Source organism: Triturus cristatus, chromosome 5_2 (assembly GCF_964204655.1).
Source record: "Triturus cristatus chromosome 5_2, aTriCri1.1, whole genome shotgun sequence".
NCBI lineage: Eukaryota > Metazoa > Chordata > Amphibia > Caudata > Salamandridae > Triturus > Triturus cristatus.
The window spans coordinates 1,065,557,501-1,065,629,589 of record NC_140588.1 but is presented as its reverse complement, the minus strand read 5'-3'; the positions used below and the strand labels follow the sequence as shown (position 1 = coordinate 1,065,629,589).

Sequence of the window (72,089 nt, the reverse complement as noted above, 5' to 3'; positions counted from 1 at the left end):
ATGTTCCAGCCGTAATACCAGGTTGATAAGGCCCTCGCATGTCTTGGGTTGAGGGTCAATATGAGCCACGGCGTCCTTGAGCTCATCGCACAGCCCTTGATGGAAGAGCGCCGTCTGTTTAGCAACAGGCCACTTGGTTTCCGCAACCAGCCTTCGGAACGCGTTGAGATACTGCACCAGGTCGTTGGATCCCTGTCTCAACTCAAGCATTTCACGGTCCGCCGTGTACGAGTCAGCCCTTCTGTCAAATACCTTCAGGAATGCCTCGCGAAAAGCACCCCAATCACATAAGATGGGGTCGTCCCTGCTCACCAGAGGTACGGCCCATTGTGCCGCGTTTCCAGCCAAATAGGATATAAGGAAGGCCACACGAGCCTGACTCGTGGGGAACGCCTTTGGTTTGCACGTTAAATGTAGCGCCACTTGTGTGAGGAATACCTGCACTGTGTTAGGATCCCCACTGTACCTCTCTGGTGTCGCCAAGGGGATGGCTACCGGCATTTCCACTACTACCGCAGGGGTCTGGTTCGTGAGGGAGGTGCTGGGCGTGAGCGGGTCCACTTGGATAGCATCCAGTCTGGCTTTTACATCGGCTGTTTCTTGCCTAGAGGCAGCCACTTCAACTTGCATGGCCGCTAAAGCAGCCAGCACATCATCAAGTGTTGCCATGTCTGTTATCGACCGGGAGACAGTTAGTGTTATTACGGTCGGATATTTTGTAACGCCCTGAACGTCTCAGGATCGTTTAACAGACACGACAATGAGGACGCAACCACTTGTGAAGGGTTAGTTATTTTAATGAAGGCAAATATAATACAAGGAATAAACAAAAGTTATAGTCACTGGAATCCTCCAGGCTAAGTACGTTACCAGCCCACAGCACGGATGGTCCTAACCGTCCTCTGCATATACGCCGATCCCGGCGTATGCCAACAGAGGGCAGAAATGAAATGGCCGACAATGCCAATCGGTAGGCTGTGAGGGGCACGAAGAGTGTTGGGGAGAATCGAGGAGTCAGGGAAACACCCAGCCGGGGTCTCTACCTGAAGGGAGCAGCCGCTCAACCTCTTCCTCTGACTGCACCGGGACGCGGAGTCACCTCCTGGTGATGCGTCACCGATACCCCAATCAAAAGCAAGAAGACTGAACCGAGAGCAGCCGCTCGATCGATCCTTTGGACTTCCGAGTCTGTAACGCGGCAAACACCTCCTGGTGTGCGTTACAGCTGGCAGTCCCTGTGTCTCTGGTCGGGCTGGGAGTTACGACTCCAACCAGCAAAAGCGCCACTGCGCTTGGACTCAGCCGAGTCAAAAAGCGAAGCTCAATGGTTGACCGGTAGAGCTTCCGGGTCCTTCACAGGTGACGATGGGGCAAGACACGGCCCAGGGAGTAACGACTCGACCTACCTCCGTTCTTGCCTTACTGGAGCACCACTCCGGAACACTGCTCTTCACGAAGCAGGTACGTCGGTGTAAACACAATATCCGACAGCGTTGTGCCTCCCGGTTCCTCCCTTTATAGGGCGTGTTTTCCTTGAGTTATGTAACAGCTCTCCTGTTTACATAAGGGCGTGTTTTCCTTGAGTTATGTAACAGCTCTCCTGTTTACATAAGGGCGTGTTTCCCTTGAGTTATGTAACAGCTCTCCTGTTTACATAAGGGCGTGTTTCCCTTGAGTTATGTAACTGCTCTCTTGTTTACATAACCTCTCAACCGCTAAGCATCCTGGGAGATGTAGTCCGTTTTCGCTGGTTACCGTTTTCCTCCCCTCGTATGACAGGAATTCTTGACACTAACAAGGTGAGCAGCGTGAAGACCTCCAGATGTTTTTTTATTTAGAATTGATAATTACTGCGATAGGAGAAATGGGTGTATTAGTCATTTTTTAATTGTTACTATGTTATATAGCTAGAACTGGACATGCTTATATTGGTATGTATTTGCTATAATAGAATTGATATTTAGATAAGCAGGTGGGTGGGGTTTAGCAGTGCATTGACATTGATGAGATACTGTAGATATTTACAACAGTGATAGTGGCCATAGGTGATAATTTTTTAAAGAATGTTCATTATATATTAGGCATAGTCTTATGGTTTTTTTTGCACTTTGAATATCCACTTATTTGCAAATGTATTATCATTTGAACAGGGGATACTACGCCACCCAACGACTCATTATCTTGAGCTATTACTGGACTTGGTGCTTATTTGACTCTTTTGCATTCTTTGCAATATTAGAATTTTACTAATAACCCAAGTGAGTGCCTCTTCTCTTCTTTCTTCTTTTGTCCTTTTTGTGGCCTAATGTGAGCAATTAGGTCTTTTTAAACTATGGGGCATTTGAAAAACTGGGCCTACACTAAAGAAACTTGTCAGCCATTATATTTATTATATAGCATTTGAATAGTAATAACATATATATGAAACTGTTTTCCAGTGATTATTTTTAAATCAAGTAGTGCACATAGGTAGGGAGTCTTTTCTTGTATATTCATGAATAGTAAGAGGATACTATATTTGTGTTAGTTAATATAAGTAACAAGCTGTGTCTACAAATGTGGTATACATGCTGATAAATTTCACAGCCCTGATGAAGTCCACTAGGACAAAACGCGTTGGCTGGGCTGACGTGCTATTGTCACAATAAATAAACTTCAATAAAGAGGATTGAAACTCATACACAAGACTCCTGAGGAATTTGATTTGATGTTTAATTTTCAAAATTGGATGATAGGATATTGTTTGGAACTTGCTGTCCAGCTGATAATAGAGCAAAATTGATTATATAATTATATGCTCCTTTTCATTTTTGTTAATTTCCAATTTTCTGTGACCACAGAGCAGTGGGTCACGATAAGTTGAGCATTGGCAAGATAGAATTACAACACTACTTTACACTAGTGTGATATTCAATGACCCACACTGATAGTACTTCTCAACTGTTGAGTAAGTAATATATTCGAGAGAGGCTATCATGAGCTCCAGAGTGGAATGTATATTGTAGCGATTGGAGATTAAGGTTTAATTTTTTTTATCAATTTTGCGTTTTTAGTTCCGTAGCGGGTTGTGGGTTCATAGGGGAATAGGGTGGGAAGTAATTTAATTATATGAAATGTATCGATTAGTTTTTATTTATTAATATTTGTTTAATTGAGATGTTATAGCGTTAAATGTGCCAAGTAAATCATTATTAATTAATTAATTATTGGTTGTTAATCAATTTAAAATAATTAATTGGTAATTAATTATAATTGTATGATTACTTTTTGGTGTGTGTTGTGGTGTTTATATATGTTAAGGGAGGGAAGTAATTTATTTTTAATTGAGGAATTAATAATTGGCTGTTAATTAATTTTAATTAATTAATTGCTAATTAATTATGGTAATTGTGTAATTAATTTTAGGTGTGTGCTGTGGTGTTTATAGGTGTTAAGGGTGGGAAGTAATTTATTTTTAATTGATGAATTCATAATTGGATGTTAATCAATTTTAATTAATTGGTAATGTATTATGGTGATTGTGTAATTAATTTTAGGTGTGTGTTTTGGTGTTTATAGGAGTAAAGGGTGGGAAGTAATTTTTATTTAATTAATTAATATATAGTTGTTAATTAATGTTAATTATTTGATATGTATTTTGGGTAATTGTTTTTTTTGTCTGTTGTTTTTACTTTTAAAGGGGTAAATGGTGGGTATTAAATACATTTGAATTACTTTATTATTAGTTGTTAATAGTTGGAGTTTTTAATTTATAAATAAGTTTTAATTATGCTTTATTATTTTCGCGAAAGCAGCTGGCAACCGCGATGGCCGCGATATTTACCAAACCGGTCGCAAAAAAAGGCTCCCGGCAGGCATAAAAACAATGATGCCATTTTATTGGCTGTACGCACATATGTCACCACATGAACTGCGCTGTACAGTCGTATTAGTTGCCTGCTTCCTCCATTGCAATATTGATTAAAGAGGAGCGAGAAAAGGAAAGTATCGCTTCTCTGCTCTCCAGCTTGCAGGCTCGACTGCTGTTCATATAATTGCAGGAAAAAAATTCAAAAATTAGGATCCCAGCACAGGGACGGGCGGAGCGGGCAGAGAAGGGAAAGGACTCGTCTTTTTAGGTCTCGCCTGACCAAGCGCATGCGCTGGTCTGGCGAGACTTATTGAGAGGGCTCCAAAAAGTGCTACCAGGCCAGCCTGGAGCTACAGTGCATGTGCGCTTTGATGTTTGATCGCGATCACTTTCGCGGCCGCACGGCCAATAGGACTCGCTTTTGGGACCTTATAAGTATTTAGTTATGCAACTGTTGCATGGCTAAATACTTATAAGGTCCCAAAGGTGAGACCTATTGGCTATGCCAATGCTTGTTCTTCTTGGGCAGAGAATACAATGACAATGTCTGCCGCTTCAGCTGCCTCCCCCCTTTCTTTCTTCCTCCCTCTGTCTAGCAGCTTCTCCTCTCATACTAAAAACCTTGACTTCAGAAACGGTTCTTACCCTCCTCTCTTTCCTTCTTTCGTTGATGTGTTCCCCTGTGAAATGGATCCAAAAAAGAAAAACAGTGGAAATGTCTTTTTCTGACATTTTTCTATTCCAAAGCAGTGCTTGAAATGGAAAAATAGAAATGCGGGAACTCAGTACCAGAGTACCTGCTTGTTTCTGGGCAGTACCAATACTCTCCAATTAAAGGTATTGCATTTCTCTTGAGAAGTACCGGTACTCTCTCTCTCAAAATAAAAAAGTGACGGAACTCCGTACGGGACAGTACAGGCCCATTTAAAAGACTGTTCCAAAGTGCAGCTGCTGGAATAAAAGGTTCAAAATATGAAAAATAACAAAATAAAGCCAGTCAGAGCAAAGTGGCCAGATCGATTTTATTCACACCCAAACACATTTGCGCCACTCTATCGAGTTTGCAAGTGAAGCGCTACTTTTGTTTTCTTGTCTTTCTTTGAATAGTGTTGTTTCCCCCGGCAGGGAACTAGTGCACCAATCCTGGAGGTACTGCAACCCGTGGATTGGAAAACAAAATGTGTACTGTGGCTCTGCGTCCAGGGAAGTGGTCTCTTTACTATACTGCTTACGTTCTGCAAGGATATAAGCAATGGACATTGAAATGGGTCCATTCCGTGCCCTGTTGTCATGTCCTTAACTTTTCAGGGAAAAGCACTCACTGATTTCTGAATATCGAGTGTAAAAGCGTTAAAGTAGCCATGTTGTTCCTGCTTACATTTCACATGCTTTACTTAACTTTGCATTCCCTATGAGTGTTTGCTTTTTCCAGGATGTTGTTTCTGGTTTTTTTTGTAGGCCGCATATTGCTCTTGTCTAGTGTGTAATTTAAATTGAGCCGCATCCAGGTGTTTATAGCTATCAACAATTGGGTTGTAGTTTACAACAGTGCGAGTTTCTCTCAGTGGGGTGGTATGGTGTTTAGTGGGGGAGAGGATGTGACACCAGGGTCAGAGCTGCCAAATTTGGAACTGGGAACCTGATTCTGAAGGATGATTATTGCGAGATGTCTGTCCTGTCAGTACTACCCATAAAAGGGAGTCAGAGGACACCACACAAGAGGAGGCTGTGTGACTGCACCCAGGGAGCAAAGGGGGAGCTGTGTGAATGCACCCAGGGAGCAAAGGGGGGCTGTGTGACTGCACCAAGGGAGTGAAGGGGGGGCTGTGTGACTGCACCCAAGGAGCGAAGGGGGGCTGTGTGACTGCACCAAGGGAGCGAAGGGGGGCTGTGTGACTGTACCCAGGGAGCGAAGGGAGGGCTGTGTGACTGCAACCCAGGGAGACAAGGGGGGCTGTGTGACTGCACCCAGGGAGCGAAGGGGAGGCTGTGTGACTGCACCCAGGGAGCGAAGGGGGGCTGTGTGACTGCACCCAGGGAGCAAAGGGGGGGCTGTGTGACTGCACCCAGGGAGCCTGTGTGACTGCACCAAGGGAGCGAAGGGGGGGCTTTGTGACTGCACCCAGGGAGCGAAGGGGGGCTGTGTGACTGCACCCGGGGAGCGAAGGGGGGCTGTGTGAATGCACCAAGGGAGCGAAGGGGGGCTGTGTGACTGTACCCAGGGAGCGAAGGGGGGGCTGTGTGACTGCAACCCAGGGAGACAAGGGGGGCTGTGTGACTGCACCCAGGGAGCGAAGGGGGGGCTGTGTGACTGCACCAAGGGAGCAAAGGGGGGGCTGTGTGACTGTACCCAAGGAGCGAAAGGGGACTGCGTGACTGCACCAAGGGAGCGAAGGGGGGGCTGTCTGACTGCACCCAGGGAGCGAAGGGGGCTGTATGATTGCACAAGGGAGCGAAGGGGGGCTGTGTGACTGCACCCAGGGAGCGAAGGGAGGCTGTGTGACTGCACCCAGGGAGCGAAGGGGGGCTGTGTGACTGCACCAAGGGAGCAAAGGGGAGGCTGTGTGACTCCACCCAGGCTGACACTTGAACCTGTTGCTTGTTGTTAGCGGGAGGACGCTGTGGACGGGACTGCGAGGACCAGCAGCCCCGTAATTGTTACCAGCTGTGTCCTCTTCCCGCCTTTGCTGCCTGAGCCTTGTACTTAATCGATCTACTCACCCGCAGCGCGGTCGCGCGGGCACGCGCCGGGAGAAGCCCGGGACAAGGGCGGGACCGTTTGTGGCCGTTAGTGGCCGGGTGAGGCCGGGACGGGCCACCCCCATTGGTACTGTGAACTCGCTATCCTGTGGTTTCCATTGTTTTGTGTACCTGTAGATGGGAAAAATGGGCAGGATAACTCCCGCACTATCCCCACATGCTTCAAAGCAAAGAGAAGTTACAAACCAACCACTACCTAGCGTGACAGCAATTGACCGCATGCTGCAAAAAACTATCGGGGTGGTGGTCACCGCCATTGAAAATACAGAACGCCGCCTTTCCCTTCCTGTTGGCACCTTTCCCCCTCCATTTTTGGCCAACACTTCGTCCCTTACTATTAACTCTCAGGACTCGATCCTGGCTCCATCATTTGTCGCCCTACCAGGATCCCATCCTATTTCTACAATACAGGATGTTGTCCCCACTCCAGGTAATGCATCTCCTGAATTTTTGTCAGTTCCATCTAGGTTATCATTGACCCCCACTACCTTTCTTATCGTACCCGCCCCTGATTCCTTAGCTCAGATAGGGGACCTCTCTGCAAACTCTACCTGTGAGATACCTACAACCCCAATTTTGGTCTCTCCCTCGCCACTAAGTCCAGATACGCACACTCCGAGGGTAACAACTAGAGGGCAGAAGGCCAGGTGCAGTCTAAAACAAACCAACAGGGATGAGGAAAATGTAAAAAATGTAAAAAATGCTAAAAATCCTAAACGTACCTATGGTGGTAATAATCATAAGAAAGTTGCTCCTAAACCTATTGCTACTAAAGGGAGAAATGTTGATAACAATTTACTTAAGCCCGTTTCTACATTAATTCACGAAAACGGCTCACGTGTCTTATCAGTAGAACAACTAGCCATTCCTCCATCTTCTTTCCCACCTAGTGAGGGGCTTTTCGAAAAAATTGAGCATCTCATGAAGTCCCCACTGGCTCCACTCCAGGAAAGGGTAAAACATATAGGCGAAAAAATAGATAATATGGAAATAGTAATGAAAAATATTTCCATCAGTCCAGGGCACTTGGCGGATAGTGCACATTCGAAGACTATTCTTACACAACTAAATACTAGGCCCCAAATAACTGGTTTCGACAATAACAGACAATTACCATCTGCCCCCAGGCCTACAGCATCTCTTACACTGATGAATATTGAATCTACTGCTAAGCCTCTTCTGGAGGCCCCGGGGGCGATTGAACCTGCGGAAAAAGCGGTGGGCGATCTATGTAGGGATACTGATCTTGTAGGTCGGATGACCAATACTCCAGGTGCCCCCAGGGATCGTCCTATGTCAGCTATGTCGAAGAAGCCACTCCCACACATCGACCTACCCCCACAATCATTACCGTACACCATAGTTTTAGTTGGCGTTCCAGAGTTACCACTAGAAAAATCAGAAACTTTCCCTGAGTTAAGAAATAAAGCCGCCTATTGGCTAAATAAGAATAGGCCGCTCCCGCCCAATATTTCTGGGGAAATATTGTTTGCAAGAAGGTTAAGTTGGCTAGGCCGTAGAAGAAAGGATACGATAGGGGATTGTATCGTCATAAGTTTTAGGGACAGGCGAGTGATTCATCACATACGCAACTGTTCCCCTTATAGTGATAATACTGATATTCAAGTTAGGGATCTGACTTTTTTCTATCCCCAATTTCCCCTTTCTTTGCCATCCAATCAATTTAGGGATTTAACAAACGTAGACCGGATAGAAGGGATCAGACCACGATACAATATTCCGACCTTTAACTATTTCGATCAGCTTTCCGAACTGGAGAGAGTGGATTGACTCCAGCCGGAGGGCATGATGTCCAAGTCTGTGAGCATTCCATCTACCCCCGGTGTATTCTTAGATAATCTGTTTCAGGGTGGTGATGTGATTGAAGACATCCCTTCACCCATCACTCAGATCTCCAATCATGAGGATCTTCTGGGAATGGATTTAAAACCTGTGACCCAAAAGGATGACCCATCTCTCAAAATACTTTTCTGGAATGTTGCCGGTATTCGATCAAAGGTTGCGAATGACATCTGGCTTGCTTTTATATGCGGCTTTGGCATTTTGTGCTTCCAGGAAACATGGGCTCCTTCCGAAATACATCTCGAGGGTTTTAAAACCTATTTTTCTCCAGCATTACCTTCTCCCTCTAGTAGGGCAAAGGGCGGTTTGACCATTTTTATATCTAATACTCTTCGATTTACATCAATAGTCCCCATAAAATTGGACACACATTTTCAAATTCTTATTCTTCATTTGAATAACATCAAAGCCTTAGTAACTGTGAATTTTTATAATAATCTCTCTGTGGATGAATTAATGAAGGTAACCAAGAAAATACACCTTTGCCTCCAAGAACTATTTATAAAGACTCATAAGGAGTTAGTTTTAATATGGGGTGGAGATTTCAATCAAAATTTATGTATCCAGAGTGGAAATATTGTTTGTGGAATAGTGGACGAAAATGGCGACCCGATAACTCACTTTTCTCACACGCTACCTGGGCACTCTCTGAATGAAATTTTGTATGGACTGGACCTTGCACTTGTAAACGATATGGTGAATCCTCCCATACCCGTCGTTCCAACTTTTGTTGGAAGAGACAGGCCAACCACAATTTATTTTATCTTTCTTTCCACGGCAGCGGGTAAAGACCTATCCACTTGTAAAACCCACGACATCGCCATCAGCGACCACTATCCAATTAGTCTTACTTTAAAAATCCCCATGAAACATGAGAGGCTTAACATCAAGGCGACTTTAAGCCAAAACAATCTAACAATAGATAGACTAAACGGATACTCTCTAAGGTGGGAAAAAGTGGACCCGATGGGAATTACAGCATCCCTGGTTGCAAAAAGGAGCCCAGTGATTACCAATTGCCTCCACCTAGCTACTTCTAACGAGGGAATTATGGAAAACTTTGCTTTGTTGCTAGTAGCAATAAAGGAAACTTTACTTGTAAACCTCAAGAATGACAAAATCAAACCTAGGGGATTGTTTGATTCCTCCTGCACAAAAGCCTATCAGAACCTGAAAGCAGCCCTCCACAATAAGGTTAGAAATAGAAAGGAGATTGCAGTCTTTAGAAACAACTACAAACAGGCCCTAAAATGTAGGAAGAACAATTTGAAAAAAGACCTCTGGGATCAACTGCATAAAACATGTACTTTCAGGGACAGTGCCGCCTTCTGGAAGGTTGTGAAGTCCCCATTCTTAACTGAATCATCTCTAAAACCCAGTGTCGAGGTTGCGATTGACGAACAAACATGGCTTGACTATTTCGAGCGGATATTCAGCCTTCCTCCAACCGCTACACCTCTAACTTTATTTAGGTCAAACACAGCTGCCTTCCCCCTTGTCAATTGACATTTCTCATGAGGAGGTGGAGCATACCCTAATGGCTAGCAAAAACGGTAAAGCCCCGGGCCCCGATGGGGTTCCAATTGATTTTTTTAACTTTACTATGGACCTATGGTCCCCAATCCTAACCAGGGTCCTCCGAGCATCTTGTGCACTGAGGCCTATTGATTCTTGGTCCCAATCAATTCTTGTCCCTATCTTTAAAAAAGGGGACCGTCACTTGCCATCTTGCTATCGACCTATTTCCCTATTAGATTCGCTCGGGAAAGTCGCTGGTCGTGTTATTTTAGAGCGGCTTTATCATTGGGCATCTGATAACAAAGCTCTTTCTGATCTTCAATTTGGGTTTCGTGAGGGTCTGGGTACTACAGAACAAGCCCTTAATCTATCCCTAATAATAGGTAAATATGTTAACGCAAAAGGGGGGGCCCTCTACTTAGCATATGTGGACCTCTCCGCAGCATTTGACTGCGTTAACCACATCAAGCTGTGGAATATCATAGAGAATATGGGAATAGAGGTGCCCCTCATAATTTTTCTGCGTGAACTATATTCAGACGCTACAGCCCGTGTGAGATACGGCTTGGGGGGCGAGGTGACAAAGTCGTTTAGAGTGGAGCGCGGTGTAAGGCAGGGTTGTGTCCTGGCCCCGTTTTTATTTAATCTATATACCAATGGCTTGGAAAAAGCCATGCTAATAGGGGCACAGGACCTCCCCACTATAAATAATCGCCCTATACCAGCTCTACTTTATGAGGATGACGCCGTAATTCTAGCACGTACTCCAATTGAATTACAGCGTGCTCTCACGAAATATCACACCTTTATGGCCAACCTTGACCTGAAGATTAACATTAAAAAAACATTTGTAATGTCTGTCGGGTCAAGGAATAAGAACAAAAATACCTTTTTCATCGATAACCAAAAAGTAGAGAGTACCACTACCTATCCATACTTGGGCATTATATTTGATCATAAATGCTCATGGAAAAGTGCCATTGAGTCTAGAAAACTCACCTATGCAAGAACAACAGCTGCTCTGGTCAACTTCGCTAACAAGTTAGGCAGACGACCCACGGTTGAACTCTTGGAGATCTACAGGGCAAAATGCATAGGCAGTGTTATATACGGGGCTGGTGTTTGGGGTTATGCCAAGGTCGAGGAGGTCCAAAGGGTGGAAAACAGTTTTCTAAGACTTCTTCTGGCTGTCCCGCGGTCCACGTCGACCTATGTTTGCCATTTGGAAGTAGGTCTGCCTTATCTTACAGATCTGATTAGGATTCAACCCTTATTATTATGGCACCGCATTTGGTCATCTAATGCCACTACTTTCTCCCAAGGGTTCATTGAGGATTGTATTGCTTTAGACCGAGCACATAAGATCGGATGGGTCTCTTATATAAAGAGATTCCTCGGTGATTTGGGTATGTCACAGTTTTTTCATTCTCCTTCTCTAATAGCCGAAATACCGAGAAAGCAATTCAAAAAGCTATGTATGGCCCATTTAGAATCTTTGAGACTGACTAGTGAGCTCCACAAACCTACTGTGAAACACTCGCTGCTGGTTCAAACGACCCTGTCAATTCAGCCCTATTTAACTTTTAACTTCACGGATTTTGATTGACTTCTTTTAACAAAATTTAGACTAAATATTTTTCATCATTTGGTCACTTTTCCCAAATCCAATATCTGGGAAAAATCTCTCCAACTTTGCCCTTGTGATAAGAGCTCTCCTCAATCCACGATACATACAATACTGTTTTGTAAATTCTATCAGGACTTGAGGAAACAGTGGCTTATCCCGATTCTAAAAATCTGGGGCTTGCGCAGGTGCCGTCCCGCTTTACTGGCCCTTCAATATTTGTATGCCGAGTTATTTGCCAAACTGATAGTTACATTCTTGAAATTAGCTGTTAGGCACAGGCAGAATTTATAGTTATCTCCAATCCCGTTTACTCCTATAATGGCCGTACATTTTCTTTTTGGCACTGATTTCTTTTAATTTGTTTTTAATCAATTTAATTTGTTTGTTATGCAAATACGCTTGCACTAGCACTCTCATATTTCTTATGCTGAAATCTTGTTGATGAGTTATATATTTTAAAAAGGGGGAAAAAGACTGCTAGAAATGCATCGTACTATAACGAATTTGTTTGTAGTTCGTTACTTTTAACATGTGTTGGGTATTCCGTTTTCTCTCTCTTGTAAACTATAATACTTTGTGCTTTTATGGCTGTTCATTTACATCCGAATAAAGCTTGATTTGATTTGATTTGACTCCACCCAGGGAGCGAAGGGAGGCTGTGTGACAGCACCAAGGGAGCAAAGGGGGTGGTGTGTTACTGCACCCGGGGAGCAAAGGTGGGCTGTGTGACTGCACCAAGGGAGCGAAGGGGGGGCTGTGTGACTGCACCCAGGGGGCAAAGGGGGCTGTGTGACTGCACCCAGGGGGCGAAGGGGGGCTGTGTAACTGCACCCATGGAGCAAAGGGGGGCTGTGTGACTGCACCCAGGGAGCAAAGGGGGGCTGTGTGACTGCACCAAGGGAGCGAAGGGGTGGCTTTGTGACTGCACCCAGGGAGCGAAGGGGGGCTGTGTGACTGCACCCGGGGAGCGAAGGGGGGCTGTGTGACTGCACCAATGGAGCGAAGGGGGGGCTGTGTGACTGTACCCAGGGAGCGAAGGGGGGGCTGTGTGACTGCAACCCAGGGAGACAAGGGGGGCTGTGTGACTGCACCCAGGGAGCGAAGGGGGGGGGCTGTGTGACTGCACCAAGGGAGCGAAGGAGGGGCTGTGTGACTGTACCCAGGGAGCGAAGGGGGGCTGCGTGACTGCACCAAGGGAGCGAAGGGGGGGCTGTGTGACTGCACCCAGGGAGCGAAGGGGGCTGTGTGGGAGCGAAGGGGGCTGTGTGACTGCACCCAGGGAGCGAAGGGGGGCTGTGTGACTGCACCCAGGGAGCGAAGGGTGCTGGGTTACTGCACCAAGGGAGCGAAGGGAGCTGTGTGACTGAAACCTGGGAGTGGTGAAAGGGGTGCCCTGGCAGGGGTGCATACATGGGTGTTAGAACATCCCAGGGTGAAATACGGCCCGTCCCACGAGGTTAGGAGATTGGAGCTGTGCTTCCGTAGAGCTGAAGACAATTTAAACACGTCTATTTCAAAGTGGAATACTATGCTAAAACAGGTTGCATTGATTTAGGGCTGCAAAGGAATGATTACTAGTAAAATAAAGTGGAGCAATAATGCCGCAAAATTTTCATTTTTGTGCCGCAAAATTTGCAAACCTAGACCGCAATATCCTGGTGGGTCTGTAAAGTGTGTGTAGTCAATTAATGTTTATTAGTTTTGTTTTATTAATACTATTTTTTTATTGATTATTCAGACCCTACAGGATTTCGCGATTTTGCGATTTCGGGGGTGGGCGCAAAATCGGCACTTTTGTAAAAATGCCGCGATTTTTACAAAAGTGACCGCGAAATCAGCACTTTTGTAAAAATGCCGTGATTTTTACAAAAGTGCCAGTGAAATCGGCACTTTTGTAAAAATGCCGCAATTAATGTGCACATTTAGCAAAGTCACGTATTTAAAGTGAAAATGCATTAGATACTAAAAGTTACCTTCACCAGCAACACACATTTACCTTGTCCTGAAGAAGGTAATGTTGCTCAGATTTTAAGGCAAAGCGTTGAGTTCATTATCCGCATTTGGAAGCAGAGCTGTTCCTCACTCATCTGGTGATTCAGCAAAAATCTATATCCGTCCCTGCAACTGAGTTACTCATACAAGAGGGTGGATCAGGGAGACATGAACAATTGCCATTAATGTTTTTAACACAGAAGACTTTACCAAGATTACACTAAACTGAACCGAGAGGCTTCCAATGCCAACAAGTCCAACAAAATGATAATTCTAATACCTCTACGGCAATAAGGTGCACAGTAGTGGAATACAACTCATAACATATTTGCTGCCTGTGTAATAAGAGGGTTAAGAAAAGTTTTGCTTTGTGGTATATCACATTGTGTGTTGAACTTTGCCAAACATGGAACAAATTAATTCTGTATTATTGGTGTGGTTTATACAAGGAGCAGGATACTAACCAGTTGCTACCCCAAACATCTTTTGGGTTTCATGTGCTGCAGACACAGTCTGCAACTATACTTCCTAGGTAAGCGATAAAATACTAAACTGAGTTTGCTTCACTTTCGTCTAATGAAAGCTTTTATGCAAAACGTGTCAAGTAAATCTTGAGAAACACGTTTGTTTCATAGTTTTTACATACAGCACATAATATGAGGTAAATATTTGCCCCATCACATGCGCCAGTTCAAAACTTAGCTAAAAAACCTGCTGTAAAGTTGGCTAAAAATAAATATAAAAGGATAGTTAAAAATTGAAATGCTGGCTTTGCTTGTTTGATTACAATGTATTATGCATCCAAACCCCATAATTGTTCTGACTGGTTCTAGCTTTTACCAGTTTACAGAACTTTTTTTAATCTGCAAACAGATTTTATTTTAGAGTCAAAACTGTAATTGAGCCTTTTTCAACTTGTATGAAGAGTAAGAGCCTCAGTCACAAACGTGCATGGCAGGCACATCCAAAAAGCATTGGCAAAGGCAATAATTCTCACATTTGGCATCTATTGACTTTACTAATGGTTTTAGTTATTCGCCACAACATCCCCTGAACCTGTGACACGGGACTAAAGACTTGAAAATAAAATCTTTTGACATGGCTGTTCGTCATTTTGTAGCCTGAATACCAAATGACGCAGCAGAAAAGAGTTTACCTCTTTAAAGGCTCCTTAAACGCCTCATTAGGGGTAGTAAGCGCTATATAAATACAATTACAAAATATGTTATTTATAGTTTTTTTTAAAATTGTATTTTACATTTAAAAAGCACTCTTTAATATATATTTGAGTGTATGTCTGACATTGTCAGGAAAAGGCAACTAATATCATCTTCTTTCAAGTATATTTATTTCTTGCTAACAATATACGTAAAAGCTAAAATAAAAAGCCCTTTTTAATAAACCTTTCAAATTCAGAAGTTGCTTTAATATATGAAAGTATGGGTTGTCTCAACGTATCAAGATATACTTTAAATACAGGCACATTGGACATGGAAGGTGAGGGGGTAACATGGCCAACTAGGGCATGGGCGTCAATTCACTAAAATGCTAGGGGTAGTGACATCACAGGAAATTACATCACATCAGGGCCTATTTCAAAGTGGAATACTCTGTTAAAATAGTTTCCATTGTTTTAAAGCTGAAAATGAATGATTATGAGTAAAATAAAGTGCCGCAAAAATGCCGCAAAATTTTCATATTTGTGCCGCTAAATTTCCACATTTGTGCCGCTAAATTTGCTAATCCATGCCGCAATATCCTGGGGGGTCTGATTATTAAATATGTTAATTTTGGGGGGAAATGTAATTAAAAACGTTGAAGTGTTTTGTTATTGGTGTTGTGTTATAGGGAAGGAAATACAATAAATACATTAATGTATTAATTAATTTATTTGTAAATATTTTCTAGTTTAAAAGATTTTTTTTGTTAAATGTATTTATTATTTTATATTATTTATTATTTGTAAGTTTTCTTATATGAAATTAATATTAGAATTTTTTTATATATATTTAACATATTTGATTGTTCATTTAAAAATATTGTTTATTGATTTTTATGACTTATCATTTTCACTGTTTTTATTTTTGTTTTATCTGTTTGAGTGTGAATAGTAATTTTTCTCTCTTTACAATCCAACACTTTCTCTACTGTTGCACTCACTGGAGTGGAAATAGTAATTTTTACCCCTCCGCTATCCAACACTTTCCCTATTGTTGCACTCACTGGAGTTGCAATAGTAATTTTTATACCTCCGCTATCCAACACTTTCTCTACTGTTGCACTCACTGGAGTGGGAATAGTAATTTTTACCTCTTTGCTTTCCAACACTTTCCCTACTGTTGCTCTCACTGGAGTGGGAATAGTAATTTTTACCCCTCCGCTATCCAACACTTTCCCTACTGTTGCACTCTTTGGAGTGGAAATAGTAATTTTTACCCCTCCGCTATCCAACACTTTCCCTATTGTTGCACTCACTGGAGTTGCAATAGTAATTTTTATACCTCCGCTATCCAACACTTTCTCTACTGTTGCACTCACTGGAGTGGGAATAGTAATTTGTTCCCCTCCGCTATCCAAAACTTTCCCTACTGTTGCTCTCACTGGAGTGGGAATAGTATTTTCTATACCTCCGCTATCCAACACTTTCTCTACTGTTGCACTCACTGGAGTGGAAATAGTAATTTTTATACATCCGCTATCCAACACTTTCTCTACTGTTGCACTCACTGGAGTGGGAATAGTAATTTTTACCCCTCTGCTATCCAACACATTCTCTACAGTTGCACTCACTGGAGTGGGAATAGTAATTTTTACCTCTCCGCTATCCAACACTTTTCCTACTGTTGCATTCACTGGAGTGGGGATAAAACTTTTTGCCCCTCCGCTATCCAATATTCTACTGTTGCATTCAGTGGAGTGGGAATAGTAATTTTTACCCCTCTGCTATCCAATACTTTCCCTACTGTTGCACTCTTTGGAGTAGGAATAGTAATTTTTTCCCCTCCGCTATCCAACCCTTTCCCTACTGTTGCACTCTTTTGAATGGGAACAGTAATTTTTACTCCTCCACTATCCAACACTTTCTCTACTGATGCATTCTTTGGAGTGGGAATAGTAATTTTTTCCCCTCTGCTATCCAACACTTTCCCTACTGTTGCTCTCACTGGAGTGGGAGTAGTATTTTTTCCCCTCTGCTATCCAGCACTTTCCCTACTGTTGCTCTCCAGGTGTGGGAATAGTAATTTTTACCCCTACGCTATCCAACACTTTCCCTACAGTTGCACTCTTTGGAGTGGGAATAGTAATTTTTACCCCTCCGCTATCCAACACTTTCCCTACTGTTGCATTCACTGGAGTGGGGATAAAACCTTTTACCCCTCCGCTATCCAATGTTCTACTGTTGCAGTCAGTGGAGTGGGAATAGTAATTTTTACTCTTCTGCTATCCAACACTTTCCCTACTGTTGCGTTCTTTGGAGTGGGAATAGTAAATGTTTCCCCTCCACTATCCAACAATTTCCCTACTGTTGTTCTCACTGGAGTGGGAATAGTAATTTTTATCCCTCCGCTATCCAACACTTACCCTACAGTTGCACTCACTGGAGTTGGAATAGTAAATTTAAATATTTTCTATACAACACTTTCCCTACTGTTGCACTGATTGTATTGGGAAATGTAAGTTTAAATATTGTTTTATAGTTTAATGTTTTAATTTATTATAAAATGTTTTTTATAATTTAATTTATTGATATGTATATATTTTATTTTTATATTTTTATATAATTTTAAAGTTTTAAAATAAATTAAAGATAACAGTTGAATAATTATTTTAAAGTAAACATTTATATATATATATATGTATAAATTATGTTTGTGTGTTTATCTTTTTTCAATTAAGTTTGTTATATTTTGTTAAAATGTATATTAAATGTAATTTATTTTGTTAAAATGAATATTAATATTTAATACATATTTCATATATATATTTAAATCGATACTTTTTACATCTATATTTTTTACATGGATATTTTTGATTCAACATTTTTCTACTTACCTGTGTAGGTATGGGAGTCGATATTTTTGTAGTCTATATATTTTTTGCGATATTTTGAACATCGATATTTTTGTCATCGATATTCTCTCTGTGAACGGAGAAAATGGTGAACGTAGCGCAGCAAACCTTTTGCTTTTACAAAAATAAACATGCTTTGTTGTAGGACACTTATTTCCCATTTTGTAAAAAAAAAAAAATTGCTACATTTTGGATATTTGCTTGGTTTCCTCCAGGGGAATCTACAAACCCTGGGTACCTACAGAATCCCCCGGCTTTGGGGGAAAGGACGCAAATTTAACACGGATACCTTTTGTGGAACAAAAAAGTTATGACGGTTTAAGTGTGACGCTGAAGGTTTCGCATACTCCAAACATCAAAAAACACGGCCAGGTACCAGGGGGAACACACTATCAGTCAAGTGGTTAATTATATTTTCCTTATCATTTTACTAATGTCACCTGCGGTGATATCATCAAAGATGCTAATTAGTTCTCCTAAGAATCTACAAAACTTTAGAGCTGGGACAAAGGCTCATTTTGAGTTTAGGTTCTAGATCTTCCTCTCAGGTGTCACCTCGCACTGTTTTCCAAGAAGAGGGTTTTATTGTCCCCGAGGTCTTCTCAGTATTAATACCCACCCGAAAAGTTGGCCCTGCATTACTGCAAAATGTCAGTGGTGAGAAACTCCATCAAGCTCACAGGAGGAAAGTGTTCCAGTAGGATTCAGATTTGAAGACTTGTGCTGTGTATTTATTGAGGTATTTTGCTAAATGTAGTACTTGATAGCTCTACTCATGTAGTCAAATAGGAATTAAAAATGTCCTCGCTTTCACGTCTGAATGTTTTCAATTTATCAGTGACACTGAGGCAGGGATTATGCTCTTTCTTTGTCATTCAAAATGGCGGCTGCCAGTCTCAAAGTTGATGAAAACTACAATATCCATCAACATATCTCAGAAGTGCTGCAAATCATGTGATGTCAAACAACCAAGCAGCAGCATTCAAGTCCATAACATTCCTGAGCATGGCCATCTAGTCCTCTCTCCTTTCTCAAGCTCTTCCAAACGTTATTCCTAATACAACACGACTGGTCCTTTTCCACGATATTCCATGAGAACAATAGAGCGCAAATTGTTTTACCTTGGACACGGTCAAATGAATCTAACTCCATTAGTGGGACATCATCAAAGTCAGGTGACAAAACATCAGATTATGGCACTGGCAAAAGAAGTCATTAATAACACGTTACTACAACCTGAGAATATTCCATGTGAATAAACAGCAAAGATTTTGCTTCCATGTTCTTCATAGAGGTAAAAATTTAAGACATGAAAGCTAAGAAATTTTGCATGCAATGGCAGGAGCAGAAGCCGGGACTATACTAGTTCAAAGCTTAGATGCCACGTGAACAGCCAAAGACAAGAACTGGTTTGAAGCAGAGCGTCTTGAAAGTAGAATCTCAGGACTTGAGCTGATCTGTATTCCTCACTCTAAGGACTGACAAAGGAGGTTTGGTAGCTATTGAAACTCTTACTTAAAGGGCACCAAACCTCTCCACATCAGTATCTGCTTGAGTAATAATACTAGGGCACCAAACCTCTCCACATCAGTATCTGCTTTAGTAATAATATTAGGGCACCAAACCTCTCCACATCAGTATCTGCTTGAGTAATACCAGGGCACCAAACCTCTCCACATCAGTATCTGCTTGAGTAATAATACTAGGGCACCAAACCTCTCCACATCAGTATCTGCTTGAGTAATAATTCTAGGGCACAAACCTCCCACATCAGTATCTGCTTGAGTAATAATACGAGGGCACCAAACCTCTCCTCATCAGTATCTGCTTGAGTAATAATTCTAGGGCACCAAACCTCTCCACATCAGTATCTGCTTGAGTAATAATACTAGGGCACCAAACCTCTCCACATCAGTATCTGCTTGAGTAATAATACTAGGGCACCAAACCTCTCCACATCAGTATCTGCTTGAGTAATAATACTAGGGCACCAAACCTCTCCACATCAGTATCTGCTTGAGTAATAATACTAGGGCACCAAACCTCTCTACATCAGTATCTGCTTGAGTAATAATACTAGGGCACCAAACCTCTCCACATCAGTATCTGCTTGAGTAATAATACTATTTACCCAAATAAGTTACTGTGGATACCGACGCAAAAAGGTCCTAAAAAAATCAGTTGTCTCACCATCGTTCTAAACTCCATCATCCAAGACTTGTACTCCTTTAAGCAATGTAGTACGCAAAGCGTAGGGTTATCTGAAAAGGATAGGCAAGTGTTCTTCCAGTGACCACAAAAGTGACCCCTGCACGGAGTAAATATTCTTCGATCAAGTGTTCTCACGTCTGAGACCCTTCAATACAACAAAAGGCAAAACAACACAGTTAATTACACCAAATACAATGTCCCTGACAGAGGTGCATTTAAAGGCCACAACTGGAGGATCTGAGCACCCCATTAATGTCCCAGAGGGGATAGATAATACAGTGTTTCCCCTAGAGGGAGGAATCTTCAAATAACCTTTTAGCCCTACTGCCTTGGGCTATAATGGTTGTTGATAGGCCAGCACCTGCATTAAATAGCCCTTGTCTACAGCTCAACCCTATAACTCAGGTTCGGGGCATTTAACAAGTGTTATTGCTCTCAAGTGCCAGCAATAACACTCAAATGTCTTTGGCCAAGCCAAACTCATTCATCTATTGTCTCTCGGAATTGATGGAATCTTTGGTAGGGCTGAAAAACAGGAATCACGAGGCATACACGCTTAAGATCCAAAAGGACCATCCAATACCCAGAGCGCAAGAGCTGGAGTCTAGGAAGTACTGAGCCATCTGGATGACTTGGAGCCAATTGATTGCCCAAGGAGTCGTCTCCTCACCCACGGGCAGGTGACAGGACAACATGATGAGATCACTTGAAGGGAGATAATGATAGAAAGGGTGGATAAAACCAGGCTGCAGCACACAAATACAGAATCCAATTCAACACCCCCACCACCTCCTCAGCAGCAGATGATGAGGGGCTTTTAGATGGAAATGGAAGCGAGCAAGTTGAAGCAAATGCCACACAAGGATATCTGTAACAAAAGCGTTCCTCATGGAAATAGCTACATCATGCTCAGAAGTGCAAGCTTCCCTCCTTCATGGAACAGGTACATCAGGGAAACAGCACTAGAAGCATTCCATCCTGACACTGCATGAGCAGTACAAGCTTCCTACTGTCACAAAACAGGTACAACCCCTGGAAGTATCAGTGAAGGCTTCTCTCTACAATAACAGGTAAAGAAAACTATCTGATGCATATGTTTCAGGATGGTTGTGTGGATTGGTTAGTGCATGGCTAGTTGAGCAATAACCATCTGGTATTGCAGCGCCAAGATGCCCATGGAGTGAATGTGGGATCTGTTATGGTTTTCTGAACCTTGATGCTGATGCTGTGTTGGAGCTGCTCCCCTTTTGCACGCGCTGAGCTGTAAACAGGAGGTGACTTTGAAGAGCATGTTCATCTACCTGCTAGGCCCGAAGCATGAGAAATATCTTTGCAGGGGAAGCAGTGTTACCGAATCTCATCAAGATTCCTGATACTGCCAAGTGACCAGGGGTTGTCTTGTGTGCCCTTATGTGTCGTACCTCAGTAACATAATGACAAACATGATGTCTTCCACATAACACTGTGATGTGGTCACTGCTGGCTGTAAGAGAAGCTCATAACAAAAAGTGTAGCATTGAGCCAGCTCACAATGACGTATAACAAGTTGACATGTACGTTCCAGTTTTAAGGTCACACATGCAACTGCATGCAATCTGATTTATTAGAACATTAATCGTTTACAGAGCTTCAGAATAACACAACATCAGTAAAGTCTACCTGTTTGCACTGCTATTCTCAGAGTAGATATGGAACCACCACAAATACTGGCTCCATGACCCACTGTCACACTGCAGAGACAGATGAGTGACCAAGGGAGAAGCTGAAACATAAAATACTCCCCACTTTAACCCATGTGCAAGTGAGTGATCTCAACCTTTCCTATGAAGTGCCATGGGAATTGAACCCCTGTGGTAAATTTACCGACTATGGTGGAAAATTATGAATATTATAGCATGACTTTAAATGAATTGAGCCAAAAACCACACATTTACCAGTAATGACATTTTTCCCATTGATCCTTTCAATCTTCCTTCTTTCCTTTAAGGCTTCTTTCCATCATCTTTCTTTTATTTTTATCTGTATTTCATTCCTTCTTTCCATTTTTCTTTCCTTTTGTCTATTCTTCTCTCATTTTCTGCCCTTTTATCTAGATTTCTATCCTTCTTCATATTCCTTTATTCTTATCATGTTCCTGTCATTCCTTTGCACCTTCTTTGCATCTTTTCTATTTATATTCCTTGCATTTGTTAATTCATGTTCTCTTCTTTCCTTCAGTTGCCCATCCTCTTATTTCATTTTTCTTCTTTGTTATTTCATCATATTTTTCAGCTTTCTTTCTTTATCTCCTTCTATTTTCTCTTTTTCATTTGTTTGTTTGTTCCTTTTCTTCTTTCCACCCTTCATTCTTTCTTTTCTTCCTTCCTTTTTCTTCTTTTACATATTTTTCCTTATGTTCTATGTTCTTTTGTACCCTCCTTTATTTGTTCTTTTTCCTTCCTTCTTTCATTACTTGTATTTCACTTTCTTTCCTTAGTGCTGTCTCCCTCCATTTGCCTCTAACTTATTTTTCTTTGCCATTGAATGTTTTTCTTTCTCTCTGTCACCATTTTAGGCTGCTTTTAGGTTTTCCTTTGTCATACGGTTTCTACGAATTAAGTAGGACTGTGTACCCAGACAACATACATATCAGAATATGGGGACTAGGTCCACACATATCATCAGAGTATGATGGCCATATTCCTAGATAGCTCACAGTGCACCATCTGGGCCCCTAACCTCACTGGGTACCAGATGGTATCTGCAACCCCAGAACATGACCACTCTAATTCCCCAGGGAAATTGTGGAAACAGATCTACCCTTTTGTTGTTACTCAGGCAAGCCCAAAGGGAGACACAAGAAATGTACTAATTATTAATGTTATTATGAATGGGTTTTTGTTTGGCTAGGGGCCCAGGCGGGAGGATGCGACCACTCCTTCTCAACCTGCCACTCCCCCTTCAGCGTAGCAGAGCGCCCTGCGTACCACGAACCTAAGTGTGGGCGTCGCGTAGGCGCTTTGAACTCTCAGCCAGCCCTGGGGCCCCTCCAGGCCCCCCCCATCCTTCCAGCCGCTATCTCCCGCACACGACGCACGGACCCGCCGCGCCCCGCTGGGCGGCTGCTGAACTCTCCGCACTGGCGCGAAATGATCTCCCCCCCTAGATCCTGTTTGAGTTAATGACCCTCATCCCTATTACCTCTATTGCCGTATAAGCGTCGGGATCGGCTTGCTTACAGGCTGTGTTTCCCGACTGGATTCCTGATTTATCACAGATAGCAAACGGTGGCTGCGCTGTCTGGCATCCCCGGAGCGCCGCCCTACTTTGCTTGCCCTGCTCTCTGACGGTGGAGCGGCGATGACCCACCTGTCCTGCCAGGGATGGGTGCGTCCGAAGCTCGCGGTAGCCTCTTGCCGCGGACGTGCAGGGTTAAGAGCTGGACATGCTCCGATGACCAGCGGATTGAGAGATACAGCGCTCGGGGACTGGGCGTGCACCACACTACGTACACATGGACCCGAATACGGCATTGCAGGCTCGAATTGCCTGATTTAAGTGCACGGCTCTTCCTTTATGTCACAGTGAGCTAGGCTGAAGTGCCAGCGCCACGCCCGGCCCGTGTGGAGGATATGACGCTGGTACCGTACCGACTAGGGGCCCCTAAGTCTGAGATTCCTAATGCTGCTCTACATGACTTTAGATGGGGCCTGGGCGGTGGCTGCGGCGCGGGCTGAGACACAACGCCATCCTTGCTGCCACCACTGCGACTCAGGAACACCAAGCACACACAAACAACAAAATAGACCTACCACTTGCTTAGGTGCGCGTCCAAGGACTACAACAATGCCACCATGTACAACGCCGCCGGACCCCAGGGTTGTCGGCTGAATGGCTGTGTCATATTGTTTGAAAAGTACCTCCTATTACATAACTGATTTGACACCATGGATGGTGCATGTACACTATGTGATGATGCAACTGTGAATAATAAAGGTTTCCCAAAAAAAAAAGTAAAAAAAAAAAAAAAATGAATGGGTTTTTGTAGAGCGCACAGCTTCTCAGATGAGTGTCCCGATACTAAGATTCGTTAACCACTAGTTAGGAGAAAATATTTAGAAAGCGAGATTGACCAGCCAAGATTTAAGGCTCTGATTGAAGGAACCTTCATCTTTGGTGGCCCTCAGGTCAAGGGGAAGAGCATTCCAGCTACAAGCTGCAAGAGCTGAGAGAGAGGAGCTGCCCTATTTCTTCCTTTTGGTTTTTGGCCCAACAGCCAACAGAGCATCGGAGGAATGCAGAGTTCTCTTTGGGAGGTAGTGTGCAAGTCTGTTAGACAGGTAGCGGGGACCTCACTTATAAAAGGCCCAATGAGACAGCACAAACCCCTTGAATTGAACTCTCTCATGGATTGGCATCCAATGCAATTCCTTAAGGTTCAGACGAATGTGATTGTTTTTTCAGAGCCCTAAAAGAAGTTGAGCTGCAGCGTTCTGCACCAACTGGAGTCTTTTAAGTTTGAACGCTGGGTGCCCCGGTAAAGAGCATTGGTGTAATTAAACCGTGAGGTTATGAGAGAATTACTGTCTTCTGGCAGTGTGAAGGGAGCAGAATTATATACTTTTTTAAAGGATCTAAGATGGTCAATTCCCACTCCTACCACACTGTCCACCTGGGAGCTGAAGGTTAGCTTCTTGTCGAACTTTACCCCCTGGTTAGATACAACTGTGGTAGGGGTAGGAGGAGAAGGAGCTGAACTGGTCCAAAATACACCTCCCCAAGAAGAATGGTTGGTGGCAAAAACTAATATTTTAGTTTTGCTGGAGTTGCATTGAAGACTGCTCTTGCACATCCACTGAAATACCGCTGACAGACACGCTACAAATCTGTTCTGGGCATTGGGAATATTACTGTCCCAGGTAAGAAGAATCTGTGTGTCGTCAGCATACGACACCACTTGCCCACCTAAAGATTCCACCAGGATTGCCAGAGGAGTCATGTGGACATTAAATAGCGTTGGGATCAGGGCAGAGCCCCGAGGAACGCCGAATCTTAAAGGTTTGGGGTCAGATGCAAAAGGTGGCATCCATACTGACTGACTTCTGTCACACAGAAAGGACCCAAACCAGGCCAAGGCGGCCCCACCTATCCCAGTATTACTTAGTAATTGAAGGAAAATAGTGTGGGAAACTATATTGAACGCCGCCAATAGATCTAAAAGCGGAAGAGCCACTTGCTTCCCATGGCCCACTGCAGGCTTAATGGTGTCGGAAACTTCTACCAGCGTAGATTCAGTGCTATTTCCAGGGGGAAAGCCTGATTGAAATAGATGCAGCAAGTGATAAGAGTCCAAAAGCATGGACAGTTGGGCATTGATCAATTTCTCTAAACTTTTAGAGAATTCCAGCAGTGATGGGTTGGGCCTATAATTGCCCAAGATGGACTTGTCAGCCGAAGGTTTTTTCAAAATAGGAATAAGCTGAACAGCTAGGACAGTGGATTGGCGTGGGGAGTGATTTAAGAGAGTGTTAAGTGTAGGATTAATAGCCACATGATTGGCCACCATGACATGAGGGGGGCAAGGATCACCAGGAGAACCAGATTTACAGGATTTTAGGGCTTTCTCAGAGTTCTCCAGGGAAATGGTGGCGAAATAGGTAAAGGAGCAGGATCGAGTAGACGAGACTATCAAAGGCTGGTTCCCCAGTCTGTTGATATCTGAGGTATTGCCAGACCCGTAGGTATTTACAACATCCACAATGCCCTTGATCTTGTTATTAAAAAAATCAGAGTTGCGTACATAATTTAAGAGAGGCCTCAATGGGCTGTACTAAGGCGCTAGGGTTTGAAAATATCGTAGCTATCTTGGAAACCTCTCTGGGTTTGTTGCTAAACATAGCAATTTCACTGACGAAAAATGAGTCTAGCCCTCTTAATTTCTTCATGATAGACATTTAGCTTTTCAAACATTTATTGAAGCAATTGTTTTTTTGTATAAAACAACATGAGCTGCAATTATTAGCAGAAGGAAACAATACATTGTAACCAGCATTACAAGAATGGTGCAAAATATAAATGGTTCAACCATTATTACGTTACAGTGATTATATGAATATATGATGATATATCATACTTATAATCCTATCTACTACTACCTACACTATTGAGAGCATAGTGGGAGTACCCAACCCTCCATACCCGTGTGTGATGTATCAGGAAGCTGATCTGGTGTCTTTTGCAGGATAGAGATTAGAGTCAGCAGGGCTGCATCACAGTCACAGGCAAGCCTTCTGGGAAAATCCGTAGAAGTGCTCCTCTGTCGAATGTGTCCCAGAGGTGGTTTATGTAATAAAAACACTCTTCCAATCGCACTGTGTCAGAGGTGCAGCGCTGATGAGATTGTCGTTTTGACTCAGAGCTGTCTCCAACCGGACAACCAAATGCAAGGGCATTGCTTACAGTGTTCCTTAGCCTTGGACAGAGTGTATGAACTACATGGTACATGCTTACTAAGAAATATGCTGCTAGCAGAATACTTTCTAAGTATGTTATCGTTTAAGTGCAAGGCATGTAAAAAGTCATTGTCAAAAATATGTCAAGTTTAAACGTGTGATTTAAAATGGAGACTTTGGGGTCTCTTTGTCTTTGTTGAACCTTACAACACTTTCGGTCCCCAACCTACAGCTGTGTTATTGTAAATTATTCTTGTGAAATGTATTAGTTTCTCCTTCTGACTTGCAATGACCTGTGAGCCAGAGATGAAGGTTAAGAAGGGCCATAAAAAATGAATCTGTTCCAACAGCACCCCTGCTTCAGCTGGAGTTGCTGGTGGTTTACTATGCCGCTGTGGGTGACACCCCACGCAGCGCCTAAGGGAAGTGAGTAGTGCAGTGCTGGGGGCTTCAAAGACCACACGTGAACCTGGTGAAAGTGAACAAAGCTGGACTTTGTTAGAACCCAACAGCAAAACATAACATCACTTGCATGCAGATCCTACATCTCACACTCTTCATATGCACCAGAGGATTCAGATACAGAAACAAACCGCGCTGCAGCAGGGAATTCATAATTTAAGAGCCGGCTTCAGTTGCTGAAGCACTGTGCTGCAAGTGTCCAAGCACCAGACATAAGGCGTGAGAGGGGTATGAAGCTCCAACTCTGTGCAATAATTGGGTTACTGTGGCCATTTCAGGTGGCCAGTGCTGTAGTGGGATCAAAAAGGAGGAGAGACTCATAAAGGGGCATTTGAAATGAAATATAACTAGGTATCTTATCCAAAAGGTTTGTCCAACATAATTAAGGGTGTGGCTAAAAACAAAAAAACTATAATCCGTGCTTTACAAAATATACCTCCTGGCCAGTATTTGAGTGCCTCTCTGTGAGTTGTATGTTACTGCATTCACACATATAACACAACGGACATACGCCTAAAAGCCAAGCCAGACCTACTGGCTTTGCCAATACTAGTTATACTATTTAGTTATACTATTTAGTTATACTATTTAGCACCAGCAATGTATTTGTTGTGAATAAAATGTTTCAATTCTGAAAACGTGAGACTGAATTAAATACTGCTAAGATCTGTACCACGGGAAGAGGTCATCAGAGTGTCTCAATCACTTCTGTTTCCCTTTGCACTACTTTCTTCTGCTGTCTCTCACTCTGTAAGAAACGTATTCCTATTTTCTCCCCAAATCTTTCTGGAATCTTCCATCTGCATATCTCACAGATCATCATTTTCCTCTTCACACTGCCTTGCCACTCTATTCTTCACATACATCGCATTTCCTCACTTCACCCTCCCACACACACACACTACCTATCATCTCAGCTTAAAGCACTGCATTTAATTTTCATTTGGCACTGCCAATATTTTGACAGCTGGGTACCTCCTTCACACACTTTGCCATAAAATCACTATAACAGTTGGCACTTATGTGACCACTGCTCTATGCGCTCTGCAGAGAGACCAATGATTGTATGTGCATGGCGTCTGAATACATTTATAGCACACTAACAAGAACTGTGATAAGGTCACACCTTCAGATTCCTCTCCAAAGATCTCACTTGTGCCTCATCAGGACAGCTCACCCACATGCCTTGAAACAACTACGTTCACATAGGAGTTCTATGTTACATAAAAACTCTGCAGAAACACAATACATGGAAAAAAACAAATACTCTTAGGGAATGCAGATGAAGTAAAAATTAAATGTAAACAGGGACTGCATCTTTGTTGATGATTACCCTGAGGCTTTCTAAAGTTGTTGATGGGAATTCGAGAATTGTTTCTGCCTGTAAAGCACATGAATGTAGAACCTAATAGGAACCCACTTTAAAGAGTTTTTAATTACTACATCTGAGACCTGAAAAAAACCCGACCCACTTACGCCCTGCAGGTGGCACACTGATGTGGTTTGGGTGAAGGGCAGGTCCCATCAGATCTGTGTCCTCGGTCCTGCCTGTGAATCACAAATAGGTTCATAGGTCACGCTAACCTTTCGCAGGCCCAGTCCTAGTTGTTGGTCAGTCTCTTAAAGCTTTAAGCCAGATGACTGGTTTAGAGCAGCTCGTGATCTTCTTGGACCCCGGAGCCTAAAACGAGCTCTGAGATGTGGCTTCTGTCTACTACCGACCTTATAACCTTGTGCACCAGGAGGACACCGTATGCAAACTGGTGTCATATGCCATATTTTACTATTTCATATGACACCAGTTTGTACACCTACTGAGGACAATACTCTATTTCAGAGTTGTCCCAAGAAACAACGGCGGACCTGTAATTCAGCACCTCATGCCAGCTCCAAAAAGTGATATTTCTGCGCAGGCAGCCCCAACGCCAGCCGTTGTTTAGCGTTTCTGTGTTCCAGATCAAGAGTAGTTAATGGTGAGGTGGGGGTGCGCAGGTCAAAGAAGTCCAATAGACATGAAGTAGCATAAAAATGCATAAAGATCTTTATTTTTCAAGTTTTTAAGATTCAGAAAATTGAGATGCTCAGTCAACACGTTTCATTCCCACACTAGGAACTTCATCAGGGCAATGAAAAATAAACGCTGGAATGTGCTGACTTGAAGAGGACCATGTGAGTATCACACGAAATGTAGGTGCTCCCCCTTCGTATGAGTCTCTTAAAGAACTGGATGCTGTTCTTAATATATATACTTGCGGGAATTATCATACCTGCCAGCTACCTTTGGATGGTGCCAGAATACTTCACTGGACCTGAAACACATGTGGTTGATTTAACTCAAGCCTTCATATTACTTAGCTCGAAGGTTTCTCATCTTGAGCTGAAACAGCACCTGATATTTTATTGAGGAGTTGTCATTTGTTTCTCGTCGCTCTTATTTGATCACAATTCTGATTTATTGAATCCTTTTGATACTCCTCTGGTGAATAAAAGGATATATATTGACTCATACTAAGGGGGAGCACCTACATTCCATGTGATACTCACATGGTCCTCATCAAGTCAGCACATTCCAGTGTTTATTTTTCATTGTCCTGATGAAGTTCCCATTGTGGGAATGAAACGCGTTGGCTGAGCATCTCAATTTGCTGAATCTTAAAAACTTGAAAAATAAAGAACTTTATACATTTCTATACTACTACATGTCTATTGGACTTCTTTGATCTGCGCACCCCCACCTCACCATTATCTATTTCAGAGTTGCTGTTGGTTCTCCACAAGCTGAGCATACACATTGTTGTTGCTGCCATGGACGTAGCGAACCAGCCTAGATGTTATGTGTGATTTTTGGATATAGAGTGGTGCTGTGAAGCAAGATGGCTCAAATGGTCAGGGGACCGACAATGTCTATAGCTTCCCTCAGAGTTTTTCAGACCTCAGACAAGAAGTGTGTCCGTGTAGGAGATTTCCAGAGTAGATGGGCTATGTCACTTTGTGAGTGAGCATATCTCTAGCACTTTGCTCCAGGGAGCACCCCAGCAACTCAACATTTTGGGAAACCAGTACCACCTATGTAGAACCTTATGCAACCCCAATTCCAGACTAACTTCCCCATCCGATCAAGCCATTCGTCCTCCTGGTGGTCTACATACAGACGTGATGTCCACCACTCCCTCAGCTGCTTTGAAACTCATTTAGGGTATGCATGGTCGATAAGACTCCCATACAACCTATTGACCACTCTTCTATACGTGCCCCAGCTTCGTCAATATTTAAGAATAGAGGATTCCTCTAACACTACAGGAAGGGGAACGAAGGTCCTGTGTAGGCAGTGAGAGAGACATTGGTTATTCCAAAAGTGGCCACGGTTGTAGTTTAAACTCCTTTTGGACGGTGGCAAATGGTTTCCACTGTCTCTGAGACAACGGACGAAGGACGCCGTGAGTGGCAATTTTGTCCCATGTTGGTTCTGCTCCTCCAATATGAATGTCAATGTTAATCCATATGTTCACATGTTTGTGTATTCTGCTATAAGAGTGTGCTCCCTATGCAAGGCGTGTGTTGTTTGTCGATAGGACAGGTTTAGATCCTATCATATGCCACTTGTTATCAGTAGACACCAGCCTTATGCCTTCTTTCTTTTTGAGTAGGGATCTCAAGGGTGACCCACCTAGAACTATCTTAAGTGTTGTGGATCAGGTACCCGAGTTGTGCCAGCTGGAAAGCTAACCAGTCGAATTCCACATGAGGTAAAAGCACCCTCCCCTGTTTCCTGCTGCAGCGTGTGGTTTGGACATCTTGAGACGTCGTTTACGCTCCCCCCTAAGAAACATTTTCAGGAGTTGAGACGCTGCAATGAGCATTGCTGCCGGGATATGTTGTGGAAGCATTGAGATATGTAGTTGAGGCGCGGCATCATATTCATTTTAATTACTTGTGCTCTGCCCCAAAGCGATAAATTCAGGGAGGTCCAATTGCCCATATGAAATGTTATCACCCTGATCAGGGGGTTCATTTTGTCCTCAACCACTCTTGTGAGGGTTGTGTTAATATTGATCCTCAGGTATTTTAAGTTAAATGTGTTCCACTGAAACGGATACTTTTCTAAAGCTGCAAAAGTAGTGTGGCGTGTGAATGGAAGTGCCCCACACTTCCCCCAATCAATTCTGTGGCCTGAAAAGGATGAGAAGCGAGATATTATTTCCGTAATGGCGGTCAGGGAGTCTCTGTGGTTGGCTACGGTTATGAGGACATCATCTGCATAGGACAGAGCTTTGTATTCCCCCGCTGGTGGCTTTATCCTCTAACCAGCTTTAGTTTGACGAATATCTATTGCTAGGTGTTCCAGAATGAGCCATAATGGGGACAGGACTTCCCTGTCTGGTCCCGTCTAATCTTGAATTCTGTGGCTATATGATTCTTGCAGGTGACTGTCGCCGTTGGATCACTCTAAAACCATTTTATCTTTGTGTGATATTTGTTCCCGAGCTTCATCTTCTCCACAATCTGAAAGGTACTGCCATTTCACCCTATCAAAGGCTTTTTCTTTTTCTGCGTCTAGTAATACTGCCGCCTTTTTGGGAATATCGTCCCTTGTTTGCCAAAGCATGTGCATCAACAATCTCAAATGAGATGCCTAAATGTGGTGGGGCACAAAGCCTACTGGGTCTTTATCTATAAGGGATGGTATTACCAGTTTCAGCGTATTGGCTAGCGCCTTAGTCAAGAGTTTAGTATCAATATTGAGCAATAATATGGGTCTTTAACTGGAACATGGTGTGTTTACCAGGTTTGGGGAGGAGAGATATTATGGCTCTTGTTATATTCCTGCAGGGGGCCTGAGTCTCCCTGAATATCCCCAAAAATCGTACAGTAAGGGTGCTAAGAGGTCCTTGTTGAGATTATAGAATTCTGGGGGATAACCGTACTCTCAGGCGCTTTATTATAAGTAAGCCTCCCTGTTTTCTGTTTTTCTACAGACAGAAAGCCATTTATTTTTGCATCTGTATCTCTTTTGAAATGTCGATAAAAATAGACATTGGATTCTTTTAGAGTGATTCTAAATGCTGCCAGTCATGGCTGCCAGGCCAATAGCTGTCCAGATTGACAGGCAAAGGGTTAAAAAAAAAGGAATTTTAGTAAAGAGGCTTAAAATGCAGTAGTAACGCACAGCCATGAGGCTATAATGTTTATGTTTACATATTAGTGCATTGATTTATCATCTGTTGGTGTTCATATCATTGAAACCTATCAAGCGTTCAAGCAAGAATGCACATTTATCGGTTACATAAATGTGGAAATATACTAGTTTCAACTTAATTTTTTCCCAAAATAAATATGGATGAATACAGATAACATTAGCAAAAACGAACTATGGAGAAATAGAGATGGAAATGTCAAAAAAAGAAATACCATATAACTGGGAGCCCTAATTATAAGGGAGATAATCTGTAACTTTGCTTTCTTCCTCTATGGTAATGTCATCGTCAAGGCTGAGTGCTTCTTTAGGCGATAGTGTGGGAATCGTCAGTGTTGCTAAAAAGTCAGCTGTTGCTGACATTACTACATTCTGGGGAATTGAGGTCTCTGCAGAAGTCACTAAATGAAATAAATCGCTAATGGATGGAGTATTTCTAAGGGATGTGTGATTATTTCCTGCCATTCATTTAGGACTGCTGGGCTACAAGAGCATCTAGCGAAACTAAAAGGCACATGCATCAAGCTAGGATTTTGCGAGTCCTTAATTGCGAATATTAAGGATTCGCAACTAAGGACTTGCAAAATCCTATGCATGTAGGAATCGCTATAATAGTAGCAATTCCTACACATTCCTTTTTTGCGACTCACAAATTGTGAGTCGCAAATAAGGAATAGCTTCCCATTCATTCCTATGGGCCTGCAGGCCCATAGGAATGAATGGGAAATTGCAAGCGCAATTTGCGAGTACCAATAGGTACTCGCAAATTACGCATTCAATTTCAAGGGTGCAAGGGTGTCAAAAGGACACCCTGTTGCACCCCTGAAATTGATCCGTGCACATATGTTGAGCACACACATGTCCCAAGGACATGTTTGTGTGTAACCTACAACTTTGAAATATGCACTTTAGGGCATTTTTCAAAGTTTTCGCTATTTACCATGTGGTATGATTCCACGGTAAATAGCGGGCCCAAATAGCGAAATCGCTATTTTTAAAGGCATCTTGCATTGCATTTAAGGAATCGCAATTTGCGATTCATTAAATGCAATCGCAATTTAAGAAATTTGAGTGGCAAGTTGTTACATGCATCGCAAAAGCTATTTTTGAGATTGCAATCGGCCGATTTTTGCGAATCGCACCGTTTGCAATCGCAAAAAGCTTTGATGCATGTGCCTGTAAGACTTTTAATAACTGCCTCTCAATGCAGTTATATAATCCTAAGTACTAAGGTGAAACCCTTCCACGTGTTACAGAAATACAACTTCTTTAGTTTTGAAGAGATTTTAGCATATTTTTACATGATGTTAGTTGCATGCTTTATATGGCAAACATTTTAATGCCTCTGCTAGTCTGGGGGTCTTAGAGTCAGGCCAAGTCCTTGTTTCAGCTTTCTGTGCTAATATACTTGCCCGCCCACCTCTACCCAGATCGCCGCAATGTAATGGCATAGCAAAACGTGAGCGGGCTCCCCTGCAAGATATGCTGAAAGGCCCCCTAACACTCATATCAGAAGGGGCCCCCCAACAGTATGGGTAAGCCTGGGGGCCCTCCACACCGTGGGGACTGCAGGCCCTTTGTTATGCCCCTGCAGCAATGGTGACTTGATGCCACTGGTGCTGCAGATGGCTGACTTTCACTGTTAAGCCGAGGCCCAACTAAGAAATTATTAGGAGATGGCCCACCCCATACACTCCCAAATCTATGTCCCTGCTCCATGTAAATTACCGGGGTTAGTAAGCTCACGCTGGGAGTCAATACACAGTATTGGCAAGCCTGCCGAAAACTGTGGGGTATATTTATGTACACACATCCCAGAGACCCCATGAAGACATCCTAGGGAATCAATGCACCCCACCATGGACCTGGATTCATGCACCTTTCAGCCACACTGGAGACAGTCAAGGACATCCCTGGCAGAATCCTGGGACAGCCAGCAAACAACTCCTGAGAAGTCTGCACAACTGCAGGGATTGCAGCCAACACCCCAAGAATCTCTGTACAAATCATGGGGATTTTGTTGGTGTTCCTCTTTGTTTTCAGTTTTTTCCAGATCCTTTAAGCCTTTGCTAACAAAAATGATTCACAACTTTAATGAAACATACATTTATTTCAAACCAGAGATCATCAAAACCTCCAAGAAACTGAACATCCAGATACAGCCTGCAAACTTTAATGGACATTATGTAAAGTTTAGAACTTTTGCAATGAGACAAGCTTAGAGAGCCAAAAACAACTAAACTTGAACCACAAACTTGTTGTATAGCATCTCTGACAAGTGCCAAAAGTGCTAGGTGGCAACATTAATGAGGGATAGCCAGGATATTGTTAGGTTTGGGCTCCTCTATGAACTGCACCATGCATCTAGTTCCTACTTTCTATCTCATATCCAGAGAGCACTAGCTCTGAGCTCTGTCATGCTTACTTCTAGGCCCTGCATGCACCTAGACACTGCACCTGTTGTGAGCTTGCACTCACTTCTGGGTTCATGTGCAGATGGCATGCAGCCAGGATTCATCAGTAGTACCAGCCAGTGAGCACAAATCTACAGAGGGATTGTCTTAAAATGGCTGGTCTTGGACGACTCTTGGAAGGATCTGGGTTGAGAAGGACAAGTGATGGAACAATACGTTCTACAGTGTCACCTGCCTTTGTATGCAACAAGCAACAAACTGATGGATGGAATGGTTGGATTAATCTCAGCCACTGCTACCTGCCTGCTCAGGCCCCGTTCCTGGCCATCCCTTGCTGTCCACTGTCCAATCCAGGCAGAGACCAGCCACAGGCAAACCAGCCTTGATGCTGTCCCAGTAGGATCAGGCCAAGTCCCCTTTAGATGGGAAGAGGGGCATAGTGGGGAAAACAAAACATGAACTGAAATGCGGCGTGATTAAGTACCAGAGGCTGAGATCAATTCAAGAATACACTCATCGCTTTTTTTGTATTTCCAAACCAGGTTTATCTTACTGTTGCTGCTGTGGCTCCTAACACAGGGAAAGAAGAGATCCATAATTCCTAATTTATACTGTCTCTCATTCCAGGTCTTAAGAAAATTGCATCCTGGTCCATAAAATGCCAAGAAAACCCTTTCACTGACTAAGCAAAGGCAAAGCAATCGTCTGTAGGTATTCCATAGCTTGGCAAAGTATCATTGCTAATTTCATACACAATCCATCATGCTCATCTTCGTCACTTCTCTTACTGATGGAAACTCTTCTCATTGGTTCTCTTCAGTTAAGGGCCCCAATTATTCTAGGTTTCTAGCTCCTTCAAGTGCTCGTGCAGCTCTCCCGCCTACGCCATGTCCCAGTACAAGACGTCTTACACATCAACCTGAGCTGAGCAGATGAGGGATTTGGAACTGTGCCAAGCCAGCCAATCACAAGAGTCTTGTCTAGGGATGAAATGTGAACATACATTGTTTTGGCATTAAGTGACCCTTCAGTCCCATCTTTGATAAACAGAGATATAACCCCAATGCAGTGAGTAGTGGGGACTTATCCACCTGTTTTTCTTGTTTCCTCTGGAGTGTTGATCCTAACAGCGCAAAATAAATGCCTCCTATTCCAGAAACAACTTTTCTTCAGCCTATTCCTTTCTTCGTCCATATCTGCCAACATCTATTTGCACATCCTCGTCTCTGGTTCAGTGGCCTTGGAGCTATTGTTTACCAACATGTGTCATTAAGTAAATAATCACTAGGTATAACTATAGAACTGTAGGGAGAGTAACTATTTCACCAACAAAACCCTTACTGACACACTTCAGCAAACTTACAACCAATAAAGAACACTCAAAACCACAAACAACATTGTTTACAGTGTTTCCGCCCTTCCTCCACTGCAGAGTTGGGAGACACCTTAATGGAGCATATTTCTTGGGATGGATTAAAACTTCAATGGGCTCAGCCAAAGGCCTCCTCAGGATTTGAAGCTGGTTTACATCATCCATTTGTTCTTGCAGTGAGCTTGTGTCCATCACTCATCAGGCATTGGGGAGAAACTGGTCCATTGTCTAAGGAGGTGTGAGGTGAAGCAGAGAGGGACCAGAGACAGGAGACCACCCTACAAGGGAGCGGAAGAATCTGTGCACAAGGCTCTTCCTCAACCTGGATGGCTTCATGTAGATATGCTGACTTCACCAGCATTCCTTCTATCCCAAGAAGAGATTCCCTGAAGCAGGAAAACTTCAAACACGACTGCCTCCTGAGAATTCGAAGAGCAACCACGCTCCCCAGAAGGTGTCACCCAACAGGTCCTCATGCTCCTGCAACGCAAAGAGAATTATGACATAACTGGCAATAAGGAACCTTAGGGTCAACCTAGAGACATTTTCTGCCATAGAGGAACTTTCCTAAGAGCATATTCTGCTACACCCTGTTGAGGGCAGATGCTGTAACAACCTGGCTTCCAGCTAGTGGCTTGAAATGCAGACTGGTGCAATGACAAGGTATGCCCGTGTATGCATTGGCTGAGTGACCACACTGTGGTTGCTGAAAGAAGGCGATGGTGCATGGAATGTTGGGGGGGGGGGGGAGGGTGCTTTATGAATCCTAGCCATGTTTCCAGGTCCATGTGTGATGATCTGCTTCAGTTCAGGTTGTTTCTTTGAATTTTGGGAGTTGAACTCCTAGTTTTATAATGGAATAACCAAGACTACCAGTCCCTAAATTCAAAGAAAGAAAACCTGGACTGGAGCAGCTAGTCACGAATGGAACTGGGAAACGTTGCGGGATGAAAAAATAACTCACTCCATGAATATAAGTGGTGTGTGAAGACCTGCCTTATTTGGCGATGATGATGGGACAACAAGAGCATTCTTACTTCATGCCTTGTAAGAAACTTTTATGGATTTACATTTTGTGCATTACCAATAAGTAAATTCAATTTTATGCTTGATCTCACATATACAGAATGAATGACGTGTAGAAGAGTGTTTTTCTAATGTATGTTGAATAAGCTACATTTTGGTGCTAAACACCATCTTGGCCTAGAAGGAAGTGATGTCTGTAACTCATCCAGTGCTTCCCTCTTGCACACATCCTCTCCTCACAAGCTGCGCAGCACGCAGTCAAGCTGAAATGTAATGGGTTATTTCCACTGCTATTATTTTTCTGCTGCCGATGAACCTTCCCCAGTGCAGCTGTAACTTCCACCATGTTGCAATGTCTTCTGCTTTTTCACCAACACCTATTCATTCACATAACACATTATTGTTCATGTAGTTTGTTCTGTTTAACCATCTCCGGATGATATTAGCATAGAGGGTGCTGAATTATTTTTCATGTAGCGGGTTAGTGCTTAGGTGTTATGATAATATGACGTTTATTTTTCATGTGCTCTGATTTGCTGAAGAAATGATACATTCGCTCACACCACACTGAATCTGCAGACAATTTGATTTCATATACAATAAAGGGGTATAAATACCCTCGATTTTGGGGGTGAGCCTGGAGATTTTCCTATTCTACTAGGGATGCTGTCTGATTCTATCCTGATTTTGCTGCTCATTGAGAATTAGAATATTTTCAGATTTTTACACACGTAGTATAACTCCGCATTTGCGAACCTTCATGGCATTCACTCTGTACCCCTTATTTTTTAGTTTTTAAATAAAAGCATTTAACTTTTCATTGATCTAGATCCAAGTTATTGAGTGGGTCCACCTAATCAATCTAATTTAATCAATGAATTGTATTTCTGATGAATGGGAGGTGTCTTAATGCAGGGACACTGTGCCTCATGAAATTGAGGTTTAACACTGTCTCCAAACCAGTGAAATGTGGTGAATTTGATAGAGGTAAATTTGGAGGTGTGCTAATTTTGGGGTACCCTTTGAGTCCAGCAGTCTCACTGTTATGTTGTTATGTTATGTTAAAAGCATTTATTAAGCGCGCGCACACCAACGGTTTCATGGCACTCAGGTGAAGGGGTCAAGGCAGTGAGAGAGAGATCACTTAGTCATTGTATGCTTGGATGAACAACCAGGTCTTTAGCTGTTTCCTAAACTGGGCTAAATAGGTCAGAGATATTATCTCGACCAGGAGGGAATTCCAAAATTGTGGGGCCAAAACTGAGAACCTTAGTCCGCTGTATTTCTTCCGTTTGGACGATGGAATTTCCATCAAGTTTAGATGGGAGGATCTAAGGTCTCGGCAAGGAATGTAGCGATGAAGTCTAGCTGAAATGAAAGCCGGACTGTTGCCATGTAGTGCTTTAAAAATAGTGCAGCCCATCTTAAACGCACAGCGCTTGATCACTGGAAGCCAGTGAAGGCTTTTCATAAGTGGACTAACATGGTGCCACTTAGGCTGATGAAAAATCAGCCTAGCAGCCTGGTTCTGATCCAATTGGAGACGCTTCAGTTGGTATGCAGGGATGCCAACATACAATGAGTTGGCATAATCCAGGCGGGAGATTACCAAAGCAAGAGTGACCAGAATCATAGCTTCCCTACTCAGGAATCTACTGATCTTCTTTATTCTCCGCAGCTTAGAGAAACCGGCAGAGACAACTGAGCTGATCTAGGCCTTCATGGACAAATCATTACTAATGATAATCCCCAAGCTTTTGGAGGAGGCAGCTGGCGCAGGGGGATTGCCCAATTTGGGGGGCCAGAAGTTGGAGTGCCATGGATTTGCTGACCCACCCGTAAGAATCAGCTCAGTTTTCCCCGGGTTCAATTTCAATTGGTTGTTGTTCATCCAGCCACTTATAAAAACCATAATGGCTTGAACATTAGACGCTGATGATGCGGATGAATTAATATCAAACACCAATTGAAGATCGTCTGCATAGTTAAAAATTCCAACATTTCTTTCTCTCAGAGAGCGAATTAGAGGAAGAAGGTAGAGGTTAAAAAGGAGCGGGGAGAGAGAGGAGCCCTGCGGGACCCCACAGGTAATTTCCTTTTTATTGGATGAAAAATTGGCGAGGCGCACCGCTTGGGACCGATTACTAAGAAAGGAGGAGAGCCCCTTTAATGCCAAACCCTGAATTCTGGCATTGCTGACACGGTCGATCAAGATGCCATGATCGACCGTGTCAAATGCTACTGACAGATCCAGGAGAATCAGGGCCCGGGTAGTGCCTTTATCCGCCCCCCTTCTGAGTACGTCCATGACCGTAAGAATGACCGACTCGGTAGAGTGTGCGGGTCGAAAGCCGGCCTGGTGGGCATCCAGAACCTGGAAGTGTTCAACGAAGGAACTGAGGCAGTTAGCTACACGAGCCTCTAAAACTTTACCCAGGTAGGGCAGCAGAGAAATAGGACAGTAATTGCTAAGAGCTGACGGATCGTCACCCGGTTTCTTCAGGATTGGAATCATTTCTGCCCTTTTAAAAGAGTCAGGGACAATGCCAAGCTCAAGCGAGTTGTTCAGAAATGATCGGGGGGTCTGGGCACGTAGTAAAAGCTTCTCAGAGTATGTGGGGGGGACAGCAATCCATGGGAGAGCCAGAGCTTGCCTTATTTAATAGGTTCAAAAAGATCTCCTCCGAGAGCGTAGGAATTAGATCAAGACGGTGTAGGTTCGTACCAATGTTTGGATCCTGTATAGGAGAAGCAACAGGAGGGATACTAGACTTAATGGTGGCTATTTTCTCTAACAAATATGAATTGAGGGAATTGCATAGAGACTGTGAAGGAACAGGTTTTGGTGTAACTCTATCTGGTTTGGAGAGTTCGTCGACTATAGAGAAGATCTCTTTAGATTTATTTGACGCATTAATAATTTGTTTAGAAAAATAGTTTGCCTTAGTTTGGATAATCAGATTTTTGTATTCTTTCAACAAAATTAGGTAAGCAACTTTTTTGTCTGGGAGATAGTGATGGCGCCATCGGCGTTCTGCTTGTCTAAGTGCAAGTTTCTTTATTTTTAGATCATCGGAAAACCAGCGTTGAGCCTCGTGGGGTCTCATGATCTTTGTGTTTTTTGAGAGGAGCGACGCAATCGCTGGCCGATTCCAGCCATAATTTAATGCTCTCTGCCTGAGACTGGAAGACTTCAAATGTAGAGGGGGACGTGCTCGTTAAAAGTGACCGGAAATGATCCATGTCTGCACCTCTCCAATTTCTGGACATTTGGGGGCATATTATCAAGCACCACGTTAAAATGATCGCCGCTTTAGCGGCAGAAAACTGCAGCTAAAGCGGCGATAATGGGCTTGATAATATGCCGCAGAGAATTCCAATAGAAGCCCATGTTGACAGCAGAACATGGGCTTCTATGGGAATTCTCAAGGGCATATTATCAAGCCCATTATCGCTGCTCTAGCGGTAGTTTTCTGCCGCTAAAGCGGCGATAATTTTAACGTTGTTTCTTGATAATATGCCCCCGAGTTGTCTATTAGTTGGAATTTCAAGGATGGAACACATTGGAGAGTAAATCTAATCAAATAGTGGTCCGACTCACTGAGGACAACCTTATACACAGCTTCAGTTATTACACTTTTCATTGCTTCTGGACAAACCAAATCTGCTCCAACATGAATCACCCCACCCCTTCAAATGATTCAAAGTTCAACAATTTCTCAAACTTTAAGTCTAAGATTGTCACTTGTACTGCTGTGTCTGTCTTTCATTTTTTCTGTTCAGGGAACTGTTAAAGCTTCTTGGGTTAACCCTTTCTGTTCGGGCTGAGTGCTAGTGACCGATGCATGCTGTCAGATCATGGTGGCTGTGCTGGCCATAGGCTAACCTGGTAAACTTTGGGGCTCTTTTGTGAAGGCAGTGATAATTTGTTTTGAGTATAAGCTGGCAGTATACATTTTGGCTGTGGGCAGGGAGACACTATCTGGACAGTTATGGATGTGTGTTTTTCCTTTGCACAAGGGGTGCAACATGTATATTTTGCACTCAGTGTTCGGTGCTAAAAGTGCTTGAACAACCTAAGAGGTAAGGGACATTGTTAAACGGTATCATTTATTTGAGGTGTTTTGGTGGATTTCACACGAGTCTCGTGTTGTCTCATTTGAAGCATCAATAGTGCATATATCTCTGTTTTGCTTTGCATTCTGGGACTAGCAGTCTTGCATTTGTAATGGAAAAAAACTGTAAGAATTATAATTCAAAGAATGAAACAAGCATTGGCATTGCCCGTAGGTCTGGCTTCAAAGGAATGTTGCATGGCAATGTGAAGAACTACAAATAGACAGCTGTTTCTGAATATGTATTTGTGTGGACGGAAAGAACTGTAGAATAATATTGGTGTAGGTTAAATAATCAGGTGACAATTGCACTGTCAAGCCAGACCTAAAAATCCATGTACGTTAATGACAGCCCTCCTCCCATCATGTGCTGCTGCCAAAGAATAACACCATAAATTATCCAGTTATTTAAAACACTTTAATAGCTTAATGTCATACATAAGGTTGCACGCCTACAAAGCCCTACATGATCAATGACCGTCCTACATCAACCATCAACTGAACTTCTATCGGTCCTCTAGACACCTGTACACTTCCCCAATTGTCTGTGCACACCCCCGCATCTGTCGCAGGGGCCGCTCCTTCTCCTACAACACTGCCAAAACCTGGAACGACTTGCCCCTCCACCTCTGAACAGCACCCTCCCAGGTAGACTTCAGCAAAAAACTCAAGACCTGGCTTTTCGACAGAGACAAGGCACCCACAGTGCCCAGATACCCCTGGGGTACCAGTGCTGTGCTATACACATGCTGAATGATTGATTGATTGATTGATGCGTGTGCCACTGAAAGTTCAAAATCTGGCAGCTTGATAAATAAACAAAAAGATCACAGCTGCATGGAGGTCAAGAATGTTCTTCTAGGAGCACACAGCTTCTACCTAATCAAAACATGTACTTCTGGTTCCCAACATGTGGTCGGAGCCAAATCCCCTATCTAGTGCTGCTCGCATAATTGTCTGGCGACAGCTGTGCGGTCAAACCAGACCATAACCAGAACTAGAAAAACTATGCATGCATGTGTGATGCTCGCAGGCATTAGTGGCATTGTAGCCAATATCAGGAAGCATGCTGGTAGTTCAAGACCACATGTCTAATGAGCAAAACTACAAGCCCCACAGTACAAAGTGGTGCTCGTCAAAAATTCTGGAGTAACTCTTTTGAGGCATGGTAGAAGCAGAGATGTTCAATCACTTAAATGCATAATGTGAGACTGTTTTCTGACCTGAGACAGCAATGACCTTCGTTCAAGTGTGTGCCTTTTAAGGCCAGGGTTTTTAATTGTTTCCCTTTATTACAAAATTAATTCACCCCAACCATAGTTGCTAAATGCCGAATGGCCTTTTTAAAGCAGAATACAATGTTTGTAGTTTAAACCTGACTTCTTAGTAAAGTTAAATACTGAATTGCTTAAAAGGGATCTCGGCCAATAGCCAAAGACGTGGGTGTTTAGCATGTAGGATGGTGTAGTGCTAGAGGCACTCTTGTGGTCTGACACCCTGTCATGACCTTTGACTACCGTTATTTTAATTGACTTTGGTGTGTTATTTTATCCTAGCTTGAATGTACAATGTCCTGCATATGCCTGTTTCTCTTAAAGGTTTATTTCTTGTAATATTGCAGTCTTTCAGTGGGGGCTGTCACGGAGTAGAACAGCCTTGCCAAGAACTGAACGTGTGGGATATGCATTTAAAAGCATGAGAGAGAGTGAGGTGTGGAATGTACTTTTTGGTCTCAAAGTGCAGTGTTATGAGCAGTGGTGCACAAATGTGCATTGTGTTGTACATTGGTAGTATTATTAAGTTCTTACTATTGACTTTGACATGGCCTCAAGTCACCCTGAATTCTGACTCTGCCTGGCTTGAGCTTTAGCTGCACGCACAGCCACGTTTGCAAGTTGCCTGGGTTAATCACGTTCAAGGATTGTTTTTGTGAGAGATTGTTTAATGTACCCTGGAAGGCTTTCGTGAACTTCCTCAAGATAAAGGCTGGAACATGTGAGAATCGAGAGGGAACGTGGAAACTCCTTCCTGCCATGGAATGCTTGCTTGGAAGCTGGCCAGCCCTGGTAAAATTCCTTTGGCACAGGCAGGAAATTCTCGAACCTTCAGGTGTGAGTTTTGAGACTATAAAGCTGAGGTTTGTTGACAGCTGAGTTTGGGTGCTCACTTACAGAGTAGACGTACTGCTGTAAGACAAACGGAACTTGAGCCCCGGTCGAGAGTCCAAGACAGATGTGAATGGGCCCCCCAGCGAGAATTGGCAAGGATGTCTAGTGAACGATCGGGTGAGGTGATTTGTTTCTGACTAGTGCCATTATGATGCGTGGTTCCAGTGGCTGTGGTCATTTGAGGTGTTTGAGCTTTGCATATTGCCATTGTGATGTGTGGCCAGTGGCTTTGATCATTTGAGGTGTTTTCTTTGTGATGTGTGACTAAGTGAGGTGCACATCCAAAGTAATCATTTGATGTATCTAGTGTGTATATATCTTTCTGATCTCTTGCAGGACGTCAAGCATATTATATTTTCTTGAGTGTTATCTCATATTATTTGCTGTTTGTTTATTCATGGTATTATTCATGAATTTAACTGTTGCATTTACCAAGTGTGTTATTATTGCATGCATATAAGGAATATGCTACTTCCCAGTATGCATCTGTTCTTGGCATGTAGAGCTGCAGATCTATACACTTTTGCATAGATCGCCATCTGGTGTTGGGCCCGGATGTTTGCAGTTTGTTTTTCTTCTTGGACAGTCTTTGGAAGTCACGAGTTCGGTGACTCCTCCTTCGGTCCGTACTGCGCATGGGCTTCGGCTCCATCGTCAGATTGTTTTTCGCCAGCAGGGAAAAGATGGAGCGTAGTGATAACAGTAAGAAACCCATGTGTGTTGTATCTAAATAAGATAGACTGGAACGGATACAGGTAGCCGGGGAGGCGGGTGGGCGTGTATAGATCTGCAGCTCTACATGCCAAGAACAGATGCATACTGGTAAGTAGCATATTCCGTTCGAGGCATATGAGCTGCAGATTATACACTTTTGCATAGATTATATAGCAGTACCCAACCTTAGTGGCGACCACCGGTATCCGTTGCAGTGGTTTGAAATAGTGTCTTTAGTACAGGCTGGCCCGCACCAGCTTGTTGTTTAGAGTACACGTCTACACAGTAATGTTTTGTGAAGGTGTGCGGTGTTGACCATGTGGCTGCTTTGCAGATGTCATCTAAGGGTATGTTCCCTAGAAATGCCATAGAAGCCCCTATTTTTCTTGTAGAGTGGGCTTTAGGTGGAACAGATCATGTTCTTTTTGCTTTTTGAAAGCAAATTTGTATGCACTTTACAATCCACCTAGCTATCCCTGATTTAGAGATGGGGTTGCCCTTATGCGGTGGAGAGAAGGAGACAAACAACGGTTTAGTCTTTCTGAAAGGTTGCGTTCTTTGTGTGTAGTACAGTAAAGCCCTTTTAACATCAAGTGTATGTAGAGCTCGTTCCGCAACAGATTGAGGTTGCGAGAAAAAAAACGGTAATTCCACCGATTGATTAAGATGAAAGGGGGAAATGACCTTGGGCAAAAATTTGGGATTTGTGCGAAGTATCACCTTGCTGTGATGTATTTGTAGAAAGGGTTCTTGTATGGTGAACGCTTGTATCTCACTAACCCTTCTAAGGGAAGTGATAGCTACGAGGAAAGCTGTTTTCCAAGTCAGGAACTGTAGCTCACATTTATGCATTGGTTCAAAAGGCGGGCCCATGAGCCTTGTAAGAACTACGTTTAGATTCCATACAGGGGAAGGTGGTGCCCTGGGTGGGATTACTCTTTTAAGGCCTTCATAAAGGCTTTAATAGCAGGTACTCTGAACAGTGATAAATGCTGTCTGTTTTGCAGGTAAGCAGCAATTGCTGCTAGGTGTAGACGTATGGATGAATATGCCAGGTTACACCTGAAAAGATGGAGCAGATAGCATATGATGTGCTGTATGGATGCATCTAAGGGGTCGATTGTATTGTTACTGCAGTAAACAACAAATCTCTTCCACTTTGCGGCATAGCATGCTCGAGTTGTAGGACGTCTGGCTTCCCTGATAATGTTTATGCAATCAGGGGGAAGGTTAAGGTATCCAAATTCTAAGATTTCAGGAGCCAGATCGCAAGGTTGAGTTGAGCTGGGTCCGGGTGCCTGATTTCTCCATGGTTCTGGGTTAGGAGGCATGGGGACAGGTGCAGTTTTTGATGTGGTACTACTGAGAGCTGTAGTAGTGTGGTGTACCAGGGCTGCCTGGCCCATGTTGGAGCTACCAGAATGAGTGTGAGGAAGTGCTGTTGTAGCTTCCTTACCACTAATGGAATTAGTGGGAGAGGTGGAAAGGCGTATGCAAATTTGCCTGACCAGTTCATCCATATCGCATTGCCTTTGGACAATGGGTGTGGGTATCTGGCGGCGAAGCTTGGGCATTTTTTGTTTGCGTGGGTGGCGAAGAGGTCTATGTGAGGATGCCCCCACTTGTGGAAGAATGGGTGAAGAACTTGTGGATGCAGTTCCCATTCGTGCATTTGCTGCGTTTGTCTGCTGAGCAGATCTGCCATGGTGTTTTTGTATGCCTGGGACGTGTTGTGCCAGGAGAAAGATTTTTTGTGGAATCGCCCATCTCCATATGCTCTGTGATAAGCGGGAGAGCTAGGGAGAGTGTGTCCCCCCCTGTTTCTGAATATAATACATTGCAGTCATATTGTCTGTGCGAATTAGGACTGCTTTGGCTGAAATGTGTTTCTGAAACGATTTCAGGGCTAGAAAGATCGCCAAAAACTCCAGATGATTGATATGGAGTAACCTTTGTTGTGGTGTCCATACACCTTGCACTGTGAGGTGTAATAGGTGCGCTCCCCAGCCGGAGAGCGATGCGTCCGTTGTTAGAATCACCTGAGGAACCGGGTCCAGGAACGGTCGCCCTTTGGAAAGGTTTGTGGTGTTCCACCACTGCAGAGAGCGATGGGTGCGACCGTCCACCAACACCAGATCAGTCAGCTGTCCCTGGGCCTGGTTCCACTGGAGTGCTAGGCACTCTTGGAGTGGACGCATGTGAAGTCTCGCATGAGGCACTATGAAAATGCAAGACGCCATCATCCCTATTAGTTTCATGAACACTCTTGCTGGGAGAGAGTGCTGAAGAAGGAACTTTTGGCGCAGGGCTTGCATGCTTGCGATCCTGGCTGAGTTGGGATAGGCTATAGCTTTTGAGGTGTCTATAGTGGCACTGAGGTATTGCTTTGTGTGAGAGGGTATTAAGTGGGACTTTTGGTGATTCACCGTAAAGCCTAGCTGGTGGAGTAGTTGTATGGTAGTGTTTGTATTTTGTACACACTGGTGGTAGGACGCGGCTTTTATGAGCCAGTCGTCCAGGTAGGGGAAGACGTGAATGTTTTGTCTTCGGAGGTGTGCTGCCACTACTGCCAGGCATTTGGTAAACACCCGTGGTGCGGTTGTGACCCCGAAGGGGAGAACCTTGAACTGATAATGTTGGTTGTCCACCACAAATCGGAGGTACTTTCTGTGAGCCGGGTGTATTGGGATATGAAAGTATGCGTCTTTCAAATCCAGTGTAGTGAGAAAGTCGCCCTGACGGAGGAGTGGGAGAACTTGTTGAAGAGTTACCATATGAAAATGGTCTGAATGGATGTATGCACTTAGAGGCCGGAGGTCTAGAATGGGCCGTAGGGTCTCGTCTTTCTTTGGTATGAGAAAGTACAGAGAGTAGACCCATAGATTTTGCTGATCGACGGTTACCTGCTCTATCGCGTGTTTTTGCAGGAGGGAGAGTACTTCTTGTTTTAGAAGCGTGGTATGTTCTTGTGACATCGCACGGTGTCTGGGTGGAATATTTGGGGGGGTAGAAGTTAGTTTGAGACAGTACCCTGACCGAATAATTTGGGTTACCCATTTGTCTGATGTTATGGCTTCCCAGGTGTGAAGGAAGTCCTGTAGTCTGCCCCCGACCGGAGTGGAATGGTCTGGGGGGAGCGGGAGAAAGTCATTGTGTGGGCGGTGTGGCAGAACGGGCAGTGTTGGTTTTGCCCCTGCCTTTATTATTGTTTCCTCGATATCCACCTCTTTGGTAGCCCTTTGAGAAGGTAGTTTGAGGAGGGGACTTGTAGGAAGTGGAGGCGTTATCGGAAGAGTAACCTCTGCCAGAGCCTCGAAAGGAGGAACGGCGAAAGGAGCGTCTAGGGGTTTGTGATTGTAGGGCTCCCATAGACTTCGCCGTATCTGTATCCTTCTTCATTTTTTCCAGGGCTTCGTCTACTTTTGGGCCAAATAAGTGTTGTTGGTCAAAAGGGTAGTTTAAAATAGATGCTTGGACCTCTGGTTTAAAGCCTGAAATTCTGAGCCAGGCGTGACGGCGAAGCAGGACACTGGTGTTTATAGCCCTGGACGCCGTGTCTGCTGCGTCAAGTGCACATTTGATAGAGGTGTTGGTAATAATTTTCCCCTTTTGTATTAGCTCATGAGCCTTATTCTTATATTTGTCCGGGAGATGCTGCATGAGAGCCTCCAGCTCATCATAATGCGCTCTATCGTACCTTGCCAGCAGCGCCTGTGTGTTGGCGATGCGCCACTGATTGGCAGCTTGCGAGGCAGTGCGTTTGCCTGACGCATCTAAAAGCTTGGACTCCTTATCAGGTGGTGGAGCCTCACCAGAGGACTGAGAGTTGGAGCGCTTCCTAGCTGTGGAGACCACCAGTGAGTCTAGGGGCGCAGGTCCTTTAATATAGACAGGATCTGTGGGGGCTGCCTTGTACTTCTTTTCTATTCTGGGGTTTAAGACCCTAGCTCTAACGGGGTCTTTGAAAACCTCTGTGGCATGCTTGGTCACCCCTTTAAGCATGGGTAATATAGCGGTGGATTTATCTGCTATGTCAAATGTGTCAAGTAGGAAGTCTTCCTCAACTGGATCACTGTGTAATTCCACCCCATGGTAATGTGCCGCCCGCTGTAAGAGGTGGTGGAACCCTAGGGAGTCCTCTGGTGGAGACGGCCTGGATGGATAGAGATCATCCTGAGGCACATCTGGGACATCGGGGTTGTGATAATCCTCCCATGGGTCAGGCGTTCCCGGACGAGTGGGGTCCTGCGGGGCCTCTGTGGGATCATAGAATGGATCTCCGTGGTCATCAGGGTCTGGAGACGGGGTTGAAGACCGATGAGGCAAGGGTGGAGAAGGTGGGGGAGGAGATGGAGGGGGTGGAGGAGGTGGAGGTGGGGGAGGTGGAGGAGGTGGGGAGGGTACTCTGAACGGGGATGTGGCAGAGTCCTTCCGTTTTGGTGGTGGAGGAGGAGTTGGTTTGTCTAAAAGTCTTTTCTTGACAGACAACATTAAATGTCCAGTCCGGATCCTTTGTTAAAGTCTTTTGAAGAGGATCCGGTGCGAAAAGTTCCTCCGGCACCGATTCGTCCATCGGTGCCGACGTTTTCGGAACCGAAGGCTTCGTCGGTTTATTCGCGCCATGCTTTCTCTGGATGTCCTATTTTTTGGTCGGCGCCGAGGCATGCTTCGACACGGAAGCATAGGTGCCGAGGGATTTGTGTTTGGGCGGTATTGAGAGGCCAGGTGTCGACACCGATGGCTTTGGAACGGAACTTGTTTTCTTCGGCGCCGAAGAATGTTTGTGGGCGCAGGTAGAAGGCTGGCTCGAGCCCGAGCCGCCAGGAGACTTGTGATGCTTTTTCACCGGGCCCGAAGGTGGGGTGATGGAAGCAGTATGCTTGGCTTTCCCTAGGCCCGGAGGCGAAGAGGCAACCGGAGTCTCTTTCGGTATGGGCGCGGGAGGGGGTAGAGTACTCACGACCCTCTGCGCCGGTGTGATCTCCTCCACGTCGGAGTCGTCGGCCTCGGAAGCGCTGACGATATCTTCCTCCTGCTCGGTGTGCTGCTGTGCCGAAGCTCCGGTGTCTTCTCCGAAGATGTCAGGTGGAGCCGAGGTCGATGAGTGCGCCATGGTGCGTCGAGCTCGTCGATCCCGAATGGCGGGGCAGTCTCGGGCCTCGTGTTCGGGAGAGAGGCAGAGGTTGCACACCTGATGGAGGTCGGTGTGGGGAAATTTAGACCCACATTTCGGGCACTTCTTGAAAGGAGTCCTTTCCATCGGCCGAGACCGGAGTCGAGATAGGCCCAAAGGCCGCCACTGATGTCTGGAATCGAGGAAGTGCCGAAGAGAGAGATGAAGAAGTCGATTCCGTCTAAAGAATCTCGATGGACGAGGATTTTTCGTCGAAGGTCGAACTGGAAAGGTTCGAAGCCGGAGCACGAAGTATTACATCTGACGATGGAGTCGAAGCCCATGCGCAGTACGGACCGAAGGAGGAGTCACCAAACTCGTGACTTCCAAAGACTGTCCAAGAAGAAAAACAAACTGCAAACATCCGGGCCCAAAACCAGATGGCGATCTATGCAAAAGTGTATAATCTGCAGCTCATATGCCTTGAACATATATATCTCTATGTGTATTTGAATGTTGTGCATTTGGCATCTGGGAAAGCCTTTTCTGTCAGAGAGCACTGTGTGAAATAAAACTCCAAGCCTTATTCTAAAAAGAGAGTCTTTGCGTTTTGTAAAATAAAACCCTTTTCTAAAGGTGTTTGTTGTGTTTTATGTCTACTGCTTCGCCGTTTGTTTTGAGACACCGTGTGGGAGATTCTGTATTATCTGAAAGGCGAAGCAAAACAGATGGCAACACTAAACAGGCACCAAAACCTCACTTGCCATCTTTGCTGGAGTGCTGAGCCCAAATCCTGGCTCCAATCAGGCTGAACATTTAAAGTAATGGCTCTAGTCAGTGGTTGCTTGTGGTCCCATCTGGAAGGGGCCTGGCAGTTTGGGCTGGACTGTTCCTATTGAAGCAAGGCCGATGCTGATTTGTAAATGGCTGGTACCCATCTGGAGTGGCACAGCAACCAAAAAAGATGGGTTGGAATGAGGAAAGTAATTATCCATGGCTGAGATTATTTTCTAGTTGTTTTGTATTATCTCTAGTTAGACACATAAAAACAGAACTCTTTTGTTCACATCACTATTTTTGGTACATAACAGCAAAATAGTCCATTCACATGTTCGTGCTGTAAAATACCTGTTTGGGGTCACAACTCAATCACCGTTATCGATACAGACTCTGCATTTTCTTCTGTGTGTCTTATTTTCATTGAATATCATTTGTGTAGTAAATTAACAAGGATATTTCCTTTACAAAATATAAACAAACCTAAGACTGACCACATAAAGGTATTCATTAGATAGAAGCATTAAGTTGCAAAGAGGTATTGTTGACATGCTGAAAGCTCACCTACAAATGCATGCTACCTGTTTACCATTGGCTTTGCCTTTTGTCACTCACATTTGCTTGTTTTCTATTTGCTGGCTTTATTTTGTTTGGGCTGCCCAGCTTGTGTTAGTCCCTCTCTTGAGGCTTAGCCTATTTACCACGTATCTGATTGATTCTTTCTGTTCTTCCACGACTGCTCACTTTTTGGGCACTCTTTTATTTAGCTTTTTCGTGAAGCACTTCATGAGCGGATATTTTCCAGCTGTCTCTCCTTACATGTATCTCTCTCCCACCCACTGCTCCCCGATATTCTCTGTATCCTCACTATGCTACTACCAATTTGTGTCTTTTATTAACATGCAATGGGGTATTGTTTCTCAGAGAGATTAGCTATTGTAATTACTTCAAGCTGATCACTAATCTTGGCTTATCTAAGGCAAATTGGGGATGGAGCAGCGGCTAATGTGTTTTTTGCCACCGTTTTTGAGACACATTTTAGAATCGTTATGCTTGAAAGTGTATGTTTAGTTTAGCTACCGGCTCAAACCATGACTAATATTTTAGATGTCTCTTTTCAGAGGCCATGTTTCTCAAACGCTAAGAGATGTCCTTTTTACAACTGCTAAGATCTGTAGGTCATTTGGCCTGCGCAGAGAGCATCATAATATCATTATAGCATGTCAAACAAGCATTTGCAATGCAATAGGTCTCACATTTGCAAACGTTTAAGCTGCTGGCATTGTAAATGACAATGGCTTTTATTTATCTGTTTTGATAATTAACACACAAATAAAGGCATTGTCATTTACAATGCCAATAGCTCAAACTCTTGTAAATGCGAGACCTACTCAAAGAAACGGCCGTCATTGTCCCCGCTGCTCGGAAAGAGAAAGCACGCATGGCACGCTGAATCCTGCAGGAAAGCATGTAGTGCTTGCAGTAGGAGAAACACATTAAAGAAAATAGTGCTTACAGACTAAATAAGACATACCGTGTAACAACAGAAGTAAAAGAGCAAGTCCTCATGGGAGATTACAAATGAAGACAAGTCGGTACTAAGGAGGGACTAACACACCTATTAACAAATCAGAAGCCAGCATTTACGAAGGACAATGAGACAAGCCAATGACAAATATGGGCGGAGAGTGGGCAGGGCTTCAAGTCCACACTCGAATATAGCATGCCTGGCAGAGCAGCGCATGCGCTGCACAGGCTCGGCCTAAATACGAGCCCTGGCACATTTGCTGCATGCCCAGTGGCCTGAACAGACAGTAAAATATATAAACTGACCAAATGTTTTCTGTTTCTACTTAGGTCTGCTGTTAAAGTTCCTAAAGCTGGTACTGAAATATGTTGCTCTAACACAACAGAAAGCACATGAGCACACTTCTTTTTGTTTCTTAGTGAAATCTGTTGAAACTTTACAGTAATTAACAGTTCGATTTAGTTTTCTTTTGAGTGTTTTAGTTGGATGCTTATATACTGTTGGACCAAGCCCTCCTTTGCTCTCTTGGACTATGCTTCCCACTATGTCCAAACCTTTAACATAAGTTGGATAACTCAGTTACTTTAATTTATTATTTTGCAACTGAATATGCAAGTGTTGCCCTTCTGCACTGAATACAATAGTTGTGTAAATTCATATTGTTTTATTTCATATTGCTAGCTTCTTTCCCAACGCACACAACATTGCATGTGAGCTTTTTTGTAAAAAAAACAGAAATACAATATTCTATCTTTTCTAGATGGCTTTGGACCCATCATATAAGAGAGGGCTGTATACTAGTGTTTGGTTGGGAACGATCATGTTGTTCCTAATAAACCCCACATCAATTTATTTGTTAGGAACCCGATATAAAATTGTACATATCGTAGGCAGCTGGCGATGGGGCCTGAAGAAGCATCATTGCAGGGGGCACATTGTTCTCTTATCACTGTGCCTATTTTATATTGCTTTGGCATAGCATTTTTCTGGCACAGATTTGCAGCCTTGACAATATTTTATAGTCATGGTCCTAAAAGTCTATAAATACAAAATAATGTTTTTGCAGGATTTATTATGCAAATAAATGCATACTAGGTTAATAGTTAATAGCCTTCAGTTTTATTTTAACGGAGAGCTTTATTTAACAATTGTGCTTTAGCAATTGCTTCATCTTTTGATATCTATTTCGATTTATCAATTGAACTTTATATATATTGCTCTCCACCTAAACTTGGAAACTACACAGAGATCTCTACCTACTTCTTTATATGCAGACACACACTACACACACCACACACACACACACATATTATATATATAAATATATATATATATATATATATACATATATTTATACACGTGTGGCTCCTTCCGATCTCCAGGCCCATAGACAGGTGGTGTGCTGTGCTGACAGAGCAGGCCAGACATTTAAATTCTCCACAGCCACAAATAAAGTGCCCATTCAGGGGAAATATGCACGGCAAGTTCACTGAAATAAATTGGAACTTGCCATGCATATTTCCCCTGAGTGTGCACTTCATTTGTGGCTGTGGAGAATATATATATATATATATATCTATACATGCAAAACAACTCTCTGTAGTTCTCAATTTTAGGTAGAAAGCAGCTCCTGTATAGAGCACTCTGAACACCAGCGACACTCTAGATCTGCTCACCTCAAATGTCTGCTTTTCTATCAAAAGTTGCTTTTACTCATTTCTGGTTGGCTTGGTTGGTATTTTACCAGTTCAAAGCTGTTATACTGTGCCTGGAGTGGTAAATGGCTTTTGTCATTTTACAGCTCAGCATGGACAGCACTGTGCTAGTCCTATGCTTAAACACTTTGCTGTACAAATGGTAAAAGACTTTGTCCCTTTCTTTCTCGGCGTGGATGGCACTGTGGTAATCCTATGCTTAAAGACTTTGATAGAAAAGCAGACATTTGAGGTGAGCAGATTTAGAGTGTCGCTGGTGTTGAGAGGGCTCTATACAGGAGCTGCTCTTCACCTAAACTTGAGAACTACCCAGAGTTCTCTGCTTATTTTTTACATAATTTATACATCACTCTATGCCTGATAAAGGGTATTGTTTTGACTTATACTGGGTGCTCCATTGTGTCTGGACAAAGCTATACATCTATGAAGAGCTCTAAATAGAGCAAAACACTGTGTCGGGGGGAACTACCCACAGTTCTCTGCTTCTTTTTTGAATAATTTATACATCTGAAAGGATATTGTTTTGATTTGATTGATATATATTGAATATGCTACTTACCAGTATGCATCTGTTCTTGGCATGTAGGGCTGCTGACATTCATATCTGTGCATAGATCGCCGCCTAGTGTTGGGTCCGGATGTTTGCACGTTGTTGTCCTGGAAGAGTCTTCGAAGTATCCTTGGATAGGTGACTCCTCCCCTGGACTACAGTGCGCATGGGCATCCTCTCCATCCTCAGATTGTTTTTCGCCATTGTGGCAGTGATGGAGTAGATACAGAAAGTGATGACCATGCTTGCAGTAATTCTGAGAGCTGCAGCTGCGACAGGCGCCGGGGAGGAGGGAGGGCGATATGAATGTCAGCAGCCCTACATGCCAAGAACAGATGCATACTGGTAAGTAGCATATTCAGTTCGAGGCATGTGGGCTGCTGAATTCATATCTGTGCATAGAATACATAGCAGTGCCCTCTATTGGCGGCGGCTACCCGTGCCAGCTGCAGCGGTCTGAAAAAGTGTTTTGAGAACAGCCTGTCCTAAAGCTGCCTGCTGTTTTGACTGCACATCTACGCAATAGTGTTTTGTAAATGTGTGTGTAGTGGACCATGTGGCTGCTCTGCATATATCATGCAGGGGAATATTTCCCAGGAAGGCCATGGAAGCCCCCAACTTACGTGTTGAGTGGGCTCGTGGTGGAATAGTTAATGTGCGTTTTGCTTTTTGATAACAGATTTGAATACACTTAACTATCCATCTGGCTATCCCTGCTTTGGAGATGGCGTTACCTTTGTGGTGTGGGGCAAAGGCAACGAACAGTTGTTTTGTCTTCCTGAAGGGTTTAGTCCTATCGATGTAGTACATGAGGGCCCTCCGTACATCTAGTGTATGTAGTGCCCTTTCTGCAACAGTTTGTGGGTTTTGGAAGAAAACTGGCAGTTCAATAGTTTGATTCATGTGGAACTGCGATATTACTTTGGGCATGAATTTGGGGTTGGTACGTAGTACGACCCTATTGGTGTGAACCTGTATAAATGGCTCTTGAACGGTTAGTGCCTGGAGTTCACTAACTCTTCTTAGGGAAGTGATCGCTACAAGGAAGGCCACTTTCCAGGTAAGGAATTGAATCTCGCATGAGTGTAGAGGTTCAAAGGGTGGACCCATCAGGCGTGTGAGGACCAAGTTGAGGTTCCACATTGGAGCCGGTGGGTGGCTTGGTGGAATGACTCGTTTGAGTCCTTCCAAGAATGCTTTGATGGCAGGCACTCTGAATAGAGAGAGGTGCTGCCTGGTTTGCAGATAGGCTGAGATTGCGGTCAAATGGACACGTATAGAGGTGTACGCCAGATTGCATCGATATAGGTGTAAGAGATAACAGATGATGTTTTGGATGGATGCGTCCAGCGGGTTGATGTCATTATTACCGCAATAAATGACGAACCTTTTCCATTTGGCTGCATAGCAAGCTCTGGTAGTGGGTCTCCTGGCCTCCTTGATGATGTCCATACAGTCAGGTGGCAGGTTGAGATAGCCAAACTCTAGGACTTCAGGAGCCAGATCGCCAGATTCAGCTGTTGCGGATCTGGGTGCTGAACCTCTCCATGGTTCTGCGTCAAATGCGCGGGTTTGATCCGCAGCCTTTGATGCGGCACCACGGAAAGTTCGAGGAAGGTGGTGTACCACGGCTGGCGTGCCCACGTGGGAGCAACTAGGACGAGTGTCAGGGAGTGTTGTCGGAGTTTGCGGGCCACTAGCGGTATCAATGGCGCTGGGGGAAAAGCGTATGCAAATCTGCCGGACCAGTTCATCCATATCGCATTGCCCTGCGACTGCGGATGTGGGAATCTGGCGGCGAAGCTTTGGCATTTTGCGTTTTCGCTTGTCGCGAATAGGTCTATCTCCGGATGACCCCACTGCTGGAAGTACGGTTGGAGTACTGATGGGTGTAACTCCCACTCGTGCATCTGGTGGCTGTGTCTGCTGAGCAGATCCGCCATCTGGTTGTCCTTGCCAGGGAGGTGTTCCGCCATGAGGAACATGTTCCTTTGAATGGCCCACTTCCACATGCTCTGAGCCAGATGAGACAACTGTGGAGAGTGTGTTCCTCCTTGTTTCTGTATGTAGTACATTGCGGTCATGTTGTCCGTCCGGATCAACACGACCTTGTTGCATAGATGTACTTTGAATGCCTTCATGGCTAGGAAGATTGCCATCAATTCCAGAAGGTTGATGTGCAATTTCTTTTGTTGTGTTGTCCATAGTCCTTGCACTGTGTAGTGGAGTACATGAGCTCCCCATCCCTGGAGAGACGCGTCCGCTGTCAGTACTATCTGTGGGACAGGCTCTTGGAATGGTCGGCCCTTGCAAAGGTTTTGTGGATTCCACCAATGCAGAGAGTTGTATGCCCGACCGCTCACCAACACTAGGTCCTTTAACTGTCCTTGAGCCTGATTCCACTGACGTGCTAGGCACTCCTGAAGTGGGCGCATATGTAATCTCGCGTGCGGGACTATGAAGATGCAGGAGGCCATCATGCCTATCAACTGCATAAACACTCGCGCTGGAAGTGAGTGATTGGGTTTGAATTTGGAGATCAGCAGTTGTATGCTGTTGATCCTCACTAAATTTGGCTGAGCTGTGGCCGCCAGAGTGTCTATAGTCGCACCTAGGTACGGTTGTACGTGTGCGGGCTGGAGATGGGACTTTGGATAATTTAGTGAGAATCCCAGACTGTGAAGAAGGTGAATGGTGCGGGACATGTGGCTTGCACATTGCTGGGCTGACTTCGCTTGAACGAGCCAGTCGTCTAGGTAGGGGTAGACGTGTATATGCTGCCTCCGTAGATGTGCTGCCACCGTAGCTAGGCACTTCGTGAAAACCCTGGGCGCTGTTGTCACGCCGAAGGGAAGGACTTTGAACTGATAGTGCTGCCCCTGAACAGTGAACCTGAGGTATTTTTTGTGTGAGGGGTGGATGGGTATGTGAAAGTACGCATCCTTGAGGTCCAGTGTGGCTAGGAAGTCTCCCTGCTTGAGAAGCGGAAGGACTTGCTGTAGAGTGAGCATGTGAAAGTGCTCTGAAAGAATGTACTGGTTCAGGGGTCTCAGGTCTAATATAGGTCTGAGCGACCCGTCCTTTTTTGGAATTAAGAAGTAGAGGGAGTACACTCCCGTACCCTGCTCGTGGATGGGTACGACCTCTATAGCGCCTTTTAGAAGCATACTTTGCACTTCTTGCTGTAAGAGCGTTAAGTGCTCTGAGGACATAGGACGGCTTCTTGGTGGTATTGTGGGTGGAGTGGAGGTTAACTCCAGACAGTAACCGTATTTTACAATATCTTTGACCCACCTGTCCGTGGTGATGGAATTCCACGTGGACAGGAACCTTTGTAGCCTTCCCCCGACAGGTGTTATGTGGTCGGGAGGAAGGGAGAGGGCGTCACTGCTTGTTCTTGGGGGAGGACCTGGTGTTGCCGTAGCCGCGTCCTCTGCCCCTTGTGCTGGAGCCACGATATCCACCTCGGGTGTTTTTATCATAGGTGGTCTGTGTATTGCCTTTGTTATATGTTTGTTGTGACCCCTGTCCTCTACCTGCTCCCTTGTTTCCGGGGCGACGAAAGGAGCCGCTCCGAAAGGACTGAGTTTGTAGGGCGCCCATAGACTTTGCAGTGTCCGTGTCCTTTTTTATCTTTTCAAGGGTGGTGTCAACCTCTGGCCCGAATAAATAGTCGGGGTTGACGGGCTGGTTCAGTATATTGTTTTGTACCTCAGGCTTGAATCCTGAGATCCGTAGCCAGGCATGTCGTCGCAACATGACGCTTGTGTTTATGGCTCTGGCAGCCGTGTCTGCAGCATCTAGTGCGCATTTGATGGAAGCGTTCGTTAGTAGCTGTCCTTCTCTGATGAGCATTTCTGCGCCTTCCTTGAACTGGTCAGGGAGATGTTGGAATATTTGCTCCAGTGTGTCATAGTGCGCTCTATCATAGCGAGCAAGGAGCGCTTGAGTGTTGGCTATGCGCCATATGTTGGCAGCTTGGGCGGCAACTCGCTTGCCAGAGGTTTCTAACACCTTGGACTCTTTGTCCGGGGGAGGAGCGTCACCTGTTGTTTGCGAGTGTGCCCTCTTGCGTGCATTCGCTACGACGATGGAGTCGAGTGGTAATTGTCCTCTGATGTAAGTAGGATCCCCAGGTGCTGATCTGTATTTTTTATCAATCCTGGGGTTTATCACTCGTGCCCTGGTGGGTTCTTTGAAAATGTCCTTGGCTGGTTTGAGGACCCCCTTCAACATTGGCAGAGTCTTTACATGTCTTTCTGAGGATGCAAAGGTGTCCATTAGAAAGTCATCTTCGATGGTATCAGAGTGAAGCTGTACCCCATGGTTATTTGCAGCACGTTCGATAAGAGCGTTGAACGCCGCAGTATCCTCCGTAGGAGATGTTTTTGCCCCATAGAGTTGTTGGTCCTGTGCATCGAGAGGTGCACTGGGGTCTGCTGGGTCGCCCCAAGTTTGATCAGGGTCCTGCTGGTCATCAGGGTCCGTGTCTACATGGTAGGGGACTTGGTCATCCATGTAGTCCTCCAATGCATCTGTATCGGAGCGTGTGGGGGAGAACCGGTGTGGATCCTGGTAGGATGAATGGAAGGGTTCATAAAGGAGAGGTTCCGATTCTGCAGGCAACTTCCTTTTTAGTGGGATCCTGAAAGGGTCCAATGGCGGCTCCGAAGTTATCCTTCGGTCGTGGAGAATCATCCTGCCAGTGTCGGCGTCGATGACACGTGCCGGAGACGTCTCAGCAGGTGTGACCGTAGGTTGGGTGACCCGTGTCCTGAGTTGGAACATTTTTGGGATTGTTGACGGAGGCAAGCCGAAGGTAATGTTGGCCGGCACCGAAGAGGCTGCTGGAGCTCCGATCGAACCGGAACCCGACGTGTCCTGGAGGACAGCTGTGGTTTTGCTGCCTTGCGCCAAACCAGGTCGTACTTGGGGCGCCTTCGAGGCTTTGGCACCGGCCAGGCTCGTAGAGGCGGCCGTGGATTTTTTCGGCGCCGGCGGTTCATCGAGTCGAGGTGCAGAGATCACCGTCGAAGTCTTCGATACCTGAGGCTTAGGTGTCGTCGAGGGAGCGATGCGAGACACAGCAGGCGGTACGGCCCTTGGTGTCGTTGGTGCCGGTAGCCGAGCAGGTTTGTCGGCGCCGATGGCTTTTTTCCGTTTGTCGACTCCAACGTCGCCCGCTTCAAGTTCGGCACCGAAGTCCCTCTTGGTGCGGTCGGTGCCGACGCGGGGCGCTGGCGTCGAAGGCCTCGATCCGACCAGCGCCACTTTCAGTTTCGGTTTCGGTGGAACCGGAGCAGCTTTCGGTTTCGGTTTTGTGGTAGGGAAACCAGCCTGTTTATGTAGTAATGGCTGCCGCTGAACGTCCGAGGCCGGGCCCGAGGGCGGGGCCGAAGAACTGCGGGATGGGTCTCGGGTAAGGCCCGAAGGCGATCCCTCGACCGGAGCCATAGGCTGTGGCACTGGTGTTTGAACGGTTTGAACAGGTAGGCCTTGTTCATCATTGGAGCTACTTTCTTCGGCCCCTAAGGCCTCCTCGTCGTCTCCTACCTCGGTGTCGTCTTCACCTCTGTGGAAGAGTGACTCGTCTACCTCGTCCGATCCGGGTTCGTGTTCGGAAACGGGACTGGAGGGCAAGACTTCTAATTCCTCGACGTCTTCGGCCTCGTCGAAGATGTCTGTTGGGGCCGGTGCCGCGTGCTGCGCCTCAAGTCTCGCCGCTCGGCGATTCCGCAGAGTCTTCTTGGAACGGAACCGGGCACATGCCATGCATGTCGATTTGTCGTGGTCCGGCGAAAGGCATTTGTTGCACACCGGATGGACGTCGATGTGTGGGTACTTCGCATTGCATACCGGACACCTTTTGAATGGCGTCCTCGATTCCATCGTCGAAGTAGTCGATGGACAGGTAAATGCGAAAAAAGTCGGTGCTGAAAGTTAGTAAACTAACAGGATTGTATCGAAACCCGATCGATAAACAGTACCGACGCAAACTAAAGGCCTTTTGGCCTCGAAAAAATATTTTCCTAACTTGAGCTAAGATAGCACATCCGAACCCAATGGCGGAAAAAAACAATCTGAGGATGGAGAGGATGCCCATGCGCACTGTAGTCCAGGGGAGGAGTCACCTATCCAAGGATACTTCGAAGACTCTTCCAGGACAACAACGTGCAAACATCCGGACCCAACACTAGGCGGCGATCTATGCACAGATATGACTTCAGCAGCCCACATGCCTCGAACATACATATATCTGATTGTGTGTTCTCTACACCAGCTCTCACAAGAACAGGCAGCAGCAACTCCCAGCAGCACCTCCCTTTGCAGTGCTACAGTACCCAGCAGCCGCTACTCTACAGCTGCAATGTTATGGTACTAAAGTACAAACACTCCTACAGCACCCTTACCTCAAAGTCTGAATAGCTTGTGCTGCTGAAGTCTTCCCTAGCTTCTGAGGTCTCAAACCATCATACACATCTAAACCCCTAACCACATCTATAGTAACGAATGCTGCTAGACCATCTACCGAGCAGCATCTTGGCATTGATGCGAGCCAACGCGTCTACCCATCTCATAGCCTGTTTCTTACTCTCCCGTTAAGCCGTCTTGAGAGCATTAACCATCCTCCATGATCACACACCACTATCAACATCTACCAGTGCTCGCACATCACCCATAAAGTCAGAAATAGCACCACATCCTCCATAGCGTTCCTCTCCTCTCCATCATTTAGTAATTTGCGTTCCTCCACTGTTTCGTGAATTCTGCTGCTGGTCCATTCTCACTGATAACCAGCACTCTCACTCGAATCGCAAACTATCTCACAGCCAGTGTTTGATGCTGGTCCTTAAGGCACCTCCTCCTTATGGGAGAGACCGGGGCATGTAGTGCACTCACAGGGCAGACCCAGCCTGGTGACCCTTCCCTGAGTCCACCCAGCACACACTGTACACATTCGACTGCATGAAGCATTACACACTGTACTTACCAGTTCACCTACAACTGCATGAACCAGCACACACTGCACCTACCAATGCATAAACCAGCACACACTGTACCTACCAGTTCACCTACCACTGCATGAACCAGTACACACTCCACCTACCTCTAAACCTACCAATGCATGAACCAGCACATATTGCACCTACCACTGCATGAACCAGCACACACTGCACCTACCTCTGCATGAACCAGCACACACAGCACCTACTACTGAATGAACCAGCACACACTGCACCTAGCTCTGCATGAACCAGAACACACTGCGCCTACCACTGCATGAACCAGCACACACTGCACCTACCTCTGCATGAACCAGCACACACAACACCTACCACTGAATGAACCAGCACACACTGCACCTACCTCTGCACTTACCTCTGTATGAACCAGCACACACTGCACCTACCACTGCATGAACCAGCACACAGTGCACCTAACAATGCATAAACCAGCACACACTGTACCTACCAGTTCACCTACCACTGCATGAACCAGTACACACTCCACCTACCTCTAAACCTACCAATGCATGAACCAGCACATACTGCACCTACCACTGCATGAACCAGCACACACTGCACCTACCAATGCATAAACCAGCACACACTGTACCTACCAGTTTACCTACCACTGCATTAACCAGCACACACTGCACCTACCTCTAAACCTACCAATGCATGAACCAGCACACACTGCACCTACCACTGCATGAACCAGCACACACTGCACCTACCTCTGCATGAACCAGCACACACAACACCTACAACTGCATGAACCAGCACACACTGCACCTACCAATGCATAAACCAGCACACACTGTACCTACCAGTTCACCTACCACTGCATGAACCAGTACACACTCCACCTACCTCTAAACCTACCAATGCATGAACCAGCACATACTGCACCTACCACTGCATGAACCAGTACACACTCCACTTACCTCTAAACCTACCAATGCATGAACCAGCACATACTGCACCTACCACTGCATGAACCAGCACACACTGCACCTACCTCTGCATGAACCAGCACACACAACACCTACAACTGCATGAAACAGCACACACTGCACCTAATAATGCATAAACCAGCACACACTGTACCTACGAGTTCACCTATCACTGCATGAACCAGCACACACTGCACCTACCAATGCATAAACCAGCACACACTGTACCTACCAGTTCACCTATCACTGCATGAACCAGCACACACTGCACCTACCTCTGCATGAACCAGCACACACTGCACCTACCACTGCATGAACCAGCACACACTGCACCTACCTCTGCATGAACCAGCACACACTGCACCTACCACTGCATGAACCAGCACACACTGCACCTACCTCTGCATGAACTAGCACACACAACACCTACCACTGAATGAACCAGCACACACTGCACCTACCTCTGCATGAACCAGCACACACAGCACCTACCATTGAATGAACCAGCACACACTGCATCTACCTCTGCATGAACCAGCACACATAGCACCTACCACTGAAGGAACCAGCACACACTGCACCTACCTCTGCACATACCTCTGTATGAACCAGCACACCCTGCACCTACCACTGCATGAACCAGCACACACTGCACCTACCACTGCATGAACCAGCACACACTGCACCTACCTCTGCATGAACCAGCACATAGCACCTACCACTGCATGAACCAGCACACACTGCACCTACCTCTGCATGAACCAGCACATAGCACCTACCACTGCATGAACCAGCACACACTGCACCTACCTCTGCATGAACCAGCACACACAGCACCTACCACTGAATGAACCAGCACACACTGCAGCTACCTCTGCATGAACCAGCACACACAGCACCTACCACTGAATGAACCAGCACACACTGCACCTACCTCTGCACATACCTCTGTATGAACCAGCACACACTGCACCTACCACTGCATGAACCAGCACACAGTGCTACCTCTACACCTACCACTGAATGAACCAGCACACACAGCACCTAGCTCTGCATGAACCAGCACACACAGCACCTAGCTCTGCATGAACCAGCACACACAGCACCTAGCTCTGCATGAACCAGCACACACAGCACCTAGCTCTGCATGAACCAGCACACACTGACCCTACCACTGAATGACCCAGCACACACTGCACCTAGCTCTGCATGAGCCAGCACACACAGCACCTACCTCTGCACGAACCAGCACACACAGCACCTACTACTGAATAAACCAGCACACACTGCACCTAGCTCTGCATGAACCAGAACACACTGCGCCTACCACTGCATGAACCAGCAAACACTGCACCTACCTCGGCATGAACCAGCACACACAGCATCTACCACTGAATGAACCAACACACACTGCACCTACCACTGCATGAACCAGCACACACAGCACCTAGGTCTGCATGAACCAGCACACACAGCACCTAGCTCTGCATGAACCAGCACACACTGCACCTACCACTGCATGAACCAGCACACACTGAACCTACCGCTGCACTTACCTCTGCATGAACCAGTACACACTGCACCTACCACTGCATGAACCAGCACACATTGCACCTACCTACGAGGCGGAGGGTGTTTTCCAATTTACACCGGGACCGATGCCTTTGATTGAACTATGATGATGCCCCATGGGCGAAAACAAAATCTGTTAGCACTTACCGCTGAACCCGAGTACCATTGGCCGTTGCCCGGTGGAGCTGTCCTATGCAGCTACAGAGGAGTCTGGCTCTGGTCTGCCCCCTCGGCCGTCACCTACCCAGCCAGACATCGGATATTGTTGTTAACGGTGCTTCACAGTTTTGTCTGTCTTTCACTTTGACTGCTTGTTTCCCCTGAAGTCCCTTCCCCCCTCTGGTCTACCTGAGGCTATCTGCATTCCTTTCCCCTGTTTACCTTTCCCCCTCTTCCTTCCATTCCACATAAGACGTTTTGTCTTTGCTATGCAACGCGCAAATAACTTATGTTATTGTGTAATCTCATGTTTTTCTACTGTTTGATCTCACCGCGGAGTCCGAGCAACCTTGGCCGATGCCCGGTGGAGCTGTCCTATGCAGATATAGAGGAGTTTGGCCCTGGTTCACCACCTCGGCCGTCACCTACCCAGGCGGACATCTGACATTGTTTTCCTCGTCTCTCCGTTATGTTTCCTTCCCTCTACCTTTCTCCTATGTCTATACTTGGAACCTGTAACTGAAGTAATTATGTAACCTGTAACTTGCTGATCCTCATGTAAAGCACTCTGATACCTCCAGGTATATAACACTTTGCAAATAAAATAAATAAATAAATACCTCTGCATGAACCAGCACACACTGCACCTACCACTGCATAAACCAGCACACACTGCACCTACCACTGCATGAACCAGCACACACTGCACCTACCTCTGCATGAACCAGCACACACTGCACCTAGCTCTGCATGAACCAGAACACACTGCGCCTACCACTGCATGAACCAGCAAACACTGCACCTACCACTGCATGAACCAGCACACACTGCACCTACCTCAGCATGAACCAGCACACAATGCACCTACCACTGCATGAACCAGCACACACTGCACCTACCACTGCATGAACCAGCACACACTGCACCTACCTCTGCATGAACCAGCACACACTGCACCTACCACTGCATGAACCAGCACACACTGCACCTACCGCTGCACCTACCTCTGCATGAACCAGCACACACTGCACCTACCTCTGCATGAACCAGCACACACTGCACCTACCACTGCATGAACCAGCACACACTGCACCTACCGCTGCACCTACCTCTGCATGAACCAGCACACACTGCACCTACCACTGCATGAACCAGCACACACTGCACCTACCTCTGAATGCTCCAGAGGCTGGTCCTCTTCAGTAAGAGCTGGCACTGGTAAGCTTTGGAACTGTCCATCCACTGGCAGGGGCGTGCTGGAAGAACAGGAAGAGGATAGAACGTTAGAGCACAGGGCATCCTTATAGGTCTGTGAGCCTGACCCTGCGCTACGGCGCTCCCTGTAGCACAGAAGAACTCTTAACACACATTTCCCCGATACCAGGAAGCATTTTCATTTCAATCACTTTTCACATTGGAGATCAGGCCTCTGTTCATTGTGATCCATTTTTAGCTAATATCTGGAGCTCTGTCGTCTGTTAGGAAAACTGAGACCCCTCTATCTCTAGTCACTGCCTCCTTTTAAACTAGACTCTTCAGTAATGTCACTTGGTAAACCAGAACCCTAGTGACTGCCTCCTAGTATACAACAACCTTAGGGACTACCTCTTTATATACCAAAACCCTCGTGACTGCCTCTTAGTATATAGAACAACCTTAGTGACTGCCTCTTGATATACCAGAACCTTAGTGACTGCTTCCAGGTATATCGAAACCCTAGAGACTGCCTCTTAGTATACAACAACCTTAGTGACTGCCTCTTGGTATACCAGAACCTTAGTGACTGCCTCTTGATATACCAGAACCTTAGTGACTGCTTCCAGGTATACCGAAACCCTAGAGACTGCCTCTTAGTATAAAACAAGCTTAGTGACTTTCATTTGGTATACCAAAACCCTCGTGACTGCCTCTTAGTATATAGAACAACCTTAGTGACTACCTCTTGGTATACAACAACCTTAGTGACTACCTCTTGGTATACCAGAACCTTAGTGACTGCTTCCAGGTATACCAAAACCCTCGTGACTGCCTCTTAGTATATAGAACAACCTTAGTGACTGCCTCTTGATATACCAGAACCTTAGTGACTGCTTCCAGGTATACCGAAACCCTAGAGACTGCCTCTTAGTATAAAACAAGCTTAGTGACTTTCATTTGGTATACCAAAACCCTCGTGACTGCCTCTTAGTATATAGAACAACCTTAGTGACTACCTCTTGGTATACCAGAACCTTAGTGACTGCTTCCAGGTATACCAAAACCCTCGTGACTGCCTCTTAGTATATAGAACAACCTTAGTGACTGCCTCTTGATATACCAGAACCTTAGTGACTGCTTCCAGGTATACCGAATCCCTAGAGACTGCCTCTTAGTATAAAACAAGCTTAGTGACTTTCATTTGGTATACCAAAACCCTCGTGACTGCCTCTTAGTATATAGAACAACCTTAGTGACTACCTCTTGGTATACCAGAACCTTAGTGACTGCTTCCAGGTATTCCAAAACCCTAGAGACTGCCTCTTAGTATACAACAACCTTAGTGACTGCCTCTTGATATACCAGAACCTTAGTGACTGCTTCCAGGTATACCAAAACCCTAGAGACTGCCTTTTAGTATAGAACAACCTTAGTGACTACGACCTCATACAAGAACTATATTGACTTCCTCTAGGTATACCAGAGCCTTAGTGACTACCTTGTTAGTGACTGCCACTTGGTATACCTGACTCCTGGTCACTTTCTCTTGCTCTGCCCCAAACATAATCACAGCCTCCTGGTACACATGAACCTTAGTCACAGCCTCCTGGTGCACATGAACCTTAGTCACAGCCTCCTGGTGCACATGAACCTTAGTCACAGCCTCCTGGTGCACATGAACCTTAGTCACTGCCTCCTGGTGTACACGAACCATAGTCACTGGATCCGGGTACACATGAACCTAGTCGCCGCTTCCTGGTACGCATGAACCATAGTCGCTGCCTCCTGGTACACATGAACCGTAGTCACAGCCTCCTGGTGCACATGAACCTTAGTCACAGCCTCCTGGTGCACATGAACCTTAGTCACAGCCTCCTGGTGCACATGAACCTTAGTCACAGCCTCCTGGTGCACATGAACCTTAGTCACAGTCTCCTGGTGCACATGAACCTTAGTCACAGCCTCCTGGTGCACATGAACCTTAGTCACAGCCTCCTGGTGTACACGAACCGTAGTCACTGCCTCCTGGTGTACACGAACCATAGTCACTGGATCCGGGTACACATGAACCTAGTCGCCGCTTCCTGGTACGCATGAACCATAGTCGCTGCCTCCTGGTACACATGAACCGTAGTCACTGCCTTCTGGTACACATGAATTTTAGTCACTGCCTCCTGGTACGCATGAACCTTACAATTTCCTCAGCCCCCTAAACAGACACTGGCGACTGACCATCCGAACAGCCTTAGTTCCCGACTCATTTTCATAAAACACAGTGAATTCCAAGAATCCTTCTTAACCTAGTAAAGTCTACCTATGAGCCCCAGAATCGACTGAAGACGAGGAATCCAGCCTGTCCATTCTGCCTCGCTTTCCTCACGGCTCGTCGGATGCGGTGTCTGCATCAACCCCCTGGTCTGGCACGCACCTGGGACAGACTCAATATCAGGGATTACGCTTAACCTATCATGTGTCCTTCAGACAAATCGTGAAATCCACGGAAGCTCGTTCATCCTGGCTTCTACCCCTTTATGTACTGCGCCTTAGAATGAACCCACAAATACCCTCTTGGCAACGTTTCCAAGAGGGCGCTCCTTCCGTGTCTCCTGGGAGTTAGGATTACATTTAGTGCTATCAACCGGCTCCTTGTGCCAGAACCAACAGCTGGACTTCACAAAGCACCTGCTCAGGATGCTCTCTTTTGGAAACCAGAGCATGCGCCACCTTTAAAGGAGAGTCAGACCCTCTCTTCACAGCTGAACTCTTTTCTCAACCCAGACACACAGGGAACTCCAATCACTTTACAACCCCTTATTTTGTGATGTTGTTACATTGAACACAGACCACACTTGTAAGAAATCCCATAAGTCCTGTTACCACTTTGCGCTGGATCTTAGAATCTGCATAACAACCTTTGACCTCGCCTCACATTACCTCGGAAGTACATAGGATCCTGTCTGGCAGCTTCCTGTCTCGTGCTTTGACAGCTCACTCTTGCTGTCTGAACTACCCTCGGCTGGGCCGCATCCGGCTGCACCTGGGCGAAGAAAACATTTCTTAATGGAGAATTGGATGACGAAAAAATGGAGGTATTAATAACAAATAAAGGCATTAGGTATCAAAATGTAGAGCAAAGTTACAGCCAGTGGCGAGGTCTGCATGAGACTTGTTGACATGTCTGTGAGCGAGTTTAGTGGTCACTGCGCAGGATGTGACGACATTTGAGTATACAAGGCTTAACTGGTGGTGGTTCCTGGTAATATTTCCTTGTCCCATTGAGGCATGCAGAGCATCCACAGAGACAAAACCAGCACAGGTTATGTTTGCAGACCCTGGACCTTATTCATCGCAGAATTAATTCACCAAAGGGTGTGTGTACGACCATTTTTAGCAGTCGCAAATGAAGATTCGACCCGTTTGCGACCACTAAAACGGCTTTTGCCATGTACCAACCCTATTTTACAAGTTGGTAACCTATTACCGACTCGCAAAATAGGGTTTGCGTGTCAATATTAGGAAGTGGCGTCCTTTCCTAACAGCGAGTGGCAGGGAGATGTACGAATGTTTTGCGACTGGAATGCAGTCGGAAAACAATCACAGTTTACCGCCTACTTCAAGTAGGTGGTAAGCCAGTCGCAAACATGAAGGGGTCCCTTGGGGACCCCTTCCCCTTTGTGAATGGTAGCAAAAACGTTTTTAAGAGCAGGCAGTGGGCCCACGGACCGCTGCCTGTTCAAAAAAATTAAAAGGAAACTTTTCTTTTTTAAATGAACCAGTTTTTCTTAAAGGAAAACAGGCTGCCTTTTAAAAAAAATGCTTTATTTAAAAAGCAATCACAGACATGGTGGTCTGCTGACCCCAGCAGTCCACCATACCTGTGATTACAGTGCATTCCCAATGGGTCGCAAATTGCAACCTACCTCATGAATATTAATGTGGTAGATCATTTGCAACCTCATTGGGAATCGCTAAATGTGTATGAGACACATTAGTACATTTCATTTTGCGACTCACAAAAAACGCAAATTGCTTGCGAGTCGCAAAAGGAAATGGTCGTACACATTGTCCAAGGGGGGAGAAAGGGTGGCGAAGAATCTGCAGAAAGATAATGTATCTAATAGAAATCTGTTATTGAAGTGTCGTAACTTTATCTTCTGATGTGCCTGTCTCATCTGATGAAAGCGTCCCAAAGCAACATCCTCTGGTAGGTGGATAGCACTAATCAACCAGGGTAGTCCTGCAACACAGCCCTGGAAAAGTATCTGTCGCTGTGTGTTGGGGCTGTGAGGCAGTAATGCTTAGCAAAAGGTTGCAAAGATGACCATGTGGCTGCCCGCTAGGGCGCCGCTGGGGAGAGCCGTGGGAGCAGAAAGAGCCAGCTAGAGGGTCTTTGTTATCCAAGGAATTCAGATCACAATGCAAAGGATAGCCCAACGTATGGTTGGTCGCCATCTTGCTCTACTTGAGTTCAAGAATGCCCATAAAATGTTGATTATCCAAGGGTGGTCAATGTAGAAGAACACCACACCCCCGGGGGTCCAGTCTATGCAGCCACTCCGTCCTCTTGGTGGGATGCGGAGGAGGAAAAGAAAATAACAAAGACAAAAAGGCTGGCCCATGATAAAAGCAAATATCCATTTTGGTGGAAAAGGTGAAAAGAACCTGTGAATGGTGGTCCAACCAAGAGAGACGGAGGTCCTCTGACCCCAGAGGATGAAGTCTCAGCCACCAAAAGTCTTCAGGTTAAAGAGTCAAACAAGGCAACTGTGCATCAGATCAATTGGGGATGCCACGTGGAAAGTCAACACGAAAGTCAAATTCCACAAGAGAACATTAAATGGAGTTGGAGGGAACAAACATAGTAAGCCTTTCAGAAAACGTGCTACTAGTGGCAAGTTAAACAGAGCTTGTTAGGGAGACACATCAAGGTGGACAAGGCTTCCGAATAACCTTTTAGAGTAGCCACTGCTAAGCCCTGGTGGACCAGAGACATTGTGAATGCAGAACTCCGGAAAAGCGTAACAGAATGTGTTCAGATCTTCTGACTGGCACCATTATTCAAACTTGTTCCATGAAATCGAATACATAGATTTTCTGGTGAGTTTTCTGGCAGCCTAGTTGAAGCCCACAGCTTCAGTCAGCAAGTAGAATAACTCCAGCTGGCACTGTCCAATCTCCATGAGTTTGGCCATGGTGTTTGAAGATTGGGGTGGAGAACCTCACCATCCTTCTGCAACAGCAGGTTCACCCTGTTCAGGAGAGCAATGCCAACAGATCTGTGCACCAAACCTTCCTCACCCAGTTTGGTGTGAGCAGGGTCAACTGTGCTCGGCTTCCTGCACCTTCCACAGGCCACTCGACAGAACCAAAATCAGTGGCAGCACATACGGGGGGTACCATGACCAGCTGAACCTGAAGTATGCCCGGATTATCATTCAGAGGACAGTATATGGCACAAAAGACAGTTTCTGCTGTATTCTGGGTCGTGGCAAGAGATCCATGCGTGGCCACCACACTCAGGAAAACTTTGAGGATGACTATGCAATCTGTCATGATCATCTACCAACTGATGGAAAAAATTGTGTAACCGTACCCCCACTGGAAGCTGGTGGTACTCAAAAGGGCCAGTAATAATGACTCATTTATTTTTAAGACATTTTAGAACGGATAATTGATGGCAGAATGTCATTTATTTGTTTAAACATTCTTTCTTGTGAGAAATATAGTAAATGCTATGACATCACAGATTAATGTTCCTAAATAAGGTATAAGTGTAGAGAAAAGACTAACAAGGAGAATGTTGCTCTTTCTTTGTCGTTTGTTTATGCCTTTCTTAAATGAGGACTCCCACAAGAGTACAAGAGTACAGGACAACCCAGAAGAGAGTGGATCAGTAAAACAAATTTTCTAATGTGTCTGCACATATTTCCACCCCAGTGTGAGTGGCCCCACACTATAGTATAGGCCTCCCCCTTATGAGTAGGATCTTACGTGGTCCTGAAGAAGTCTGAGGACTGACGTTTGTCAGATGAAAAATGTCAACCATGAAACACACCAGCACCATTATGGCCAGTTTGTGTTGCCCTTGTTTTAATCATACCATAGGGACCCCATAATAAAGTATGTTTATAGGGTACCCTATAGGTATTTTTAGTGTAGTTAGCTTCTAAGATCCACTCAGTTAGCACTTGTGATATCAAGGACTCCAGCCCAGTGTGAGAGTGAGCCCATCTGGAGTTGATTGTCTCTCGATTATGAAGCATGTTACATGAGCAGCATGTGGGTGAGGGCCCTTCCAGACATTAGGGTATCCTTGTAATACAAGCCGGGAAGACTTTTGGAGAGATTCTTGTTTCTCTTCTTTGAGTCAACTCTCTCTTTATGGTTGGCATATATTTGTTGTGAGTCTGAGGTATGTTCCCTTTGCTTCATTTTCCCTCCAACACTTCTTGTGCTTGTGTGGGTGTGAGTAGGGATTCAGAGGTGTTTTGAGGCAGCGGAGCGAGCGGAAGATGGCGGAGATTGCACCTGCTGCTGCTGTTAGTGATGGCATCCCCTAGATCCAGCCCTGCCCCAAAAGATTACATTTGTTGGGGCATTTGGATTGGCAGCGAAGATCTTCACTGCTTGGACTTGTGTGCCTGGGTGTAGCCCTGGAATTTCCCGTACTGTTGGAGAAACTGACTCGCTTGGGTGATCATAGTTTTTGAAGAGTTCCAAGAAGGAGTCAGTCTTCTCATCAAAAAGCCTTTTGGCATTGTTGGGCATGTTCATGAGTGTGACTTGGACAGCTTTAGTGAAGCCTTTGGAACACATGCGAGTGCAGCAGCGTAAACTGACAGCTGGGCCCATGAATCAAGCCACCGTGCCTGCAGAATGTGAGCCACACTTCAAAATGTGTTTGGATGCATTCAAACCATCATCGAGTAGATCTTTCTGTGATCAAGGAGATTGCTGCGACTTTTACGTCGGATTCTTCCGTTGTTGCCTGTCGACTCCCGTAGCACGATCGTTAGGAGCACAATACTTAGCAGTTTGGACTACTGTAACTCGCTGTATCTTGGAGCCCCCCAAATACATCCTGCAGGGGCGACAGAGAGTACAGTCAGCCGCTGCTAAGCTGGCACTGGGCCGTAGGCTTGACTCTTCCTCTACTCAGGCACTTAGGGACCTTCACTGGTTGCCCGTTAGAGAGAGGGTCCTCTTTAAGACCCTCTGCCTGGTTCATAAGGCAATCCATGGAACAGGGCCGGTCCCACTCCAGGAGAGATTCTCAAGGTACTCACCTGCAAGGCAGCTGCGGTCATCCAATGCCAGCTTGCTGGCCCAGCCCAGGTTCAAACGGGCAAGATTGGGGGGGAGGGCCTTCAGTGTGGTCGGAGCCCGAAGCTGGAGCGAGCTCCCACCTGAACTCAGACAGATGCAATCATTGATGGAATTCAGGAGGAGCCTTAAGACCTGGCTCTTCCCAGTAGCATGATGCCCCCAACTCTGCCCCCCTCAGGATTAAAACTTCTCGTTTGGTCGGAGCGCCTGGATACCTGAAGGGTCACAGTGCGCTATATAAATATTTATACTATACTACTATACTACTATTGTTGATGGCCAGTTTTGCAAATTCTTAAAGTGCATAGACATACCGAGCCAGAAAACACATGGTTTTAGCTGTACTTGGGGAAAGACTGCCAGAGGCCTGGGCAGGACCAGTCCTCTTGATCAAAAGAGGCCTACAT

At 45.1% G+C, this 72,089-nt stretch overlaps 1 long non-coding RNA gene across 1 annotated transcript; it reads right to left on the bottom strand.

The window, feature by feature from the left end:
• Positions 1 to 35,969: 35,969 nt before the first annotated feature.
• LOC146829673 (uncharacterized) lies at positions 35,970 to 67,387 on the bottom strand. Its single transcript, XR_014962035.1, has 3 exons — positions 67,291 to 67,387; positions 64,331 to 64,415; positions 35,970 to 36,245 (listed from the first exon to the last, which is right to left on the bottom strand). It is a non-coding gene; the product is annotated as an uncharacterized LOC146829673 (long non-coding RNA).
• Between the last annotated feature and the right edge of the window lie 4,702 nt (positions 67,388 to 72,089).